The sequence below is a fragment of the Lutra lutra genome, chromosome 1 (genome assembly GCF_902655055.1).
Source record: "Lutra lutra chromosome 1, mLutLut1.2, whole genome shotgun sequence".
Classification (NCBI taxonomy): domain Eukaryota; kingdom Metazoa; phylum Chordata; class Mammalia; order Carnivora; family Mustelidae; genus Lutra; species Lutra lutra.
The window spans coordinates 110,999,602-111,071,690 of record NC_062278.1 but is presented as its reverse complement, the minus strand read 5'-3'; the positions used below and the strand labels follow the sequence as shown (position 1 = coordinate 111,071,690).

At 41.4% G+C, this 72,089-nt stretch overlaps 1 long non-coding RNA gene across 1 annotated transcript; it reads right to left on the bottom strand.

The window, feature by feature from the left end:
* Nucleotides 1-42,088: 42,088 nt before the first annotated feature.
* Nucleotides 42,089-70,899, bottom strand: LOC125101957 (uncharacterized). The gene is made up of 3 exons (XR_007127988.1): nucleotides 70,269-70,899; nucleotides 69,418-69,579; nucleotides 42,089-42,868 (listed from the first exon to the last, which is right to left on the bottom strand). It is a non-coding gene; the product is annotated as an uncharacterized LOC125101957 (long non-coding RNA).
* Nucleotides 70,900-72,089: the final 1,190 nt, after the last annotated feature.

Sequence of the window (72,089 nt, the reverse complement as noted above, 5' to 3'; positions counted from 1 at the left end):
TACAGTCCTTACCTGCTTCTGCTATCCTTGCTCAGTCAATATGATAGACTTTTCTGCCCCAATACCCATCTGAAACTGCCCGTTTATAGCACTTTAACTAGGCCTGGACACTCTGCCTGTGTCTTGCCATTCCCTCTTCTTGGGATACCAGATCCTGTCTCCCCTCCCTTACCCCCCAGTTAGTCCTAGGGTCCTGCTCAAACAGTCAGCTCATCTGGACTACACTGCCATGTTGCCGCACTTACCTGAGATGAGACCACCTCCCCATGGCCTGCAGGCTCCTGCCTCACTCCCTACCGGCCAGACTGGTTCTCTGTTCTGGATCCACCACTCACCTGAGCTGAGTTTTGACACTCCTACAGATGATGAAGTTTGAGCCCTCAGCCACCCTGGTCAGAGGCAGCTTGCAAGTCAGAGAAGTTCCCATAGTCCTCATCCTGTTGTGTGTTCTCCACCACTAGCTTCTCACAGGGGTCCTGAGGTGAGGTCTCAAAAGATCTTACACAAAATCTGGCTTGGGATCATTCTGAGTCTTTGTGCAACTTTTTCTGGAACTTACTCTGACTTACTTTGACACACAAGTACCTCATTCTCACTGCTTTAAACACTCGCCTCTTCTATGATGAAGATGAAGTGTCTTGCTTGGTGTTGTCAACCCACATCTGGTTTGCACTTCACTTGTAAGCATGGGATAATTTAAATTTGAAGGGCAATTCAATACATTATCAATTCTGAGATATCCAGTTGTCAGAGTTCAATGAGTTTGTGTTATATTTAAACTAGTTAATGGAATGCTAATTTGATCAAGCCAATCCTTTTATTGGATGGAGCTGAGCAACTTCAGTGAGTTTAGCACTTACATATCCTTCAAAGTACTGATGATAACAAAGGCCTACGCTGTGATTGCGAAGAACCACAGTGCCATCTGAACGAAGACCTTTGAGGTGAAGAGCTTTCCTGCGGAGGAAACTGGATGATGTACCCATGGGTGTTTAATCTTCATGGAGAGCAGTGGTGTTACAATTCAGATTTCAGCCCTTCCTCCTTTTGTGTGAAATCCACTACTTCAGGTAAACCCATCAATGACTCAGCTCAGGGCCATTAAGTTTTTCTAACTATAACAAGGGATGGTAATAACAGCTCAGAGGACTGTTCTATTATTGAGTCACCATGAAACTCTTTACCCTTGCCTAGCCTCGATTCACTCAGATGTAAAATGGGAGTATTGGGTAATATCTCTTAAGTCAACCCCACTCTAGGTTTTTGAGGGAGTCTATTGGCCTCCTCACTCAGCATCTGCTAAACTTCAATTTAACTCCAAACAAGTTTATCTGAGTTAGACAAAGGTATGTCTTCAGATTACTCTTAGCTACAAATTTTCAAAATCCAAACTCTTTATTCATAAAGATTATTTGACTCCTAATATATATAATACTAAATTTGTTGCAGTTGTTAGACAGTCACTATGGAATTAAATATAATTATTTTCTGGTATCTGTTGCTTTGGGACCCCTGAGACTGAGCCAACTCCCTCCTTCACAGACTAAGCCATCAGACCTGAAGACAATGCTATTGCTCCTCCAGGGAGATTCACAAGAGGCAGAAGGCAAGGGAGAAAATCTCCATCTTAAACTCTTATCTGAGCTGATGGGTTTACATTCTTCTTGACATGAAAGAAATTTTTGAAGTCCTATTGATGTAGTTTTGGAATATAGGTGAGGTTTGGTGGGGTGGGGTCCAGAGCCAGTGAATTCTTGAGAAGTCCTTGGTACAAAATGATGGTTTTATTAAAGCATGGGGACGGGACCCATGGGCAAGCAGAGCTACTTCATTGGGGTTGGGGTTGTGAGGGGTTGCTGATTATATACTGGGGAGTTGGAGGAAGGTTAGGAAAAGGAAGGTTTCAAAAAGATTTTCATCAGGAAGACTAACAGGATACCCTAGTCCTTGCTATTGTCAAACTAAGGTTGTTTTTCCCTCTAGGAAGGCATTAACGTTAGGACAGGAGCTTCCTGGAGGAACATTATATTCTGCCTGCCTCAAGCATTTGTCCATGGACTGCTCTTTATAAGGACATTTATTGATCTACATTTCCTTCTGCCTTTGTTTCCCACATCACTGTGATCCATTCCACCCCTTTATTTTACAGTAAGGAAACCAAGACTTGGAAAGGTGAAGCAAAGCAGTTAGAACATTGGTGATTAGAACTGAGGCACACACACCAGGGTTTGAGAACTGGCCCTGGCATTTGCTCATTGTGCAACTCAATCAAATTATTTAATTTTTTATGCCTTGATTTCCTCATTTATAAAGTGACTATACCTTACCAATTTCACAGAGCTTTGTAAGGATGGATGGTTAAATGAATATAAGCATGTAGTAGAGCACCTAGCCTATCTTAAACACTCAATAAATGTCAAATATATTGATCACAGTGATTTGGGACCAAACCCCCATCTCTGGCTCCCTTTGATTATATACTTGCAATTTTGTTTTATAGATCTAGAGAAAAGCTAAGTGAAAAATGTCAGTGTCTTAAGTGTCAAGAATGGTTTTTTTCCTTGAGACAAAACATCTAAAAACAAAAAAGAAAGTGAGACCAATGGCTAGACTTTAATACAAATAGTCTGAGCATGAAGATTGCTGACAAATTATTCATAATTGCAGAGGTTGCTGAAGGAGACATCAGGATAAATTTACAGAAACAGTTACAGAGGACAGAAGAGGACTGTGATAAATGAAGCACAGGATATGCAGGGTGTGGAGACAGATGGTGGTCCTGGCATGTGACTGGGGAAGAGGAGTGCTAAGGGAGGTGGTCAGCAGTCTCTGGACCTTGGATACAGAAGTGAAGAGGGCACTAGAGCAAGAAGGCAGAATTTCAGTCCCAAATGTGTTCAAGACCTCAAGGGTTGTTTTAAAAGTTCTGGTGGGGAATTGCCCAATGACCATTGATTAAGAAGATGCCCTCTTCTACAAGGAAGGTCATCTTCCCTGTACAAGGATTGGAGAAATATCCTTGAAGCAGTGAGGGAGGGAAAGGGACAACTTACTTGAGTAGCTAGAAGAGTGTATTAAATCTTGGTCTTTATAGATGTCTGGCTATAGACATTATAGCCAGATTCCATTCTTGTTCACCTGAAACAGAGAGATTTAGTGTGCTTTCCATAGAGGGTAAGGGGGCCAAGCCAGGAGCAAAATTCACAGACCAATGATATGGCATGGGGCTTGGTCAGAAGAATAAGGCAGAAAGACACGGACGTAAGTAGGCAGTCTTGATGCCAAGTGCTCTGCACTCCTGGCATAGGAAGCCTTAAATTTCCCTCCCCACCCCCACAGTGATAGGATTGGCCTTTGGGGCCAGATATGAGACTAGGTCAGTAGGGGCTAGTGAGAATAGGGTGCAAGGAGATGAAGCATAGTAGCTGCCAGGACTAGCGAAGTGGGAAGCAGTACAACTTGTTGAGACTCTTTCCCCACATACCTCACACACATCTGTGTTACAACAACCACTGTATTCTACCATGACTGTATGTCTGCCTGGTTCTCTAGATGGCAAAATATTTAAGACAGAGATTTTGAAAGACAGCAGTTAAGAGCATTCACTCTGGAGCACTACAGCACGGATTCCTATTCCAGCCCTACCAGTCCCTAACTGTGTCATGTCAGGCAAGGTTCTTACCCTTTCTATGTCTCAGTGTTCTTGTCTGTGAAACAGGAATAATACTATCCCTCTCACTGGTGCAGTAACAATTATATTAGTTAATAAAGCAGTTACACAGTGCCTAACATATAGTGAATGTAATGTAAGTGTGTGTTAAATAAATAAAAGTTTACCTCTGCCTCCAGCTCTTGGTATGGTGCTCGTTTTCAATTTTTGTAAATGATGATTGAAGAGAAAAATTAAATGACAAGGCTAGGCATTTTGCCAAGTGGTGGCTGGCACTCTAAACTCCTGGCCTGTGATCTGTGACCTCACCTTGACCTAAGACACCAGCACCATGATGTGTTGAATTAGTTGAGATGGTCCCAGTGCCCAGCCATGGATGCAGAGAGTGATCACCATAAATGAAAAAGACACATGAATGTTTAATCCTGTAAATTAATAATAGTAATAACCATGTAAATTATTCCATCCCATCAGGCTGCCACAGGAGACAATGGATGCTGGTCCCCCCATCTCCTATCCCACCCACTTTCTTTCCTTATCAGGCTCCAGGTGCAGGTACAGATAGAATGACAAGGGCCCTGGGAGGAGAACATCTGTAGGCACGGTCTCTTGAGCACAGGAAGGATTCACAATGAAAGAGTATACATCTGGAAAGTGAGGAGGGTAGATGCCAGTAAAAGCTGAGACACAAAGCCAAAGGAAGCTGATCCCAGAACTACTGAAGAACTTTGTCCTCTAAGGTGCCCCTTGGGTTTTCCCTCGCCTGCTCCCCATCCCATACTTTTCCCCTTCCTGCTTTCCTCCAACATACACCACCTACCACCATCAATAGCATGGCTTCTCATCAAAATGTGACTTCGTTTGGGGAGACAGAGCCCCAGCTTCCCCTCTATTTCAGATGGGGATCATAACTCCCACTTCATGGGGCTCTAGTGAGGATAAAAAGACTGTGGGGGAGAAAGTATTTTGAAGAAAAATTGCACCATTTACAGCCAATGGTTGGTTTTATTTTACTTTATTTTATTTTATTTTTGTAATTAACACCCCACCCAACACACACCATGAATTATATCTGGAGGGTTTGTATAAAACTGACAATGTTCAGTTGACTTTTTTTTTAAGATTTTATTTATTTATTTGTCAGAGAGAGAGGAGCGAGAGTGAGCAGGGAGAGGCAGAGGAAGAAGGAGGCTCCCTGCCAAGCAAGGAGCCAGATGTGGGACTCGATCCCAGGATACCGGGATCATGACCCGAGCTGAAGGCAGCTGCTTAACCAACTGAGCCACCCAGGCGTCCCTGTTCAGTTGATTTTTAAATCAGAGTACATACATCTACATACTAACCAAGTCAACTTTACAAAGAACTTCTAAAGGTTTCTTACACTGGTAAGCATTATGTAAGTAAAGGCGGGTATGTTCGTGGAAATGACATGCATAGGGAAGAGTTCTGGACCACATAGAATGTTCTCTGGAAAGTTCTATGGCTCCCACACAGGACTCTAGATCTGGCTTTATATTTCTGTTTCCTCATTTTGTTTTTTTTTTGTTTGTTTTTTGTTTTTAAAGATTTTATTTATTTATCTATTTGACAGACAGAGATCATAAGCAGGCAGAGAGGCAGGCAGAGAGAGAGGAGGAAGCAGGCTCCCTGTTGAGCAGAGAGCCCGATGCGGGGCTCGATCCCAGGACCCTGAGATCATGACCTGAGCCGAAGGCAGCGGCTTAACCCACTGAGCCACCCAGGCGCCCCTGTTTCCTCATTTTGTAAATGCTGATACTTATACTTATTCTGCCTACTTCATACATAGGGTAGTGTTGAGAATCACAGTAGAGATGTTAGCTGGTGAATATACTTTATAAACTGTAGTATACTTGACACATTTCAGAGATTATTCATGGTGTGTGTGTGTCAATGTCGATATTCTGTTCCACCTGTTCATTTCTTTCCAAATATTTCTATCTCTCTCTCTCTCTCTCTCTCTCTCTCTCTCTCTCTCTCACACACACACACACACACTCACACACAGTTGGAACACAAAATATCAATCAGGGTGATTCATCAATTTCTAGACAACCTTATAGTATTTGCTTTGAAATGTAACTTATAATTACTAAGGTTAGAAAATAGTAGAGAAGTGCATGCGTGTGTGCACATGCACACGCATACACACACACGTTTTGAAGCTCTGATACTCCCCATCCAAAAGGAATCAAACATTTGGGCTGAGTGCTGAAACATTTGATCTGGAGTGTTTATTCTGACCTGCAATGTAATTGGACTTGATCAGCAGAGTTGGAAATAGGAGCTAGTCCTTAATAGGATTAGAAAGATTATCTAAGACTTTGCTTCACAACCTTCGGGTTGAAATCTGTATTGGTTTTTCAGACATGGAACCTACTGTGACCTTCTGCTGCCCAGCAGGATGGCTTCCTCAAGTTTGTCTATTCAGAATGGAGTCTGACTATACTTAAAACAGCAGTTTGTCCCTATCCTGGTTGCTTTTTCTAGGAGAAATGAATGTGATCCAAGGTTGGATGAGAAACGTAGGACACCCGTCACGGGCTATTGACACTAGCCAAGCTTCAACGTACAACATGACATTGAACTGGACAACAGAACACTGGCTCTGACCCCAGTGCTGCCAGCATAAAGCTTGATGAACTTGGAGAAGTCACATGGACTCTCTGAACCTCAGTTCCTTCATCTGTGAAATGGAAAGAAAAGCATCAGCCTCACCTACTTCAAGTTTGCTCTGTATCTCATGTGTGATATTGTCCTTTGTTAACCAGGCCCTGCAGACAAACCCAGAGGTCTATGCAAACACCTGGACTGGCTACTAAAGAAAGCAATGGCTTTATCACATGTGTGGGGGGAGTATTCATAATGTAAAATTCAGTTTTCAGAGAATTTGAGGGCGATTATTGATTGCCTGCTTTCAACTTTTCTGAGACTTCGCCTGGGGATCAAAACCATAGTTCCCTTTGAGATTTTTCACATATTTCATGCATTGAGGGTAGCTACAAGGTTACAGATTTCCAGGAAACTTGAAAGATATGTAGTAGCCCTTGTTCCCAGACTTTGACAGAGATGTGGCAGTCCTGCAGAAGCACTTTCCGGACTCTGCCAGGGTAGCAAAGGAAGCATGCTAAAGTTTGTGGAAGGTGGATTTGGGTTGGCAAAGCTCCCAAGTGTACTGGAATTCTAGGTGGTTTTCTGCCCTTTGATGCTCCAGTCATTTCCTCTGGAAAACCCAGTAAGAAAGTGGCGTTCCTGCACAATCCACAAAGCTCCTTTTCCCAGACTTCTAGCTGTACAGCACTGACCTCAAGAGACTTCCTCTCTAGGGGAGCCTGCGTGGCTCGGTCGTTGAGCATCTGACCCTTGGTTTCAGCTCAAATCATGATTTCAGCTCAAGATCTCAGGGTCGTGGCATCAAGTCCTGCATTGGGTTCCACATTCTGAGAGGGGTCTGCTTGAGATTCTTTCCCTCTCCCTCGGCCACCTCCTGCTCACTCATGCTTACTCCCTCGAGTTCTCTCTCTCAAATAAATAAATAAATAACATCTTTTAAAAAAAGAAAGAGACAGACAGACTTCCTCACTAGTGCTGCATTTGCTTCTTGCTCCTCTCGTTCTGGGAGCCACACTGAGTGTACTTGCTAGGCATGCACCTGCCAGGAGCTCACATCAGATAGAAGCGACACATCCAGAGCCAACTATGACCTTCTGGCTGCAGTGATAGGTGTCTCTACAGACACATTTGGGAGTACAGGAGGGACTGGACTGATAGCAAGTGTGTTAAATAATAAACCACAGTCACTCTTCTTCCCCTTCAGCTTGTTTTGGATTCCTTTCTCCATCACCTCTCTCTGTCTCTCCTGCCTAAGCCCCAAGACAACCCCTCAGAAGAAAATCAAACAAAACAGATGGTACTCACTTTTGGAATCAAAAGAATGGTATTTGAATCCTGCCTCTACACATCACTAGCTCTGTAAGCACAGACAATTCCTCCCAACTTCTCCAGTTCTCAGGTTCTGCACCCACAAAATGTCAATTATAAAGATTAAATATGAAAACAGTAAAAACTCCTGGCCCATGGTAGGAACTAAATAAAGCCTAAAACAACAATAATAGAGTGATCCTCCAGAATCCCATCATTAGAGTCTAACAACCCCTTTCACATGCAAGAAATAATAGGAGCGGCTCACCCATCGTCCCTAAGAGATGAATTGATGCTTGCATCAGCCCTTTGTAAACAGACTGATCGATGGAGCCAGTGATCAGGAAAATTGAATTCCACTGAATACACATCGCTGTCTGCCTGGCATCATCATATTTCAATGAAGCAAAACTGTAAATAGTGGGAGGCATTTCTGATGAGTTATGTGTTTGGGAATAGGGGATTTTGAAATGTCATTTGGAGCTCAAATTAATCAAATTTTGAGCAACCAAATTTGGAGAAATAAGTTCAGTAGCATCCAAGTGGTGAATAAAAGAGAATTCAGTCTGAACCACAAAATAGCCACAGACAGGATGAATTCCTTGGTGCTCCCTTTGACCTTAAGAAAAAGCTTATATTGGGTGCCTGGGTGGCTCAGATGGTTAAGCATCTGCTTTGGATTGGGTCATGATCCTGGAGTCCTGGGATCAAGTCCTGCTTCCAGCTCCCTGCTCAGCAGGGAGTCTGCTTCTCCCTCTACCTCTCTCTCTCTTTCTGTCTCTCATGCATAAATAAATAAAATCTTTTAAAAGAAAAGAGAAAGCCTGTATTAATGTGTTTTCTGTATTGTTCGTTGTCCAGATACTTATTTAGAGCATCTCACAACCACGAATTGTGCCAGGCACTAGGGAAACTCTGCTGCAATGAAGATAGGCTCTGCCATCAGAAAACTCCCAGTTCAGTGAGCAGAGAGGTTGCTCAGATAGAATTCAGATAGCAGATGCGACTAGTGTGCCCCTTAGAGATCTGGTCAAACCTGGCCTCACCCGTTTTCCATGTGATCTTCCAAAACCCTTCCTCAAATTTCCATTAGAATCCTTGGCTTATTTCGCATCTCTAAGCCAGTGTTATGTGTCCTGTCTTTCCCTCAATACCCTGGACTTAGACTCTTCAGTGGTGCCCTGAGAACTCTACTCTTACCAAATATTTCATAACAACATAGATTTTACTCAGGATTTTAAGGAAATTGTGGTGTGGGTCACGTCACAGAGTGGATGACCTCCTTTTTTTTCTCTCTGAGGCATTAAAGAATTGCTCTTATATTTGAGCAAGGTAGCTCTGACCTGTTTTACATCCCTCTCAGTATAAACTTCTACCTTGAGCCCTCATAATTTTTCCAAATTACTGTTTTTCTTCCCAAAAGTTCGGATGATTATCATCACTATAAGATCCTCCCCTCTCCTTATATAGATAAGATGTTATAATATATGATATCAATGCTATTAGAGAAGTGAAGAATAAGGAGTCTTTCTCGACCTTTCTCCTTGACCTGGGAGAGTCAGAGGTGGCCTTCCGGAGGAAGAGGACTTTGCATGAGCTCTGGCAGAATAAATAGGGAAGGGTTAGGAAAACACTCTAGCAGGAGAAAATGGTGAAGAAGTTTGAAAGCCAGTGGCATGATTCTGTCTGCTTCCCCCAATCTCAAGACAAAGTAGTGCTCTCTGAGGGCTACGGTGTTGTGTCCTGCAAGTTTGGGCAGAGTGGTGGGTTGGACATCACTGTCAGATAGAGCCAGGTGAGAGTCATCAGTGAATCAGGAAGAATGATAAGAAAACCAGAAAATCTGCTGAGTAAATCCAGCCAAGAAATTTGAAAGAAGGGAAATATCCAAATAGAAGGCATGGGATAGAAACTAGGTGAAGAAGTTTTGAAAGGAAGATGGGACAGAGGATGTAGAGAAGTGGTTCTCAACTTAGCTGTCCACCGAAATCTCCCTGTAAACTTCCAAAACCCCCTGCCAAAGACCACCCAGACATCTGAGGTAGATGGTTGAGGGCTCTCCATCTGATTGAAATATGCTGCCAAAGTTGAGAGCCTCTGGTCTAGGGAATATTACCCAAAGGTGGTGCTAATAACAGTAGAAGCTTTTTGCTCCTTCCACTGGGCTTAGAGGTGAAGGTAGGGAGAGGAGATGGAAATCTTCAGACTGTAAGCCTGATCTGGACTTTTTTGAGAGCCATGAACCAGGAGAAGTCAGATTTTAAACTTAAAATGCAATCCAGTGCATTATTTCTCAAAGAGTGACTACTAAGCCACATCACCAGAGTCACCTGCTAAAAATGCATATTTCAGAGCTCCACGTCAGAATCTCTTGAAGGGACGTGGGACTGAGAATCTGTGTCTTTTAGTAAACTCTGTAAGTGATTTTTACACACATGAGGGTCTAGAAATCACTGTACTATTGCAGGTAATTAGTATATTTTATACTGCAGCAGTTAACAAATGACACCAGGAGTAATGGCACTTTTTACTGAGCACATACTATGCCCAAAGGCTGTTTACATAGATTATTCCATCTTGTCCTTAGAAGGACACTTTGAAGTAGGTATTGCTATCTTGGCTTTACAGATGAAGAAACTGAGGATCAGGGAAGCTAAATAACTTTCCCAGAACAACAGAGCTAGTGAAGAGACAAACCTAGTCTTCAAGCCAACATTTTGCTCCAAACTCTTGCTGTGCTTTTTTCCATCTTCCTCTGCCCTGCCCTTCTTCCCAAGGCCAAGGATCCCATCTTTCATGGTCAGACCAATCCCAGGTACTTGGCCTACCTGCTTCATTCCCGCTGCTACCAATTATTAGCAGTGGCAGTGAAATGAGAGGAAACCCAGACCTGGAGTCAGACTATTCGTACCTTGGTGCATGGTATTGGGTAAGTCACTTTGCTCACTGGAGCATTTACTCAGAAATCAAAGTGTAACTCACCATGTTCTCCAGATATAGCTCTTTGCCCCACTTACCTAAACGTGCTCATATAGCCTAAAGCGGGGTTGAGCCCACTCCTCCTCTTGAATCTGTCCACTTCATTAGCAATGTCTCTTAGCCAAGGTCTTTTGGTGAGGGGCAGTATTCTTTTTCCTCCTCTAATCTTGTTGAGGCTACATCAGGTCAGTAACTACTGCTCTGATGGAGTGCTACCTGCTCTTGGGAGTGGGAAAAAGCCCTTCTCTAGTTACTCCCCCTTACAAAGACAGGAGACTCTGATTATCCAGAACCAGGACATTCAATGAGTCCAGTTTACTTGTGGTCTGGCTTACCGTACCTTAAACAAGCAGTACTTTGCACTGTATCTCTTGCTTTTTTGCCTGAAATGCAGGTAAAGCCTTGTCCCCAGGCCAGATTGGCCAGTTTTGTTGGTCTTTAAGGTTCCTCTTGGGCCCAATTCTCTCTCTTTCTCTTAGCAAGAATATTCCTTAATGTATGAGACCCAGGATAGAAATTTGGTACTTAGGAAGGCATTTAGTAGGCCTAACTCATGTCCTCCAAATCAGCGTTTAACAGAAAACTCCCTATTAGGGACTATCAGGCCATAGCCACAATGGTAAGCAAAGTGGCAGTTTGGTGGCAGTTTGGTGGCCATGCTGCCACAGCTTATTGTGTGTTCAACAACACCCAAGAACCCTGTGCTGAAGACAAGAATCAGGCATTCCTGGGTCTTGGGCCAAAATACCAGCATAATAGAGCCAAGGCATCCCTCTTTACTTCCAACCATGCCTCCATGCTCTCCTTCACCATGTCCCCAAGTCCCATTTTGACTGCAGACTAAATGTTGTTCCTTTTTTTATCTCCCTCTTATCCACATACACAGCCAGTGCTGTGCACAGCAAGTGGTCATTGTTATACTTAAATAATGTCCAAATCCACTAACAACTTCAGTGAACACAACATGCACACACATGCCCACACACACACACACACACACACACACACATACACACACACAACACCATCAAAGGATAAAACAAAAAAAAATTGATGCTAAGGGAATTTGGTCCTCATGCTGTCATTTCTTAAATGGATGATTTTGGATGATTAAAATCATGAGGAGTCCAAAAGTGGAAGAATTCGTCATGTTTGACGTTGGCACATTTTAACCAATTTTAAAAATTGCTTCCGCATCAGCAATGCGGCCAATTTACATGTACTTAGGTAATGAGAAAGAAAATATGCAGACACTGAATGTGAGAAGGAGAATAACCATGAGGGAGGGCAGGGAAGGAGCCATCCTGAAAGAAGGAAGAGAGAAAAATGAGGAAAAGAGAGAAGGCAAATAATTTAAGACAAAAAAGAGAATGAATAGTGAAAGTAAGACAACAGAGTACATAAACATCCTCCTTATTCAAATTTAGAATGTCAGAGTAGCAAGTGAAGTTTAGATTCCGGATGTATGCAGGAAAAAACTCAAGCCAGAGAGGAAACAAACCACTGGAGGCCACAGCTGGTGTGAGGGTTGGAGCTAGAGCACAGGTCTCCTTTCCCTAAATCAGGCTGGTGCCATCGTATGCCGTCACTTCCCGTTCACTGTGATCTATCCCACACATACAGTAGGCACATAAGAATTGCTTGTGGAATGGAGAAATGTAGCGTAACATGCTGACCTGGTTTTTTTTTTTTTTAAGATTTTATTTATTTGACAGAGAGAGAGAGATCACAAGTAGGTGGAGAGGCAGGCAGAGAGAGAGAGAGAGGAGGAAGCAGGCTCCCCACTGAGCAGAGAGCCCGATACGGGGCTCAATCCCAGGACCCTGGGATCACGACCTGAGCTGAAGGCAGAGGCTTTATCCCACTGAGCCACCCAGGTGCCCCGACCTGGTATGTTTTAATGTCCCTCCACCATGCCTTCCTGTGTTTTGTTTTATCAGGTACCCCCACCTCACTCCATATCACAGCCTTCTTAACCTTTCAAAGATCTTATTCGTTTCTCTTTTTATACCTGGTGGTGGTCACATATACCTTGTATTGCTCTCTCCTCTTTGTCTGTCCTGTCTCTAAGCCCTCTGAGATCAGAAATCTCATCTTAGTTGTGATATAGTATCAGTGACATTGAATTGGCAAACAGGGTTGAGAGCCAACTTTGTTTGACTTTATTAAACCTAAAGGTCAGTATCCCCATCTGTAAAGTGCTTGTTGGGAGTTCCTGAACACTACACCTCAGAGGATGCTTCTGAAATCTTCTTACAATGTTGTGAACTGTTACAACAGTGCAGTTCTGGAATGGGAGGATTATAGCTGCTGTTGATGTCTCTTTCCCTCATAGCACTTGACATCTAGCCTTACACAGGGTTGCACCCTGCAGACACATGTTTGTTGATTGAATAACAAAGCAATCACATTAGCAACTTCTATTTTAAACCAGCTCCTTCTCCTTCCAGAATTAACAGAATCTTCTGTTTTCTAGAGTTTTGGAGATGACAAAACTTCATTTAGAATTTTCTTTTGAGTCCTCAAAACTTCTTATGAATCTTTTTGAGTCATTCAATTCTCTTTGCATAGTCCTTGGACAAGAACCATGAGCCAAGCTCTTCCAGAGACACTGAGTCTATACACAAAGCTAAAGCATATACATACCCAGACATTTGACGTGCCCTATCTAATTGGGAGCCTCACCATGATAATGTAAGAGATGCACTATTACTAGTTTCATTTACAGACGAGAAAATTGAGGTATAGAACTTGAAATTTTGCCCAAGATGATTTTTCTCTCCATATGGCAAATTTCAAGACACATGGACTACAAAACACCACCATCTATCCCAACTCCCCTGAAAACTATGTTATATCATTTGGAGACATTGATTTGGCTAATAAAAAAGGTTCAAAATCAAGAACTCCATGTCTTTTTATCCCCCCCTCTAAGGCTGATTCCTATCTGAAGGCCGATTTGCAGTCATAGGAGTTGTGGAATCTTATCATCTTATGTCTTTCCGGCCTCTTGGTGGAATTGACAACATCTTCACTGTCTGCCTTCATGAAAAATCCAGTTGTTTTCTTGGCGAAACCTTTGAAATACTGCCCTCAAGTCAAGGAGGAATAGAAAAACTCTGCTAACCAGCTATGTTTCCCCTTACTGCTATAATAAATTACCACAACTCGGTGGCTTTAAAATAGCACACATTTGTTCTCTTGCACTTCTGGAGTCAGTTTCAATTCGAGGTGTTGGCAAGACTGCACTTCCTTGGGAGGCTCTAGGAAATGATCTATGTCCTTATCTTTTCCAGCTTCTAGTTCTACATCTCTTGCTTTCCTCTGCCTGTGGCCCCTTCCTTTATTTTCAAAGCATGTTACTCCAAATGTCTGCTTCCATTGCCATATTGGCTTCTCCTCTCTGTAGTCAAATCTCCTTCTGCCTCCTCTTCCAATGACACTTGTGATCACACTCAGGGTCCAGTTGGGTAATCCAGGATAATCTCCCCATCTCAACATCCTTGATATAAACACATCCACAGAGGATTTTTTTGGCATAAAGTAACATTCACAATTTATAGGGATTAGGACCTGGATATCTTTGGCATCATTCAGCCTACCACACCAGCCTAGGGAGATTTAGAGTAAAAGATTATACTACCTATGTGTTTCAGGAATCCTTAAGCCTCAAGATTTACATTAAAATGTTCCTGAGATCATGATACTTCTGGGGTGCTCAGCAAAAGCAAATGCAAAGCTTTATCTAGAGCGATATTTCCACATCCCATATCGCAATGAATTCTCAGCCACTCCCATATTGTCATTGTAAATGTGCTCGCACTCAAAATCACAAAATTCACTAGTAAAAAAGCAGAGTACACATACACAATACACAGGAGGATTTGCACACCAAGAATTTAGGATAAAACCTTCTAAAGGGAGATTATAACAAGTTTAAAAGGGAGATTAAAGATGTGAAATTTGTACTCAAACTGTAAGGAAAAAATAACGCTCCATGAAAAAAAAAGAAAAGGCAGATTTTAAAAAAATCTTTTTTATTTTTTTTTTTAATTTCTTTTCAGTGTTCCAGAATTCATTGTTTATGCACCACACCCAGTGCTCCATGCAATATGTGCCCTCCATAATACCCATCACCAGGCAGATTTGAGAAAGAAGCAAATGTTACTTCTAGGAACAAACAAAAATCATTGCAGTTGAAAGCTTGATGGTTCAGAGAACAGAGTAGATGCAGTAGCAGACAGAATTAGTGCCTGGAAGACAGATTTAACACGTTAACCAGAATGCAGTCCGAAATCTTTTAAGGGGTTCAAAGAGAAGGGAAAGAGTCAACATTCAGTGAGAAAATGGCTGGCAATTTTCCATAGTTGAAGGAGAACATAAACCCTCAGTTTGGAGATCTACAGCACATACAGAACAATAAGAAGAAAAAAAATGAATCCACACCTATATACTTTAAAATAAAAACACAGAACTGAAGGATTAATGCATTGGGATAGATACTCTTTTAGTCACAACTTCACATTTCCATAACTCTCCAGTCATTTCTCCATTTTGATTTGCTCCCTGAATCACAGAGCTGAATAGAAACTAGGATAATCTCACCTAAAACTTTTATTTTATTAAGGGGAAACTGAGGTCCAGAGAGGAGCCATGGGTTTCCCAAGATCACTCTAGAAGCTCAAGTCAACAGAAATCTGGTATCCCAAACTCTAACTCAGGCTGTTTCCAGAAGCTCTGAGGCTTTATCTGCCTCTCCATGGTGGTCTAGGGACAAAGGAGAAAACACGCACAATGGGGAAGTCACCAAAATAGACAAGGACAATCTATTACTATTAAACACTGGCTAAATGAGACCCAATATTATCCTTTATTAAGTCAAGATGAGAAGTTGAATGCAGGGGGTGTTTTATATGTCAGCACCATAGCCATTATGAATGGACTGATTAATAAGTAAACAAACAAATACTAGGAAATCAGGCCTGTTTTGATCCTTCAAATTCACAATAACACCCTGTTAACATGAACTTCAAGTATTAACACTAATAACCACACTAATCACAGGGATGAAAACTCCAAATTAATTCAAATGCTGCTCAATAGACCATCACTGTGTCCCCACTGCTTGTTCCTTTTCTATCTGTTCAGATCTCTATGCAGTAATTAAATCCATTAAAGTGTAAAACTAGCTTTTGTTCTCAAGGGGAAAAATGAAAAAGGGAGCTGAATAACATCCCTGGAGATGGACATGTGACTTCTCAGAACTTCCGTTATATCCAAATTCTTGGCCCTTTTTTTCTGAAACAACAGCTCTCCCATGCAGGGATCCTGCTGCCAGGCTGGGTCCATGGTATTTCTTATCAAGAAAGAAGATGTGGCCCAATGAAGAGAATGAGCTTAGAACTAAGAGAAGACTTATATTGATGTCCTGGCTCTGCTTCAAATAGCTGTAAGATCTTGGTTTTATAAAACATGTTGTTTTCTCTGGCCTCATTCCCCTATTTGTGAAATAGGAATTATACCTGCTCTCCCGCGTGGACTGTAGGAATCAAAGGAGATGATAAAAGTGGGTGCTTTGTAAACCCTAGAGTATTTTGCAAAGTGAGTTATTATTCCCCAGAATGCTCTGAAGCTCACAGGAACTTCCATTTATTCTTTAAGTGAGGTGTGGGAACAACGTGCAGAGTGAAAAAACAAGATGTATGCATGGTTTACACTGACTTATTAAAGGACACATTTTTAAAAGAGGATGTAATCATGACTCTCATATGGATAGAAAATGAATATATGCCAAAGATTTTATTTAATTCATTAATTAATGAGGAAATCAGTAGATGTTGCAATGAATCCAAAAATAAACTCATGGGGTCACATATTTTTAGTCAAACATGGAAAGCTGAAATGAATTTATAAAAAGATACAAAAGTGCTGACAATAATCAATTGCATCCCATTAGACTCAATTTGCATTTCTGTGGACAGGAATTATTTGCACTACTATCCATTTTCTACAACTTTATTTCTATCTGTACGGGGTTGTCAAATAGCCAAGTCAAAGACAAGGACAATCAGAGATAACTTAGGTGGGTGAGCTAATGATTAAATATTAAATGCTTTCCCAATTTTCCCTTACAGAGCCTTGACTGAAAGAATCCCAACTGCACTCCAAGTAGCTGCTGAAATTTGGGCTTCATTCCATACCTACTATACAAACCTTAGGTAAGCATTGGGAAAACCCTGGAGTGGGCTCAAATAAACCTACTCAGCTGCCTTGGATTGCCAACAAATGTACTATGTGGGATAACCTTGGCCAAACTTCTTCTTTTATCCAAGCCTCAGTTTCCCTCTCTGAAAAATGAGTGCATTAGACCAGTTGACTACTGGCCCATGTCAATGAAAGTGTAGACTAAAAAGTGCTTTCTGGAGTTGAGGCAGTTTTATCCCCCCAAGAGGGTGTATTACTTTTATCTGATCACTCTGAACAGAGAAATAACATCATGTGGTTCTCCAACTGCTTTACTCCTAAAATACACTTGTTTAAGAAGACAGACAAAATAAGAATTGTCCAAGAAAGACAACGGAAAGAGTATTTATGCACACTATCTATGCTGGTTAATTTTATGTCAACTTGGCAAGTGTTTTGGATGAGTTGAACATTTTATCAGTAAACTTTGAGAAAGCAGATTGCTCTCCATAAGGTGGGTGGGTCTCACCCAATCAGCTGAAGGTCTGTATAGCACAAAAATACCAGTCTCCTGGAGCAAGAGGGAATTCTATATCAAACTACCTTTAGAGTTCATCTCCACCATCATCTCTTCTGGGTCTTGAACCTGCTAGTCTGCACTATAGAATTTGGACTCAGCAGTCTCTATAACTCTGTGAGCCAATTCCTTATAATAAATCTATTTCATTCTCTCTATATATATCCTCTTTTGGTTCTGGGCTTTGAGGGGAGAATTCTGACTAACACACCACCCATTACCCAAATGGGAGTCTCCACAGAGGTAATGGGTCTTTTTGACTCCACTTATGGGCACTCCATAAAGCCCCAAGAAGGGACTTCCCAATGATAACCTGAGAATCCTGGTTTGTGGGGTGGAGTAAGGCCCCTATAGCCAGGGAGGGCATCCTGTCAACCTGGCATTCCCAATGAGAGGTCTCAGCTCTGGTTCAGAACTACCAGCCCCTCTCCGGGTAAACAGACATTCCTGGATTTCCTAACAAGTAAGTTAAGAGAAAGTTTTGGAGAATCTGAGAACTGGAGGGCAAGGATAGAAAGAGTTATACCCACATCAGAAAGCTCCTGGGAGAAGAAACAGACTCCTAAGAAAAGTCTTGTGCCCACCTTTGTTGAGACTCCAAATGAAGACACAGTAGCACTACTGTGTTATCATTTATTGAGTCTGGCCAGTATACCAGGCACTGTGGTAAGTGCCCTTTATATAAATTATACATAATCATATCAACAGTGCTGAATATAAAGGTATTATCCCCATTCAACAGATGAGTTTGTTGAGGGTAAGTAATTCACCCTAAGTCACCCAACCCCTGGGAAAGTGTAAGATAGTTCCCTAAGGAAAGAGTATGAGCCACAACCAAGGACCAGTGAGGGAGACACTAAAGACAGCCAGGGAGCATCTACCACAGGAGTTCAGGAGAAAAGAGAGGACATCAAGAGATTTGGGAAGGGGATTGGGCAGGCAGGCAGCTGCTTGAGAATGGCTTGGATGGGGGCCAGAATCTCCAACTGTCCTTCCCAAAGCTACTGCTCATTTATTTATACATTTGGTTGTCAATCAGGGGTCACCACCAACATGTCACCTCTCCCCAATTAAGCCTTATTGGAGTCAGCCAAGGAAGGAGTTATGGTTGGCAGGATACAGCTCACCCAGCTCCAACACCACCCATGAGGCCATTTATAGGTAATCGATGAGTTTCATTTGCTAAGAATTACACTCCATTTCAGGGAGTCTGGGGAGTAGCTGATGCAAGCTCACATTTCCACATCCCTAGATTTCCTGAGTGAGCTCCTTAGAGGCGCTAAGCGAGGCATTTGATAGGGAATGGATTACAGGAAAAGGAGGTACCTCCATGCTGTCTATCTTGAAGAGCAGTGCAGGTGTAGGTGTGGTCAGGACAGTGGGTTGGACACGACCAGCTCGGCCACCTTGAAGGTATGCAGGCTTGGGTTCATGTCTTCCTTTTCTGAGCTTCTGAAAATGGAGATGTTACTAGTAGTCCTAATATGGGAACCAAATGAACATGCCAATTGAAAGCAAGTGTCAGCAACCTTTTTCTATAAAGGGACAGATAGTAAATAATTCAGTCTCTTGCAGTCACTCAAGCCCAATGTTGTACTGTGAAGTCAATTGTAGACAATACATTAAAAAAAATGGGTACAGCTGTGTTCTGATAAAACTTTGTTTATAGATGCTGAAATTTAAACATTATATAATTTTCATGTGTCGTGAAATAATATTCTTCTTTTGATTTTTTTCAACAATTAAAAAAAATGTCTTAGCTCTAGGCCAGACAGAAAGAGAAAGCAGGTCAGATTTGGTCACGGGGCCATTGATTGCAACCTCTGCCCTCAAGTGCAGCATAAATGGAGAAAGCACAGCAGGGGAAAGATGGTTGCAAAAAGATAAGGAAGATTGCATTTTTTTCTATATTAATGTGAGGCTTTTAAAAAGCGATAGCTTTCTAGGTTTTGTGGTGCTACCATGAAGCAACTCGTAATCTAGAAGAGACTGGTGTAGGCTGGGGCACCCGACAGAGGGATTCATGGAAGGTGGGCATTAGGTTTGAGCTTGGAGGAGGAGGAGGACTGCAATAGGTGGGGCCAAGGCAAGAGAGCAGGTATTTAAGGAGGAGAGGAAGAGTAAGGGCCAGAGGACACAGAAGGACAATTGAAAGACAGCTAGAGAGAGGAATGTGGTATAATTGGCCATGTCAAGACTCCAGTGTGATGCTTCCAGCTCTTGCTGTATTCTGGATGCCTGGTAAATTGTGTGGATAAATAGAAAATCCAGATATGTCCAGCTCTAGGAGAACATATTGTCAGATTGGGAGATAGCAAGACATTTCAGAGGAAGTTATTAAAAAAATAACTCAGCAATTGACATGACAGAAACAACAATGAAATAGTAATATCCCTTAACTGAGCACACGCTCAACTGAACATTTAGTATTCTGCAAACACTATCTCATTGGGAATTCATAATAATGCTTTGGAGGTCTCGTTATCCCCATTTTAAAATGAGGAGGCTGTGAAAAGGCTACCAGCATGTTCCACTGGGCTCAGTGATCATCCTTAAAACAACAAAGATCTGTGTATTGTTTTCCAAAGACTCTTGGCAGGAATTGAGGAAAACGTGGTGAGGAATAAATAACCTAAGGGCTGGGGTCAGTGCCATGAAGGCGGACAGGAGCATGTCACAGGTGAGGCAGCCAGGGCTTCAGGTGAGACACACATAAGCAGTGCCTGTAGATGAGTCAGTATCAGCCTGATTGGAGTGGGGGCAGATTTCTTAAATCCAATTGGAAGCCTGGAGGGGTTCACAAGGATGTTAAAGATGCCTTGCTGGGGAAGGCATGCTCTGGAAGGAGTTGTACTAGCAGCAGCATGGGGGTTGGAATAATTAACATTTTCAGATCTCCCAAGAGCCTTTAGACAAAAACAAAAAAGCAGGTGAGAAGAGGAAGTTGAGAGTTATTTGTGATTTTTTTAATGGACCTTTAATCAACAGACCCCCACCCGCCACCAGCAGCAGCCGGTCCCTGCAATCTGGGGAGACTGTGTACTCACAAAGCGCCCATTCAAATGCCGTGAAAGCTAGCACAATGCAGCAATCAGACAAGCCCTAGCTTCTCCATGACGCTACACCTGCACCTGTTTTCACAGCAGGAACTCCTTAATCAGCCTTAGAAACTTACAAAATGGAAGAGGTTGTCTATAATCACTTCTCTTCCATCCAGCCTTTGGGTGTAGAGGTATATAAGCCAATATCAAAGGCTAATGGCCCTCTTTCCCTGGAGAACCAGTGAGCCCATGTGGGTCTGGGCAGCTATAGGTCCACCATGAGATGTTGACATGACTGAGCCCTTTGGACTGCAAACCAACTCCAGCTGCGAGGGTGGGTGTAGGAGTGGTACTGATGACTATAGCTGGAACCAGGGGGATGGAAGCTGCATTAACATCCTCCCCACCACTCTTGGGGAGAATGCATGAGCTGGCTTGTCAGGTGCGGAAGGAGGATGAATGCTTTTTTGATTGCTATAATTGCGGTAAATTGGACGCTTGAGAGCGCCTCTTTAACGAGAAGAATCTCATGGATGAGACTTAGGGAAGAGGCCCCTCTTTGGATCCCTCTCCTTTGTCCCATGTGTATGAGATAATTCCCCAGCCATTACGGATTATGAATGGGCTGCTAATTTTAGTTGTGCAAGCCAAACAAAGACCCTGGTTGGTAGATCCGGAAGGTGATTCATCTGATATGATGTTTGTATGGTGAAAACTAAAGGTCTTGATAGGCACCCCTGCTTATTTCAAACTTCCCATCCAAATAGCTAGAGAAATTTTTAAGTGACCATCTCATCTCAGCACTGGCAACCAAACACAAACTCCAGTACATTCTTTTCTACTCAAGGTCTTTCCATCTTGGTGGTGCTGGGTACTTTGAGTGTGTCTTTTCATAATTCTTACTTGGGAAGAATCACCAAGGCAACAGTGAAACCAAAGTCAGTGAAAGACCCACAGTAAAAGCCACAGAGACCCAACAAAGTCCAACAGTCTTTGATACCTCTGGGGAGAACAAACAAGAGGTGAGAGAATTTGGGAATCCGAGTGGAAGAGAAGTTCAGGAACTTGTGAGGAAGGTTGAAGGTGACTGGAGAGTCCTCATGCCTTCTTTACTTGACTTGTTTATTGCTTGTGGGTGGTTCTTGGGCTTGTTGGGCTGAGAGACGAAGTGTCGTGACTTTTTTTTTTAATGTCCACCATAATAGGCAAGAGCATATTATACTGTATTTAGCTGGTTCTGCTTACTGACTTGCTGTTTCTCTTTAGTAAGTTCCTCTATTTTGTTGGGCCTCGAGGTGACAAACTTATCCCAGTTTGCCAGGCACTTAATAGTTTCAGCTCTGGAAGTCCTGCATCCTGGGATACCCCTCAGTTCCAGAAACCATATATCCTGCTTCACCAGGGCAGAGTACCAAGGGATAAAAGTGGAGAGGTAAGAGTTAGATGTGATGAATTTTGAGTCTTAGGCCAAAGGCCCCAACGTTATTTTGATAATCCATTTTTCATCAAGCTCTATCCAAACATTGCCATTGTCTCTCTCTGGAAGCCTGTGTCTCTCTAGCTTTTATTATACTAACTGATGCACTTGTCTTCTCTGTGAGCCATTTGAAGGTAAGGACCCCTCACCAAGGGGCTGCATACCTGACACCTAGCAGGCTTGCGGTTAATGTATTATTGAAATAGATCCATCAGCCCTCGGGTCTACTATCTGTAGGTCCAGAGGTCATTCAAATGGACAGCTTCTTAAGATCATTGTGATAACCAAAAGGCTTGAATAGCATAAATAGAAAAGAATATGTCCAGGCCCTTAGAAATCTCCTACGGGATGCCTGGGTGGCTCATCGAGTTAAGCCTCTGCCTTTGGCTCAGGTCATGATCTCAGGGTCCTGGGATCGAGCCCCACATCAGGCTCTCTGCTCAGCAGGGAGCCTGCTTCCCCCCTCCCTCCGCCTGCCTCTCTGCCTACTTGTGATCTCTGTCAAAGAAATAAATAAAATTCTTTAAAAAAAAAAGAGTTTAAAAAAAGATTTAAAAAAAATCTTCTTCTACAAATTTGCTGTGTGACTTTGGGTAAATTACTTTCCACCTCTGCAGCAGTTTTCTGATGAGTAGTAAGAGATACTGATAATGTGGTGGTCTTATACTATATCAGCTCAGCAAACTGGAACTACAAATCCTAGAATTCTCTTCTCTATATGGTTTCAAGTTAGAGTTGGCCATAATACAGTGTTGCAAATTAGGGCCAAGTGAACTTTAGAAGAGGGACACAAGGAGAGTCATTTTATGCTTTTGCACTCTGAAAGTCGGTGAGGGCAGTCACTGTTATCATCAGTCTAAAAGCTTACTTGACTGCTATGGAGTACTGTTGGTCCTTCATCTCCTCCAGCTTCTCCAAGATCCTCTCCTTCAACTTCTCTGAGTCTTAGGCCAAGTGGGCCAACGGCACTCTGTGGTGTGGGGAGCCAACGCTTCGTGTAGGTGAGCAGAGTCATTGAGATTGAAGGAACCAAGGAATAGAGACTATTCCAGATTATTATTGCAGGTTTTAGCCTATTCTTGGTATCTCTACTTTATGTCTGTCCCCTTCTATATTTCTAGGTCTGCTGACTTCAGGGCCAACACCGAATGTAGAAATAATAGACTTTACTAGCCAACATTATCAGCTCCCACAAATGTGTATGGTCCAATCCTTGTAACATATTTCTTATTCTATACCACATGAAGCAGTTCTGCTTTTTAGAATCCTGTGCTAGGCACTTTCTCAATGGTTTCCCTGTTAATTTATTTAAGCCTTGCAAAACTTCTTGTGATGTGGATGTCATCATATTTTATGTTATCTCCATTTTGTAGATGGAAAAACTAAAGCATAGAGAATTTAAGTAACTTGCTCAAAATTAGACAGCTTGTAAGAGGCCAAGCCAGGAACTGAACTCGGACACTTTGCTAGAGTCTTTCTATGCCTTTACCCACCATATGATACCGTTCCATTCGTAGAATGAAACGCTCTTCTAGATATCCTTGAAGTCTCTTTCAGTCTTCATACTCTATGAAATGGTTTCAGAATTGAACTTTTAACCCCCAGAATAGGGTATCTCAAAGTGTGTTTCAAGAATCATTGACACAGGAATCACCTGAGAACCTGGTTAAAACACAGATCCCCTGAGCATGTTGGGTCTATGAGGTGTGATTGTGGTGATGGTGGAAGGAGCAGTTTCCTAGCATTTATAGGTTTTTCAGGTGATTTTGATGTATGTTGAAGTTTGAGAATTACTTAGTGCCCTGGAAGTGTAATAGTTAGAAAAATATATATATATGTGGGGTTTTTTGGTCTTTGTTTATTTTCTTAAATATTTGTTTGTTTGTTTTGAGAAAGGAAAAGCTGAAATGAGTCCATTTAGAAGCTGTTTCTCCTGCAGGTTTACATTTAAGTGGAGGCTGAGCTGCAAGCTAAGTCAAGAAGGCACAGTTGAGGGGAGCCTGGGTGGCTCAGTGTGTTAAAGCCTCTGCCTTCGGCTCGGGTCATGATCTCAGAGTCCTGGGATAGAGCCCCGCATCGGGCTCTCTGCTCAGTGGCGAGCCTGCTTCCTCCTCTCTCCCTCTCTGTCTGCCTCTCTGCCTACTTGTGATCTCTGTCTGTCAAATACATAAATAAAATCTTAAAAAAAAAAAAAAGAAGGCACAGTTGATGGTTATCAGAATGTTCTCGCAGGATTTTCCTCTGCTCCTCCCAGAAGCGCCCCTAAAAACAGTTTCAGAACTGTCTTTGCTGAGCTAAATCATCATCACCCTGCCCCATAACAGTCCCAGGAAGCAATTAGAGTGACAGCAGCTTAAAGGAAACAATGTCACTTACATCCTGCCTTTCTGACCAGTGCTCTGTTGTCAGCCCCATATTGTTAATGAGAAGTGTCTCCCTCCCCTCTCTGTGGGCTTATCAGCCATTGATCTTCTCTTGGGAAGTCAGAGTCATCCTGGCTGGAGATAAGCAGAGGTTCACTGGAGGGACCTTGCCTATTACCAGCCGTTGGGACCAGGCTCCCAGAAGCAGAGTACCCATAGGTTTCACAAATTAGTGTTAGAAAAAGGTACCACGAACACTTCACTCATGGTCATCATGAGCAGGCCCCCTCAGGCCTAAAATGGTTCTTCATACATGGGGGTACTTCAGAGTCTGCAAAGGCTTTCCTATGTGCTACCTCCTTTTTTTTTTTTTTTTCTAATTTATTTTCAGTGTAACAGAATTCATTGTTTTTGCACCACACCCAGTGCTCCATGCAATACGTGCCCTCCTTAATACCCACCACCTGGCTCCCCCAACCTCCCACCCCCTGCCCCTTCAAAACCCTCAGATTGTTTTTCAGAGTCCATAGTCTCTCATGGTTCACCTCCCCTTCCAATTTCCCTCAGCTCCCTTCTCCTCTCCATCTCCCTATGTCCTCCATGTTATTTGTTATGCTCCACAAATAAGTGAAACCATATGATAATTGACTCTCTCTGCTTGACTTATTTCACTCAGCATAATCTCTTCCAGTCCCGTCCATGTTGCTACAAAAGTTGGGTATTCATCCTTTCTGATAGAGGCATAATACTCCATAGTGTATATGGACCACATCTTCCTTATCCATCCATCCGTTGAAGGGCATCTTGGTTCTTTCCACAGTTTGGCGACCGTGGCCATTGCTGCTATAAACATTGGGGTACAGATGGCCCTTCTTTTCACACCATCTGTATCTTTGGGGTAAATACCCAGTAGTGCAATTGCAGGGTCATAGGGAAGCTCTATTTTTAATTTCTTGAGGAATTTCCACACTGTTCTCCAAAGTGGCTGCAACAATTTCCATTCCCACCAACAGTGTAAGAGGGTTCCCCTTTCTCCACATCCTCTCCAACATATGTTGTTTCCTGTCTTGCTAATTTGGGCTATTCTAACTGGCATAAGGTGTTATCTCAATGTGGTTTTAATTTGAATCCCCCTGATGGCTAGTGATGATGAACATTTTTTCATGTGTCTGATAGCCATTTGTATGTCTTCACTGGAGAAGTGTCTGTTCATATCTTCTGCCCATTTTTTTTTAAAGATTTTATTTATTTATTTGGCAGACTGAGATCAGAAGTAGGCAGAGAGGCAGGCAGAGAGAGAGGAGGAGACAGGCTCCCTGCTGAGCAGAGAGGCCCATGCGGGGCTTGATCCCAGGACCCTGGGATCATGACCCGAGCTGAAGGCAGAGGCTTTAACCCACTGAGCCATTCAGGTGCCCCGTTCTGCCCATTTTTTGATATGATTATCTGTTTTGTGTGTGTTGAGTTTGAGAAGTTCTTTATAGATCCTGGATATCAACCTTTTGTCTGTACTGTCATTTTCAAATATCTTCTCCCATTCCGTGGATTGCCTCTTTGTTTTGTTGACTGTTTCTGTGCAGAAGCTTTTGATCTTGATGAAGTCCCAAAAGTTCATTTTCGCTTTTGTTTCCTTTGCCTTTGGAGACATATCTTGAAAGAAGTTGCTGTGGCTGATATCGAAGAATGAAACTCGACCATTCTTTTACACCATACACAAAGATAAACTCGAAATGGATAAAAGACCTCAACGTGAGACAGGAATCCATCAGAATCCTAGAGGAGAACATAAGCAGTAACTGTGCTACCTCCTTTGAGCTTCTTCCCACCAATTCTGGAATGAATATCTTCAGGTACTTAGAACCTGATCAGAGAAAATGTTGATAATAATATCCTATCTTTCTTGACAAACTTCTCTGACAAAATGTGTGATTTTTTAAAAAGTATTTCAGGGGCACCTGGGTGGCTCAGGTTAAGTGTCTGCCTTTGGCTCAGGTCATGGTCCTGGAGTCTTGGGATCAAGCCCCACATCAGGCTCCCAGCTCAGTGGAGAGCCTGCTTTTCTCCCTGCCCCTAATCCCACTTGTGTTCTCTGTCCTCTTGCTCTCTCACTCAAATAAGTAAATAAAATCTTTTTAAAAAAATAAAAATAATAAAAAGTATTTCAGTTTTCCTCAATGTGATGGTATAAGGAAAGTATTGGGTTCTAGCCAGGTGACAGGCACTGTTTGGCAAATTGCTTAAGTGATATCATTTAGTCCTTATGGTGCCACCCAAACCATATCATCAACATCATGAAACAGACGAGGAAACTGAGGCTCAGAGAATTTACATAAATAATCTCATGAGATTTTGAGGAGGGACTGGTGCATCTACATGCTGCCAATACAAGCATAAGCCAAGAAATTAGCTGATTACCTCAAATGCATCTTTGTATCAACCAGCTGATGGCAAACTTTTTACCCCTAAGAACTGACTTAAATTTTCTCCTTTCCTGAGTCAGTTTAAGTGCCAAGCCTGGGGCAAAAGGAAACCAGTCTCATGCTTTCTTGACTTTGGAATTGGGTTAAACCTGGAGGGTGATTCTCCCTTTTTTTTTTTTTTTTTTTTAATTTGACAGACAGATCATGAGTAGGCAGAGAGGCAGGCAGAGAGAGAAAGGAGGAGGAGGCAGGCTCCCTGCTGTGAGCAGAGAGCCCGAATGTGGGGCTCGATCCCAGGACCCTGAGATCATGACCTGAGCTGAAGGCAGAGGCTTTAACCACTGAGCCACCCAGGTGCCCCTGATTCTCCCTTTTTTTGTGGATGAACTCTGATAATTCTTTGAATTCCTCAGCTCTCCCAAGAGGACTTGGCCTATGGCTGCTCCACCCCACATTGGTTTTCCTCCAGAGGAAGGAAGAAAAATATCTCCCTGCTCCCATTTTTTACTCCTTTTGAGTCTAATCCTAGTAAAAGGCCCCATCCCAGACTCAGATGCCCATACTTATAAACAAGTTTTTATATTTCCATGTTGAGAAGGTATTTTAGAAATTTAAGTCTAGTTCCTACCCAGTGCCAGAATCACCTCCAGAGTCAGGAAGATCACTACATAGTCAAGTATTCCTTTCCCTTTGCTGGACATCTTGAATTTAGCAATATCACTTCACTCTCAAACACTGTAATACCGCATGCATAACATTATAGGATGATTAGTTCAGAACAGAGACTGTAAATTATTTGTAGACAGGAATTATGTCTGGTTTATTCACCCCTGATTTTTTGAGCTTTGACATACCGCCTAGCACATGTATTTCTTTTTTACAAATTTGTTGTATATAAATTCAATTTGTTGAATAAATTCATTGGCTTCCTCTTGTTGGACTTGGAATGAAGGAAAGATTAAGAATTAAATGTCTGGGCTATAGGATCCTGAATCTTTGAATTCTGTTGTTAAACATTTCTAAGGACCTCCAAGTTAAATACATGCCAGGTATTATGTGAAAAACTCTTATTTTTTCCACCAATTCTAGTGACTAATAAGCAGATCAAAGGAGTTACCCTGTTTCTTATTTTCAAACCTGAATCTGAATTACACAGCTCATCATTCCAATGGAGAGGAAGGGTGAGCCCAACATCATGGAGATGGAATTTTCCCTGAACAGTATATCTCTGGAAACAGGATCAATCAGTGCTGTTGGCCTTGACCAATCCATAATAACAAGCCTTCCTAATTTGTTATTCATAACTCTCCACAGTCAAACTATTTCAAAGACTATAATCAAACTAACTCGGAATTCCAAACCAACTTCCAGCACTACCAAAATGAGTCCTCCTGTCTCTAACTGGTCTGGTCTACTCAGTAGAGACCATGTCCCCCAGAACATTCTTCTCTCCTTATCGTGAGTGTTAAGTACCTCCCTGTCATTGTCTCCTCCTATGCCTACTCTGCCCACTGTTTATCCAGGACCAGCCCAGTGTTCCTCCCCTTCCTGAACTGAGCCTGGACCTTTCTTCCTCAGATGCAGAGAGTAAGACACCAAGGAAAAACCTCTTATACAGTCTCTAACCCACACCTTCCCTACAACCCCTGCCCAGGATAGGGATGTATTGAATTCAGCAAGAAGGAAGGACCCAGATTCTGCACTTTTTAATTGTAAGATTTGGCCCATTCACTTCACCTTCCCAAATTCTAATGTCCTCATGTAGAAAATGGGGATAATTTCTACTTTACAAAGTTGTAAGAATTAAGTAATACCTAGTACTCATGCAATAAACTTTTACTAAGGGTTTTCTAGATGTCTGATAAATGGTGACTGACATATAGTATGTTATTACTAAATATTACTGGGTATTAATAAACATTCATTAAGTGGTTTTGTAGGACTTGTCTAGTTAGGAAAATAATTGTTAAATTAAACATGGGACCTGTTTCCACAGTCTTCTTTATGCCTTATCTTTTTTGACTATGTACTAGACACAAAAGAAAAGAAATAGAAGCAGCTTAATGACTTTACACTTTACGTTCAATATCCCATATGTTATCCATATTCTATGTCCAAATGTTTGGATTTCTGTTGGGGGCACAACTGCAATATCTAGAGTAAAAAGAATAGGTGTGACTATGAATATTATTCGTATATCTTTTGCATTGGTCAGTGACATTTGTCAGGTAATATTTGATCTTCTTTTTAAAGATTTATTTATTTATTTCAGAGAGAGAGAGAGAGATCGTGCACGAGCAGGAAGGGCAAAGTGAGAGGGTGAGAGAATCTCAAGCAGACTCTGGGCTGAGCCCAGAGCCCAACTCAGGGCTTAATCTCACAACCCTGAGATCACAACCTGAGGAGAAACCAAGAGTCAGATGCTTAACTGACTCAGCCACCCAGGAACCACAGGTAACATTTATTAAGCCAGCTTGAATGTTTTCTAAGAGAATAGGTTTGTGAAAGACATGGTAATTATCTTGAAATACATGAAAGCCTTCATAAAAGATGAATTAGACCTTGTCTATCTGTCCTCAGGGGAGAATCACCATTGACGAGTGGACATCCTTTCAGAGTAATGTGTGTGTTCATTTGGTTGGGGGTGGGAATGGAAACCACTAAAATGACAGTCTGAGCCACAAGACTGACATGATTCTGGAAGGGATCAAGACTGAGCAGAAGAGAAACAAAATGCTTCTCATTTAATAATGGGGTTCCATTGACTTCATTTTTAAATGAGTAATTGATTCTATTTTTAATTGGCTAAAACCCATTTTACCTGACATCCCCCAGACCCTCACAAACACACTCACACATGCTTGCACAGGCAAATACATGCACACTCACACACACAATTGATGTTTGTCCTTGGGAGTTTGTCTTAATAGGCACCTGTTAAAAGGAACTTTTAGCCTCAGTATTCACAAGGGAATAAGAAAGGGAACCCTCAAAAAACAACTCCACATTCAGCTTCCCCTGGGGATCCAGCACCCATCATGTGTCCACCTGTCTATGAAATTTGATTGATGACCAACATTATAAGGGCTTGGAATGTTAGGACCACATAATTAAAACTCAAGTCAAATTATATCAGAAAAGGGCAAAGGCTCTATGGGGAGACAAGTCTTCCTTCATGAAGAGGTAACTTTTCCTAGAAGGAAGTGGGGTTGAGGTGGAAATTTCAATGGAGACCTTTGAACAATGAGACAACTAATATGAGAAAGGAGGAAATGGTCAAATCTGAAGATAGAGGTTCTAGGCTGAAAGCTCAAGAGTGGCCACAGAAGATCTTCACATCTTTAAGTCTCTTTTTTTTTTTTTTAGATTTAAGGCAATATTTACATTTGCTACAATTATACTTTCTTCCTCTCTATGTATAATCCTCTATGAAAATCATCAAAAGTCTTTAGAAAAAGAAGGTTATATGTAACCATACACCCAGAAATACTGGTCTTGAGAAAATGCAGGCACAGTGGCAAGAGAGGAGGGGATGCCCTCACACCCATCTGTACCTTCTACTGTCTCTCTGTACCTCCTCTACAAACAAGCAGACAGGGTGTTGCTAGACAGAAGAACCAGATACACCCCATCAAGAGATGGAGCCCATTTGTCCAACTTGAATCTGGTTGGCTTTATGATTTGCTGTGGCCAATAGAAATGTGGCAGAAACAATGAGCTCTTTTTAAAGTTAGGCCTTAAGAGACCCTGGAAGCTCCCTTTTCACCCCCTTGGAAAACTGCTTGGAGGTCACCATGGAAGAATGCCAGTTTAGCCCAGTGAAGAAAGGATGGGCATGTGAAGGAAGGTCAAGGAATCCCCAGCAACTGTCAGCACTCACTGCTGGACATGAGAGTGAGGTCATCTTGTCCCCTTCCACCCAGCCCAACTTTCCAGCTAAATGCACATTGAGGCCCAGGAGAAACCAGCAGAGCAACTTCTCAACCAATGCTCAGAACTTGATAAATAATTTTTGTTTGTTTTAAGCCACTATGTTTTGGGGACACATATTAAGCATCAACTCATTTACTGGAGCAAGAGCCCCGGATGATGCCCAGGGACCTGAAGGCCAGCCATAGAAAAGCCAGAGTCAATAAGAGAGTCCCCCAGGGCTAGGGAGCACTCCAGAGAGGGCAGAGCCATAAGCAAAGAGAGGAAGACATCTGCGTGGATTAGAGACTACTGCTGTCTGGAAAGGCAAAGAGAGCAACTGAGCAGACACCTAAGGCACTAATGAAAGAGGGAACTTTCTGGCAGTACTGCTTAAGAATAGAATGGACCGCTTTATTAGGTGTTGAGTTCTCTTAATCGGGAGTATTCAAGAACAGGCAAGAGGGGTGATTGAAAGACAGATTGGAGGACTTTGTCGTTGGCTCTCTGAGTTTACTTCCAGTACCAGGCATCTGTTAAGTTCTCTAAATCCTGTTTGAGAAGATGGCAGTATTCACAGTTACGTCAATAAATCTGTCATGTTATCTTGAAAAGAGGCTCTGGTTTATCAAGAGCGGCTGTGAAGTGTATGTGAGTGAGACAATTCCTCTGTGTGTGAAGCTTATGGACATGGGTGTGGCCAGGCTGGTCAGAGCACGCAGATGCATACCCACAACGGGCACCAGAAGACCTTGAGAATGGGTTACTGGATAAACATTTGGCTCCAAAATAAGGCCTCTAGGCAGAGATTACATCTTTTTTGAGTCTCTTTTTGGGGCTTGGCCCTGTTGCTACCATTGAGTGAACCTGAAACACGATCATAATAATGACGTCAGTAATAATAATGACTGTAATGGGCAACACTCAAGTCCCCAGCAACAGATCTGCCAGCAACTTTTACTGCCAGCAACAGATCTGCCGCCAGGAGGAGCCGTCTCTCTCTCTCCTCTTCAGAAAAGGTTCATGAAATGCCAAGAGGTGTGTTTGGCCTCACAGCAAATTGTCACTTCCTTCCAGAAGCTGGTGGACCCTCTGAAATTTCCTCATAAGAAAGGCTGCAGGCTTGATGCGTACTCATTACAGTGCCTTTCACTGACATTCTAAGGGAGGAATTAAACCTTGCAACATGCTCATCAAAGGTTGTGCTGATTTTCTCTTCTAAAGAAATCCAAAGAGGCTCCCAAGACTGAGTTTTTTCATTTTGAACTCCACATCCCCACCCTCACTGGATGAGAGAGCTCAGAAGTAGAAAACACTTGGAAAACAACATTTAGAAATTACATCAACAAACTCTTTGGGGTTTAACTGCGTACAGGAGAACCATATTTCAAAGCAAAAAAAAAAAAAAAAAAGGAACCCAGCAAAAATATTTCCACAGGAAAACAAAGGGTGGTTGGTGGGCAACATGTCCTTAAGCATCCTCAAAAGAATGAAACTTCAAATATATACATGTAGGGTCTTTCCTTGAGAAATAGAGTCTGTTCAACCAGAGGGCACATCATTCTCTCCTTTTTCAATTTGAACCTTAACTGAGAGACAATCTCCCAACAGAATCATTGCTTCTTGACTCTGGAACCTAACGGGGAAAGAAGACACGTTATGGGAGCAATGGAAACAATCTTTGCCCTAGTCCTGCCACTAGCTTGCCGGGGTGATCTTCAGTGAGCCATTTGCCTTCCCGGACCCTGGGATCATTTTGTATCTTTCCAGATTTATGAACTGGAGAAATCTTGGCATCAGAGCCTCTCAATTTCACTGTGTTTTGCAAAGCATTCAAAGGGACACATCCTGAGTGAATCCCATTTTGATATTAGAGATGGGCCATTTAGAGGATGGGGCAGACAAGGGAGGCTGCTCCTTTCCCACAGAAAACAAATGTGAAATTGAACTGTGATCTGCTCTTTGGACCTTGACTGTCACTCTTAAAGGAACTTTCCTATTCTGTGCTATTCAGAGACATGGAGAAGCCAGTGAGAGGATGGTCAAGATTTAGGGTCTGGAGAGGAGGGTTGTATTATGACGGCCCAGTGAGAAGGCACCAAATTTAGGTGCAACATATAATTTAGGGTGGCCCAGAATCAGAAGAAGCACCCAAGAAGGCAGCTGAGCTATGATTAAGAAATGATGATTTCAACTGTACACCTCACACTAATATAACACTATATGTTAATTATACTGAAATTAAAAAATCAAGAAATGGGCGCCTGGGTGGCTCAGTGGGTTAAGCCGCTGCCTTCGGCTCAGGTCATGATCTCAGGGTCCTGGGATCGAGTCCCGCATGGGGCTCTCTGCTCAGCAGGGAGCCTGCTTCCCTCTCTCTCTCTCTCTCTCTGCCTGCCTCTCTGTCTACTTGTGATCTCTCTCTGTCAAATAAATAAATAAAATCTTTAAAAAAAAATCAAGAAATAAAAATTTAAAAAAAAAGAAATTGTGATTTCACATTTGTGTTCCTTACCTGGGAAAAGCTATATGCGACCGTTAGTCTACTCCAGAGTCCAGCACTGTGACCTAGAATTGGAAGCTCAAGAAGTTGGCAGTTGGGGCTTGGCAAGGAAAGGAGGTTAGTATTGTGCTAGGGCTGTTCCAGTCAGGAGGCAAGCCCAGGGTGTCAGCTCACAGGGACAGGCAGGCCAGACATCAACCCAAGCGATGCGTGCCAACCAGTGTCATGGCAACAATAGTGAACTGGGTGCCTCAAAGACCCAGGATTCAGTTCTAGCTCTGTTGGGCAAACCTCTGAGCTTAGTTTCTACATCCAAAAAATGAAAAAAATAATCCTAATTTTGTTTTTCTCTTGGAGTAATGTTGTAAAGCTTGCATTTAAACATGAGTGGGAAAGTTCCTTGTCCACTAAAAAGCATGAATTAATATTTCTGAGAAGACTGTAAAGACTTGTGAAGAAAAGGGAAGGTGAATTCCTTCCTAGGTTCACTCCTCTAATGACATTTCAGACATTGATAACACCATTTGCAAAATAAATCTCAAATTCACAGTCCCGGAGCCCCTGGGTGGGTGGTGGGGAGGGACGGTGGCCCGCCCGGCCTCTCCCACCTCCCACCCGATGCTGCTTTCCCCTGTGGGGATCTCAGGGGCTGTCTGAGGATATATTTTCACTTTGTGATTATTTCACTTTAGATGCTGATTTTTTGTGTGTGTGTATTTTTAATGGGGGTAGCAGCTGGACCACCCACCTCCCCACACCCACTGTCCACTCTGCTGTTCCCCCGGCTACCCTGGCCCTGAGGTGTGGGAGGCTGCAGCATGTTGCTGAGGAGTGAGGAGGAGTTGAGCCCCAAGTCCCGAAGAGTCAGGCGGGCAAGCCAGGTGGGCCCTAGGAAAGAGGATTGTGGTAGGAGGGGCAGGCTGTCATCTGTGTCTCAGACGGGGCTCATCGTGCCAAGGGCTCATGGGTCACTGGTTCTCCAAGTGCCAGGGGTGGGCAGGCAGTGGCACTGAGCCCCCTCCAACACTGTGCCCTTGTGGAGAAAGCACTGACCTGTTCTGCCCCCTTAAGTCCCCCTCTTCTGACGTGCCTTTCGCACCCCTCCCATTAGGACAATCAGTCCCCTCCCATCCAGGAGCCCTCTTTTCTTTCTCTCTCCCCTAGCCCTTCCTGGCACCCAGCCACCTGCCCAGTGGTGTCCCCTCCTCTCCCATCCCCCCACCCTTGTGGCCAGCCTGGCTGATTTTGTAAGATACTGGGTTGGTGCCCAGTGATTTTTTTTTCTTGTAATTTAAACAGGCCCAGCATTGTTGGTTCTATTTAATGGACACGAGATAATGTTAGAGGTTTTAAAGTGATTAAACGTGCAGACTATGCAAACCAAAAAAAAAAAAAAAAAAAAAAAAAGCGCCTCCCTCTTTAATCCACACACACCAAACAGAGTGACCACCGCTCTACAAAAGTAGAATCTTCAGTGTAAAGATAAAAGACTTTTGATGGAATTACTTTATCAACAATAATTTTTTTTAAAGATTTTATTTATTTATTTGACAGAGATCACAAGTAGGCAGAGAGGCAGGCAGAGAGAGAGAGAGAGGAGGAAGCAGGCTCCCTGCAGAGCAGAGAGCCCGATGTGGGGCTCGATCCCAGGACCCTGGGATCATGACCTGAGCCGAAGGCAGAGGCTTTAACCCACTGAGCCACCCAGGCGCCCCTCAACAATAATTTTTTTAAAGATTTTATTTACTTATTTAAGAGAGAAGGAGAGCATAGAGTGAGAGGGAAAACAGACTCCCTGCTGAGTAGAGAGCTTGCCGCAGGGCTTGATCCCAGGACCCTGAAACCATTATTTGAGCCAAGGGCAGACATTTAACTGACTAGCCACCCAGGATCCCCTTATCAACAATAATTTAAAACCCTGGACCCTTCATGGTGTGTTTAGGCTGGTGGGGTAGAAGGTGCAGGCAATGGTGTACTGCCCTCGGCAAGTCACAGGCTAGGTGAAGCCCTGAAGAGTTTCGCAGAGACACATTTGCTCTGGTTTTCAAACCTCTAATCTTTCATGAGGAGGGCAGGAAATTCCCAGCTAAAGGGCACATTTGGGCCATAGCTTTCTAGATCTTTAGCAGACCCAATCCTGAGACCCAAAAGAAAAAATCTTTTTTTTTTTTTAATAAAGATTTTGTTTATTTATTTGGCAGAGAGAAACACAGAGAACAAGCAGGGGGAGCAGCAGGGAGAGAGAGGAAGAAGCAGGCTTCTGGCTGAACAGGGAGCCCGATTGTGAGGCTCGATCCCAGGACCCCAGGACCACGACCTGAGCCGAAGGCAGATGCTTAACCAACTGAGCCACCCCGGCACACCAAAAACTCTTTTTTTTTTTTTTTAAATAAAAAATTCATCGAACTGCTGAATTCACCACCAGCCTTTGAGTGTGTACCCTGTTAATTTTCCTGTGGTTAGAGACTTTCATAGGGAGAAAGGAATAGAATTTATTTCAGCTTTATTGAAGTATAATTGATAAACACAATTGTAAGATATTTAAAGTATACAATGTCATGATTTAATATACATATACACTAGGTAAATTCCCCTATTATTGAGTTAATTATTTCTGTCTGGCTTATTTCACTGAGGATAATGCCCTTTGCTTTCATCCATGTTATCCCAAATGGCAAGATTTCCTCCTTTTTAAAGGCTGAATAACATTCCATTGTGTGGATGTCACATTTTCTTCACTCATTCATTTGTTGACAGACACTTAGATAGTTTCCATACCTTCACTATTACTGCAATGAACATGGGGTGCAGATATCTCTTCAAGAAAATTATTTTGCCTCCTTTGGAAATATACCCAGAAGTGGGATTTCTGGATCGTATGGTAGTTCTACTTTTAATTCCTTTAGGAAGCTCCATACTGTTTTTCATAGTTGCTGTATCAGTTTACATTCCCAGCAACAGTGCACAAGGGCTCCCTATTCTCCACATCTTCACCAGCATTTGTTATTGCCTTATATTTTTTAAAGGAATAGAGTTTGAAGAAGACCTGTAGAGAAGGCGAACAGAGTTAGGTTAGGACTATGGGTTAAGACTAAGGAGTCTTGCTAGCCAGCTAAGAACCCACTTGAAAAATACAGTTCTCTTTAAGGAGGGTTGACTGTGTATTGGAATCTGAAGGACAGCCTGAGAGGAAGACTTTTTTTCTAATGAGGTATAATTTACATACACAACTAGTAGGTATATGGACACATTTTATCTAGTTTCGTTTCCAGTAACCTGGAGAGCGTTCCTTAACAGTTCTCCTAATGCAAGAGTGCTAGTGACAAATTCTCTCAGCTTTCATTGGTTTTATTTTGCATTCCTTTTTAAAATATTTTCTTTGGATATGGATTTCTGGGTTGATAGATTTTTTTCCTCAGTGCATTAAGGATGTCGTTCCAATATTCTCTGTTTTGAATGGAGAAACCAGTGGTCATTTTTACAGTTATTCTTGTTTCTCTGGAATATGTCTTCCTCTCTTCACCCCTCCCCTATCTCAGCTTCTTTTAACATTGTTTTTAATCATTTATTTAACCCATCTTGGCCTACAATAATGTTATTAGAATACAGCGTGGGATGGGGTGTTTGTGTATATGTTTATGGGGCTTGAAGTATACTGAGCTTCTCACATCTGTGAGCTTATCTTTTTCATGTCCTTAAATTTTTTCAATCATTATTTCTATAAATATTGTCTTGCTCTTGTCTCCTCCTGGTAATCAAGTTATACATACACTAGACTCCTTGATATTGTATCACAGGACAATTGTCTCTGAGATTCTATTCATTTTCTTCTAGCATTTCATCTCTCTGTGCTTCCATTTGCATAATCTCTGTTGTTCTGCCTTCAAGTTAATCAACCTTTCTTAAACATTATTTAATCTGATGTTAAATTCCATGATCTTTTCATTGCAAATATTGTATTTTTTAGTTCTAGAATTTTCATTTCTTTCTATGTTAAGTTTTTCTTTCCTTCTTAAGATCCCTACTCATTATGTAAATGTTTTCCTTTTTTTATTAGAATTACAATAGCTGACTTGAAGTTCTTGTTTGCAAATGTCATTGTCTTTCTCATTTTTGTTTCTCTGTTTCTGATTTTTTTCTTTTGATTATGGATCATGTCTTTATGCTCATTTAAATGTCTAGGAAATTTGAATGGTGCATTATGGGTTCTACATTTTCAAGGATTTTGTCTTCTTTCATGAGAGAGTTTAATGTTTTATTTTCAGCAGACATTTAAATTGCTCATGGATCAACATAGTTCTTTCAAGTTTTGTTTAGAAACTTTTCTTAAGCCAGTACAGAATGACTATTACCTTAAGATTAGACTAATTCTATTCCTAAGGTGCTACCTTTCTATGGGTTTTATTTAATTTCTGGAATGTTCATCCAAAGACTCTATTCTGCTGACTAAAATGCTGTCCCCCAGCCCTGTGCAAACTTTGGTATTTGTTTCGATCCTGGATCCCCATAGTTGTTTTCCTCTGGTTGATGTTTTCAGTCCAGCTTCATGCCATTTTTCTCTATACATACACAGGTTAGTATTCAGCTAAAAGCTCAAGGCAGTCCCCAAGCAGATTTGTGTGTGTGTGTGTGTGTGTGTGTGTGTGTGTGTGTGTGTGTGTTTATTTTCAGCATAACAGTATTCCTTGTTTTTGCACGGCACCCAGTGCTCCATGCAATCCATGCCCTCTCCAATACCCACCACCTGGTTCCCCCAACCTCCCACCCCCCACCCCTTCAAACCCCTCAGATTGTTTTTCAGAGTCCATAGTCTCTCATGGTTCACCTCCCTTCCAATTTCCCCCAACTCCCTTCTCCTCTCTAACTCCCCTTGTCCTCCATGCTATTTGTTATGCTCCACAAATAAGTGAAACCATATGATAATTGACTCTCTCTCCCAAGCAGATTTTTAAAGCTCTTTTTGTACCTAGGTCCCTTCTCTTCCTTATCCTGTCCCAGAAATTCTAGATGCCTTAGTGTCCTGAGTTCTGACCTCTGGCTTTTCAGCTCTGTGAGGCAGCTGTGGTCTGGGAGGGCTCCCCTTCTCTGCTCTACTGTCTGAAACATACCTCTAAAAGAGAGCAACAGTAATAGTGGTGATGGCCTTGTTTGTTTCTCATCTCTCAGAGATCACAGTCCTGAATTGCTTTTAGTTCACATCAGGAAACAGTTATTTTATAGAATTTGTCCAGGTTTATAGTGATTTACTACAAAAGAGCTAGTGTGGTATCTATTAGTCCATCATGGCAGGAAACAGACATTCCACCAAACAGAATGTATAACTACTTGATACCAAGTACTATGTTACTCTTTGAGGTTTTACAAATAAATAGCACATCTCTGGCCTCGTTATCTGGTAGAACAGACAGTTACACAAATAAGTTCAATGATGTCAGAGGAGCTTTCGTAGAGAAATGTACTGAGTGTCAAAAAAAATAAGAGGAGGGAATATTTAACTATCTGAGGAAGTCAGGAAAGATTTCTTAGAGGAGATGGCATTTAGGCAGGAAGTTTCTATTTTGCTAGTTGGAGAGAAAAAAGACACATTAAGCAAACAAAAAAGAATAAAGTGTGTGTGTATAGTAAGAAACTCTAGATGACTGTTATATAGGTTCGACAAGGGTGAAGGAAAATTGTTATGATGTGAAACTAGAAAAATAGGGTCTAGTTCATGAATGTCTCATTAAATAGATTGGTTTATCCTGTACAGGAATACATAGCATCATAATGATTAAAAAGCAAGGTCTCCGTGAGACCCTGTCTATAGTTTATTAGCTGAGATTTTGTATAAGTTTGTTATAAGCCTTGAGGGGGTTTGTTCTTTTAGTTTTTAAATAAGATAATGTCACAAAATGCCTTATTAACCCAGTGATGGTTAATGTAACTAATGCCTGTGAAGCACTCGGCTCGGTATTTGGCACTTTTTGCTCAAACATGATAGCTGCTTGTGTTATTGTTATTTCTACAGGCATATGGGAGCTAGAGTTGGTTTGTGAGGTGGTGTGTTTTGTGAATAGGCATGTGTTTTTAGAAAAAAAAATGCTGTTGACTGAATGAGGGATAAACTGCATGTAGGAGAAGGATTGGAGAAGACTAGAATATGGAATGGTCTAGAAGATATGCTCAATAGAAACCAAGAAGGTCCATCTTCTGGAGGCAGAATCATGGCATGGTCAGCACCTCAAACCATGAACAACTGCTTTGACCCTGTTTAGGCGTGTTTTACCTGCATTTATTCAGTGCTAATTGACATTTACTAATCCCTAGACAAGGAGGTATCATTACCAGGGGTGAAATGCTCATTCAGACATTCATTTAAAAGCATTACCTAATGTGAGCATGTTTGCTATTTGTGGAAGATCATATTTTTCAAAATGGTCACAACAATAACTCCAACCCCACATGTTGTTCTTGCTATGCAACATTGACATTTTACCCATTAATTCTGAGTGGGCTTGTCACTGGAGCAAAATGGAGCTATGTGACTTCTGAGCCACAGTCAAAAGGCAACACAAGTGATACCTATTCCTCTTGGGACACTTTCTCTTTGAACTCAATTGCTATGCATGAGAAAACAAAGAGCTGACACAGAGAGGCCACATATAGATTCTGTGGGTGACAGCCCCAGTTGAGGGCCAACAGTGGGTACCAACATCTAGACATGTGCATGCCTGAGGCCATTAACAATTCTGGCCCCCATCTTCAAGTTACCTCTGCTCCACTCTGTGGAGCAGGGATGAGCTGTCCTTGCCAATCCCTGCCCCAATGCTGATTTATGAGCTGAAAAACCAAGGGAGTTGTTTTAAACCACCAAATTTGAAGATTTAAACCACCAGATTGCTTGGTAAGCAGCAATAGATAACTGGAATACTATTTTACATTTTCTCCCTTTCATGGTTACTAAACATACAACTGCTAGCATTTTAGGGTCCTCAATTTTTAAAAGATATTAAAAGGAGTCCCATATTAACAATAAAATATGAAGACCTACTGAGCTAGGAATTTTAACTGGTAAAGTATAGCAGAGGCATTGTAGCAATGATATTGGTTAGTTTTTTCTGATAAAAGACTATTCTCCACCTGTAAGAAATGCAAAAAAGTTTCCTGAAACTGGATTCTATCTCCCATAGCAATTATCTTGACAATATATTTTCCTTTTACTCATGATAATGCATTTATTTCCTAACAGGCATAATTTGTTTTTTAAAAACAAGAAAATTATGCCTCTCTTGATGTTGAAAAAACCAGGTGAGCTTAAGTAATTGGGAAAACAGGCATCTTTTGAAATCATTTCTGACATTAGGAGAAGGAAGGGAAAAATGAAGGAGGGGCGGGAATCCGAGGGGGAGACAAACCATGAGAGACTATGAACTCCCAGAAACAAACTGAGGGTTTTAGAGGGGAGGATGTGGGGGGATGGGTTAGCCCAGTGATGGGTACTAAGGTGGGCATATATTGCATGGAGCACTGGGTGTTATATGCAAATAATGAATCATGGAACACTACATCAAAAACTAATGAGGTACTGTACAGTGACTAACATAATAAAAAAGAAAGTAATCATTTCTGCCAATTTGTCCCCTTTCCTTTCCTCTTCCCTATACTTCCTCCACATAGCACCTTGCACACACTCTCAAATGTGGTTGCAACAGTTGGCAATAACAACTAAAGAGTAGGCTTCCCAAAGAGAGAAAGACTAAGAAAACTGGAGCTGGAAACATCTCCCAGTAGTTAGTTCTCTTCTCCTTAAAGATGGCTTGTGTGGAGAGGGTTCTGCTACACCTGGTTTGGGATAACAGTAGGTTTCCCAACATCCTGGAGAATTGTTGTTGAGGCCTTACAAATGGGAAGGGATTGTGTAGACTATGAGATACCACAAGCAGATACAGTGAACATCTTCTCAAAATAAACACCAGGACACATTGAACAATTAATGGTTTGACAATGGGGGAAAGCATTTGAACCCAGTACCTATAGTTTGTCTACCGCTCTGGGAGAGAAGAGAAAATATCCAATGATAGCTCAGTTGTTCTGATCCATTTAGGGACTATCCCACCCTATTCTAACATACAACATGTGTCCATCAAACTGGCCAGCATTAAAAATAAATAAGTAAATAAATAAATAACCCCAAAACCCCTTTTTATTCCTACCCAAATAAAAATACAGTTCTCTGTGACACCCAGAATTTTTTTAATCCATCAGTTTTTGTTATTATATCAAATGAATTCTTACATTTGAATGTCACTTATACATTTTGAATTCATGTCTCAGAAATTCTCAGTGAATTCCCCCAACTGACTACTGCACAAAGACTTGGAGTGGTCTCCGAAAGAGGAGATAAGATGCTTACTAATTGTTTGTTGATTGATCATTAAAACCAGAAAATAATGGTTTGCTGTGTGTTTTAAAATGACTGATAAAAAGAAATGGCTTAAGACAAGGCTAATCATTTAGGGAGTCTGAGAACCCAATTAAATCAGGAAAGCTACCCCAGAAAAAGGCACAGGACACAGGGTATCCAATTTTTATTACAATCTCAAACAGTGCATAGACTTCAGATTAAGAACCTCTGCTTAATGATGATGTTCTGCACGGAGTATGAACTAACTTCTCTGAATTTAAAATCGGTCATCATTTATTGCAAACCTACTAGATGTCAGGCACTGGGAGAGGCCCTCCACTTCTACTTCATCACTCTTTTGAGAAGTAGTTCGAGATGGCCACTGTTTACAGACCAGGAACTTTCTTCTCTCATCTTTTCTCCACAACTTTTTTTTTTTTTAATTTTTTTTTTAAGATTTTATTTATTTATTTGACAGACAGAGATCACAAGTAGGCAGAGAGAAAGGAGGAAGCAGACTTCCTGCGGAGCAGAAAGCCTGATGTGGGGCTCAATCCCAGACTCTGGGATCATGACCTGAGCCGAAGGCAGAGGCTTTAACCCGCTGAGCCACCCAGGTGCACCCCCCCACCCACGACAACATTCTCAAAATTCAGCGTTCTTCCAAGGAACACATTCTGGAAATTGTTAATATAGTCAAAACCCTTTATTTTAAGGGTAAGAAAATTGGAACTGAGAGAAAGAGAGAGAGAGAAGTAACATGCCTAAAGTCAGATGGTGAGTTAGTACAGGTTGGACTTGGAACCCCAGCTATCCATCTATTATAAGAGAAGGGTATTTATACACCAACCCCAGTCAGTTATTTGTTGCAGGCTGTTTGGCAGATGGGGAGATTCATTAACTCCAGCCTTTCCATCTTCCTTCAGTGGCCAAAACGGGCTGTGAAAGAAATGCAAGTGTTGGTAGGTGCAAGTCACTCAGCATCTATAGAAAGTGAGGGGATATGTTCCAGCTACTGATGATGTCTGTTCCATCTGTGTATCCATGCATGTCAGATCCGTGGATTTGTTTGTGAGTTGGAAGTCTTGGCTCCTCATTTCAATACAGTTAAGCTCCATGTGAGAATCTATAACGGAACACCATTTGGAAACTCAAAGAAATACTTCTGGAAACAGCAACCAAGATAATGAAAGGTTTGTGAAGCTAGCCAAGAAAGATGATGGCTCTGGGTTTATGTAGCCTGCAGAAGGGAAAGTTGAAACAAAGCTTAATTTTAAACCACTGAATTTAATCACTTTCCAAGTTCTGTTAATTTTGCATCCACAGTGACTTCCTTTTCTACTTCTCAGTCCTCCGCCAAGGCTCTTAATATTTATCACCTAAATCAGTCACTTTCAACACTATTAGATCTAAAGCTTCTTTCTCTAAAAAAATAAGATAAAACATAAATTAATTAATTAAATTAATAATAATAAATAAAATAAAAATTAAAAATATTTTATGCCTTGTATATTATTTGGAAATGAAAATCAGATATAATATAATCTATCAACACATATCATTTCACAAACAGCAACATAATGCCCTGCGTGTAATACCTGGAGAAGTAAAGGAAGGTAATTTATAACAAAATGATAACAGATTTCGGTAAACTAGTGTACATAATCAAGTAGTAAAATGTTTGCATACTTTGAGTGTATAATTACAAATGCATACCAGTATAGATGTGTTGGTTTGGGATTCAAATATCATTAGTTTATATATACATAAAACAGAGTTAAATGTCAGGCTCTGACTATTATAAAAAGAGATGTTCAATTTTTATGTGCCATTCAGGACAATTCTTGGTTATTTGTAGCTGGCTTGTACAATGCAAGATGTCTGTATTCTTAGCCTTTGTTCCCTGAACACCAGTAGCAAACTCTAAAATCCCTCAAAGTTTCAAAACAGGCCTCAAAAGCAATATTACCTCCCCTGAGAACCACTGAGTCATTATAATAAAATCTTAGTTGTTCCTCCAACTTCTAATCTCTCTCACCTACCCTCCACATACCCACCCAAGTCAACTTCCTTGAATGAAGGGAAGTCCTTTCTCCTAAATTTTCATGGCCCCTTCAGTCCAAATTCCTTTCACCTGCTAAGAGACCTGGGGGTAGGTCTGGCTAGTAAGGGTTTCAGAAACTTGGAGCCAGAACCAGCACCTATAGTCAGAGTTTTATATTGCTCAGTTCCTGGGTGTATTACTTCCATCTTTTCATAGACATAACATGTAATGTATAAAACAAAGAAGTATCAGAGCCCCTGGGTGGCTCTATCAGAGTCTTCAGCCCAGGTCATGATCTCAGGGTTCTGGGATCAAGCCCTGTGTTGGGCTCCCTGCTCAGCGGGAAGTCTGCTTCTCCCTTTCGCTCTGCCGCTCCCTCCAACTCATGCTCTCTCACACATGTGTGCATGCTCTCTTTCTCTCTCAAATAAAGAAAATCTTTTGAAAAACAAACAGGGACGCCTGGGTGGCTCGGTGGGTTAAGCCTCTGCCTTCAGCTCAGGTCATCTCAGGGTTCTGGGATCGAGCCCCACATCGGGTTCTCTGCTCAGCAGGGAGCCTGCTTCCCCCTCTCTCTCTGCCTGCCTCTCTGCCTACTTGTGATCTCTCTCTGTCAAATAAATAAATAAAATCTTAAAAAAAAAAAAAGAAAAACAAAACCAAAGAACTATATATAGCCTAGAGTCTATATACAAGACTCTATATAAAGCAGTCTGGTGTTCCACTAAGTGCTCTGAGAAGCCCTTGTTAAGGTCTGGGTTTCAGAGAAGCAGGGGCATGCTGTCAAGGTTCCTCAAATGTCCATTCTCTGCTGGTGACTCAGGAAGTGAGTGAGGATGTTACTGGAATCAGCAAGGATCTGGAAGATCCTTGTCTCTGCTTGTGCTCTCTCTCTGGTTTCCCGGTCTGGGTTCTTGGGTATGCAGTGGACTGTGGACTGTTTGTAGGCTCGGAGCAGTCAGAAGAGATAGAAGATGGATAGGATGATATGAAGGATGAAGGATGGCAAATGAAAGTGTTGACAACTTCCTCCTCTAGGTAGAGCCCAGCAACAGTCCTCTGGGTTCCTTAAGGACAGGTGGTGCTCAGAAAAGCCAAAGAGCATGTGGTACTGGAGGTCATGTTCTGGTTCTTGGCACCTATCAGCATATGCCTCCAGAACTCTGTCAAACCCAAAGAAGAATGAATATGGATACCCCACTAAGGGGCGAATATATGGGTAGAGTAGAAGGAAGGAGTTGAAAGAGGCCTAGAAGTTTAGAATAAAGTAACATGGCTGCAAACATAATTTCTTTGAAATCTCGTGCTTTATCTTCATGATTTATTATTGTTATATTTCATAGTACATCATAATATTTATTTTTTATACCTATTTAGGGATGTATGTGTGTGTGTGTGTGTGTGTGTGTGTGCGTGTGTGTAATATTCCTCACTAAAGCAGCTATGAGCTAAACTAGCACTCCAGGAATAAATGTCATATTTCTCCTATAGTTTCAAGTCACCAGGAGTGGGTACAAACACTTCATTTAGGACAACTTAAGTCCTTTCCATTTACCTGTGGCTCTTCAAGGTGTTGGGCTAATCACGGTGCTCTGGGATCAGAGTCTTAGCAGGAGAAGAATCCATGCTTTGGGGAGATGTTCCAAGGAAAATAATGTGGTTTGGTAGGGCAAATCTGTAGTGGCACTTGTGTAGGAAAAGACCTTCAATTTTAGGACCAGGTGATCCTGTCTAAGTGAAAGTCAGTATGGATGGTGAAGAGAGGACTGGTTTATCAATTCACCCCAAAATTATTTACTGAATCCCTACTTAGATGTGTCAGGTACTGATGAGAGCTAACGTAGAAAACTCAGCACTGCCTCTTTAAAAAAGGACTACATGGCTATGGTTAGACAACTAATGGGTCATGCAGAAGGGAAGGTTCCTTCAGGATAGGGCAGTGGTGCAGATAGCTGGGACCTGGAGCAAAGAACCCAAGTCCATGGTGCAGTTCTTCCATGAGTGGGTGCAGAGATCTGTAGGATTCTAGGGACATGCTTGACCATAATACTTTAGGCCTGGATATGTTAGCTCGGGTTTCAGGACATCTTCTGTTTCTGATTAGAGTAGTTACTGTTGGTAATAGCAGTCAATCAGGGTGGTGACATGCCAAAGTGACAGTTCATAGCTATGGGCTTCTGTTGCCAGTACAGACAGTCCCTGACATAGGATGGTTCCACTTTACAATGGTACAAAAGCTATACACATTCAGGAGAAACTCTACTTCAAATTTTGGAATTTTGATCTTTTCCCAGTCTGGCTGATATCCATGATAATGCTTTCCTAAGGCTGGACAGGGGCAGTGAACCACAGCTCCCAGTCAGCCACAGGGTCACGATGGTAAACATGCTGACAACCATTCTGTACCCATACAGACATTCTGTCTTTCAGTACCATATTCAATAAATTACACGATTATTCATCATTTTATTATAAAATATGCTTTATGTTAGGTGATTCTGCCCAGCTGTGCTCTGAGCACATTTAAGGTGGGCAAGGCTAAGCTATGATGTTTGCAAAGTTAGGTATATTAAATGCATTTTCAACTTATACTATTTTCTTTTTTTTTTTTTTTTAAGATTTTATTTATTTATTTGACAGAGAGAGATCACAAGCAGGCAGAGAGGCAGGCAGAGAGAGAGGAGGAAGCAGGCTCCCTGCTGAGCAGAGAGCCCGATGCGGGGCTCGATCCCAGGACCCTGAGATCATGACCTGAGCCGAAGGCAGAGGCTCAACCCACTGAGCCACCCAGGCGCCCCCAACTTATACTATTTTCAACTAAATAATGAGTTTGTCAGGATGTAATCCCACTGTAAGGGGAGAAACACTTGTATATATTCCATTAAGCAGACCTCTTTTATGAGCCATTCCACCTCTGGGCCACGAGAGGAAAGCATCTGTCTGCAGTCCATTCGACTTCCGAGCTCCACTGAAACTGTGTTCTTACGGGTCACCATCAACTCCATACCATAAAGTGTTAGTCTTTGTTGTATGTAACTGAGGTGAATGTGACGCTGCTAACAACTTCTTGGCTCTGTCCTTGAGCTCCTTTGACACCATCCTGCCCTGTCATCCTGACTCTCAGCTCCTCTCACTTTCTTCTACTTGCTCAGTCTCTTCTACTTGAGCTTTAGAACCAACATGCCTAAGGCACAGTTCTAGGTATCTTTCCCTAATTGCATCCACATATCTGGATTTTATTACCCTCTATTTACTAATGACTGCATCCACCCCCTCAGCAAACCCCTCCATTTTTACAGCTTCTTGCTCCATATACATATATGTATATTTTTTTTTAAGATTTTTTATTTATTTGACAGAGATCACAAGTAGGCAGAGAGGCAGGCAGAAAGAGAGAGAGGAGGAAGCAGGCTCCCTGCTAAGCAGAGAGCCCGAGGTGGGGCTCGATCCCAGCACCCCAGGATCATGACCTGAGTCGAAGGCAGAGGCTTAACCCACTGAGCCACCCAGGCGCCCCTCCACATATTTTTGTGATGATTTACAGGCAGGGGTATGCCAGAGTAAGCTCCTCCTGGGTCATCAGAGCCTGTTGCTATGTTTCCAGAATTTTTTTGAGTTGCTTGTTAAACCACTGGGAGCTTGAAATCAGATATGATGGAAGCTTCTATAGCATGAAAATCAGGAAATGCTACAAATCCCCACCCATTCCCTTTCCTCCAGAGAAATGTTTTACTGGGCACCCCTGCCACAGGCACTTTTAACTTAGCATTTCAGTACTGCTCTATCGGTACTCCTCCTTCATCTCAAACCTGGCTCTCTTCCAACATTGCCTCCCAGAATAGTGAGGGAAACCACCACCCACCGAGTTGCTTCAGTTGAAACTTTAGGGACAACATGGATATCATTCTCCCTAATTTCTTTATTTCCACCCATTTCTCTGACTTATTTTTTTATTTGATTCTATCGAGCTGTAATTTACATGTACTGAAATGTGGCCATTTTTAACTATATAGTTTGATGAGTTTTTGACAATTGTATATACATATGAAACATCAGCTCTATCAAGATATAGACTATTTCTGTTTAAAAATTTTTTAAAGATTTTATTTGTTTATTTGACAGAGAGAGAGTGAGAGAACACAGCAGGGGGAGCAGCAGAGGGAGAAAGAAAAGCAAACTCCCCGCTGAGCAGAGACTCCAAGGCAGTATTCAATCCCAGGACGCCAGGATCATGACCTAAGCTGAAGGCAGATGCTTAACCGACTGAGTCACCCAGGTGCCCAACATATAGACTATTTCCACAAGCAAGTCAGTTCTTTTTTCCTTCTTCACAGCCAATTATCCCCACAACTACTGACATCAGGTAGCCACTGATCTGCTCATAGATTGATTTTACCTATTCCTAACTTTTCTAGGAATGGAGCCTCGTACATCTATACTCTTGTATCTGGCTCCTTTTACTCAGTGACATGGTTTTTTTTTTTTTTAAAGATTTTATTTATTTATTTGACAGAGAGAGATCACAAGCAGGCAGAGAGGCAGGCAGAGAGAGAGGAGGAAGCAGGCTCCCTGCTGAGCAGAGAGCCCGATGCGGGGCTCGATCCCAGGACCCTGAGATCATGACCTGAGCCGAAGGCAGAGGCTTAACCCACTGAGCCACCCAGGCGCCCCGTGACATGGTTTTTTTACATTTATCCGTGTTGTTGTACCTCTCTCTAATTTTTCCTTTTCATTTGAGTAGTATTTCACCATATGTATGTACTGCAGTCTGTGTGTGTATGTGTGTTTTGAGATTTTATTTATTTATTTGACAGAGAGAGAGACAACAAGAGAGGGAACACAAGCCAGGGGAGAGGGAGAAGCAGGCTTCGTGCTGAGCAGGGAGCCCAATGCAGGGCTCGATTCCAGGACCCTGGGATCATGACCTGAGCCCAAGGCAGACACTAAACGACTGAGCTACCCAGGTGCCCCCACAATCTGTTTATCCCTTCTTTGACTGGTGTATATCTAGACTGTTACTGGTTTGTATCTAGTATAAATAAAGATTGCATAAAGATTTGCATACGGACATTTTTATGGGCACCTGTTTTCATTTCTTTTGGATTTGCAGATGTTGTAAGACTCTTTTAGGAAGGCAGGATCCAAACAGTGCTGCTAGAATTTCTTCTAATTTCTTCGTCTACTGGCAGAATAATGTATTATTGCTTTCTTTGTTTTCTGAAAGACATTGTGTAGGATTGTTATTATTTCTTCCTTAGATATTTGAAAGAATTCACCAGAGAAGCTATCTGGGCTAGGATTTTTCTTTGTGGAATGTTTTTAATAAGAAATTTAATTAAAAAAATAGATATAGGACTGTTCGGAATTTCTAGTTCCTCAAGTCAGTTTTGACCTTTTTTTTTTCCAAAGGTTTCTTTTGTTTCATATCAGACACTGAATTTTTTGGTATAAAGTTATTCATAATAACTCTTATTATCCTTTTAGTTACTGTAAAATCTGGAATAACATCCCTCTTTCCTTCTTCACATGGATAAGCTGGGCTTCTTTCTTGTTTTTCTTGATGAATTTCAATAGAAGTTATTAGTTTTATTGAAATGTTGGTCACAGAAGCCAATCAAGATCGTGATACACTGAGTGGCAGGTCATAGCTACGGGACTCAACAGCCAACATGTACTCCTCCACTGGGCAGACCTCCTTTATGAGCTGCTGTTATCTCGAGGCTTCTAGATGAAGATATCTGCTGGGAACTCAGGGCCTAATGTTTACGGTTAACTTTCGGTTTCACTGATTTTCTCCATTATTTGTCATTCTCTGTTTGACTAATTTTTGCTTTTATTTCTATTATTTTATTGTTTCACTTACTTTAGATTTGTCACCTCTTTTTGTATCTTTTTAATACAGAAGCTGAAATCACTTATTTTTTAATATTTTCTACCATAATCATTTAAAGTTTCACAACTTCTTTTAGGACTGCCTTACCTGCATCCCACAGATTTTGATATGCTGTCATTTTATTTTCATTCAGTGCAAGATATTTTCTAATTCCCCTCAGGATTTCTTTTTTTTTTTTTTTTAACCCAACAGTTACTTAAAACTATGTTGTTTATTTTTTTAAAAATTTTCTGTTTATATTCTAATTCAATTCTGTACAAAGAACGTACTCTAGGATTTCAATCTCTTAAGACTTACTGATTTTATTTTATTTTTTAAGATTTTATTTATTTATTTTACAGACAGAGATCACAAGTAGGTAGAGAGGCAGGCAGAGTGGGGGGGGTGGCGGGGAGCAGGCTCCCCGCCAAGCAGAGGGACCTACGCAGGGCTTCATCCCAGGACCCTGGGATCATGACCTGAGGTGAAGGCAGAGGCTTTAACCCACTGAGCCACCCAGGCACCCCAAGACTTACTGATTTTAATCAACTGAAGGATTCACCTTATTTATTTTCCTGCTCCCAGTAATGATGATCCTGTGATATTTACTGTCCAATGTCTGAAAGTGCTTTTTGTTTCATATCTTTTCCCCAGTTTTCTACTCATTTCTAAACGGCAGTGCATGTCCTGTGTCTGCTACTTTGTGATGACCCCAGGTCTCCCTGACTTACTGAATCTGGCTCATTAATGATTAATTTCCTTACTGCTCACTTATCCCTCAAGTCTCAACATTCCCTGACCACCCTACTCCCCCAGAAACTTGGTTAGAGCCCTCTTTTGTGTGTGTGTGTTTTTCAGCATCCACAAACTTTCTCATATTTGTATGTATTCCATTCTATTTTCCTGTTATATTTTTACTACGTCCCATAAAGACTATGTATTTTTATATATAAGATTGAACTGTATGAAATTTCTGCTATTTGATCACTTTTTTTATCTGCAAAACTAACATCTTCCCTTGGTTCACCTCACCACTGTGAGGATCAAATGAGATAATGTATGTAGAGCAATGAGAAAAGTGTCTGGTATATGGTAAGTGCTCAGTTAAGTTTAGTCCTGTTGCTGTTCCGTTGGTGGTGTTTACCTGCTTCTTGTCAATTGGGCTTTGTCTCTGCTAGACGCCAGGCAGCTGCTCACTCTGATATGTCCCTGCCTCATGGCAGCCTCTTAGAACCCTCTCAGCTTTTCCTCAGCACTCTGCTTTCAGTTAATGCCCAGTAAAGGGCATCCATTCCTTTGTGACAGGGACAAGGTTCCTTGGGCTTCAAGTTGGTTGGGAAAATCCTTATACTCCATCTCTTTATCTCTCCAGGAAGTTCCTCAGGTCCCTAAGACCAGCTTCATGACCAGCATTTCTCATTCCTGAGGTGGAAAGGGAACTGGATCTCAAGCACATTCAGTAACCTTTTAATGTTTTATTTGTTTTTTTGCTTATTTTTTATCTCCAGTAATGTTTGGATCATTTTTTTTTTAAAGATTTTATTTATTTATTTGACAGACAGAGATCACAAGTAGGCAGAGAGGCAGGCAGAGAGAGAGGGGGAAGCAGGCTTTCTGCAGAGCAGAGAGCCTGATGTGGGGCTCGATCCCAGGACCCTGGGATCATGACCTGAGCCGAAGGCAGAGGCTTTAACTCACTGAGCCACCCAGGTGCCCCAATGTTTGGATTGTTTGACCAGAGTTTCTTGACTGAGTTCTGGACTACAAATAAGATGTTACTGATGGCAGGAGCTGCTATCTGATGGACCTGGTGTTTCTACAGCTGCCCTGTCAGAATGTCCCAGGAGACTGGCACCAGTCGTCCCTTTCAACCATCAGCTTAGCCAAAGTGAGGAAGGCCCTTATCTAGAAGTCTTAAAATCTGGTTCTTGTCTACCACTTGCTGAGTGACTTGACCAAGTGCTATTTGCCCTTTAGACCCCAGTTCTTTCAGCTGTGCAAGGCCCTGTTAATTCCCAGATTCTATGCCTTACTCGAGGATTTTTGTTTTTTGTTTTCTTTTTAAATGCATTTTGGAGGTTTCTATACAGAAGAAATTGGAGGAGGAATTCTTTTTCTGAACTACATCTTTCTTGGACAATGCAAGTTGGTAGTTTATTAGATAATGCTTTTGACCTTTTTTAAATGGAGGTTTAATTTATTATCTAGGAAAGACTCTGTGCCCTCAGCATTAAGGACATAGAATGAAACTCAACACCAGAAGGACTCAACTTTGTGTCTCCCCTCAATCATGCAAGTGAATGCGTCAGCTCCTACTTTAAAGGTACCATTTCTCAAATAATAATATGGGGGATAATGATTTTTGGCCACCTACCCACATCAGAATATTGTCACTACACATTATTTAAAAGGCACTCTAAAATAGTGCTTCTCCTGGGATAACTAAAGTGGAAAATGGCAGTAATCACAGGTGCATATACCTCCGTGGGCTGCATTAGCCATGGTCCCTGGGAAGTAGTGGGGGCTGCTTAGCTGATAGGAAAATTGTAAGCATGTGGGCTCAGGTTCTGTGAGGAGCAATTACAGCCCAGAATACAGAGCAATTGTAGGAGGAAGTTGACGGCTGTAATTGAAGAGCATAATATGATAAGTCAATGGAGTGAAAAGGAGAGAAAAGAGTGCAATCCACAACAGCAGGATAGCAATGAAATCCCTGTGTTTGATCATTTTCGTGTCTTGTTTCTCTGTCTAAAGAGAAGGACTCCATAGGAAGAAGGCCAGGATTGAATCCTGATCTTGCCATTTACTAATGTTACTGTCTTGAGCAAATCATCCTCTCTCAGGCTTAATTACTTCCTCTGTGGAAACTAGGGTGGTAATGTTTTGCAAAGTTGTTGCAAGGAATAAATGAACCGCATATGTAAAAGCAGCTGGTGATAACACTTCAAGACCATAAACATACCTTCTGAGTTCTCGTGATGCACCAGGCACTGGACTGGCCATAGAGGAGACGCAGGTAGAAATGAGATAGTGCCTGCCCCTCAGGGAGAAAGAGGCTCTGGATGAAAGACACACATACACAACTATTCGGGAGCAGAAGGCAAACTACTGTTTTACCATAAAAGAATCCAACTCATTTCAAAATATTTCTTGCAGACATTTTAAAGATCTGTCAGCTCCTCTTTTACTGTTGATATAGATCATGTCCATAATTAAAGTGGATATATCTGAATATTTTTTCTCTATCAAAAGCATCAAACATGAGTTAATCCTTTATTAACAATGATCACAACCACAAACCACTGTATTTATAATACTTTCTGGGATTCTGAAGATCTGGAGATATTCCTATTTAAAAACTCGGTAATTAAAATGAATTGTCAAGTGAAGCCAATGTTCTAAATTGTGTCATTGCTTAAGCACCAGTCATCTAAAAGGAGAGTTGGGGCACCTGGGTTGCTTAGTCAGTTGAGTTTCTGACTTCGGCTCAGGTCATGATCTCAGAGTCTTGGAAATGGGCCCCATTTCAGTGGGGAGTCAGCTTGTCCTCTGCCCCTCTCTCTGCTTGTACTCTCTCTCTCTTTTTCTCTCAAATAAATTAATAAAATCTTTTTTTAAAATAAAAATAAAAAAAGTAAAAGGAGAGTTAGTTCCAAGAAAATCCTGGTCTGATTTGAGCTCTAAGGAGCATGTCATTGAGGGTTCTTCCTGCCGGGGTCCTGGCTACTTAAGGAACCTGAGACCCAGGGCAGAAGATAAGCTCCTTCGAAAGGGTGTGACCCTCACTTTCCCAGCCAGAGATAAATATTTTCTAAGATCCTGATGCAGCACAAAGTAGTCCTGGACACTCTTTGACCCCTGGTTCCCCCAACAATTGTTCATGGAAACCAGCTGCTCCATGTTCTACTTCCTTCACCCCAACCTTTGCCATTTGCTGCATTTTCCTGCCTTAAGCCACATTCAGCGGCCACAAACCATTCCCAGGTCAAATCTTAAGTGACTAGGCTCCTGTCCTTGTGAAAGGAGAGGGGCATACACAGGCTACAATAGAGGTAACAATGTAAAGAAGAAAGATATTACCCATAGGGCCTCAGGAAAGAAAGCTGCTTGGAGAAGATAGAATTGCAGATGGGCTTCGAAGAAATGTTTTGATTTCAGATGATGTAAATGACAAGGCGTGAAGGTTCTCCAGTAATTTCTCTGGACCCAGAGCTATAAATGCACCGAGGCCCTCCTCCCGGGGCTTTCCCAGACGGAAGAAGTTCTACTTCTGTTTTGCTCACCAAGGAATTCTCTGCTCCCCATCACCTAGGGGAGAGGGCTTTGGATCTTTCTCTGCTTCTGAAGGAGAGCAAGATATAGAATAGGTGTCCACAGAATGCAGCATGCCAGTGTCTGAACTATTAATTCAAAGTCCGTATCTCTCACTGCTCCCCCCAAATCTATTCCATGTCTGAAAGTTCTCTGCTAGAGAGATTTTTTTTTTTTTAATTGCAAAAGCCTTTCAGTATTCTACAGAACACATAGCTGGTGTTCAAAAAAATTTTTTTTATAGTTTTTTTATTTTTTCAGCATAACAGTATTCATTATTTTTGCACCACACCCAGTGCTCCATGCAATCCGTGCCCTCTACAATACCCACCACCTGGTGCCCCCAACCTCCCACCCCCCACCCCTTCAAAATTTTCAGATCGTTTTTCAGAGTCCATAGTTTCTCATGGTTCACCTCCCCTTCCAATTTCCCTCAACTCCCTTCTCCTCTCCATCTCCCCTTGTCCTCCATGCTATTTGTTATGCTCCACAAATAAGTGAAACCATATGATAATTGACTTTCTCTGCTTGACTTCTTTCACTCAGCATAATCTCTTCCAGTCCCGTCCATGTTGCTACAAAACTTGGGTATTCATCCTTTCTTTTTTCTTTTTCTTTTTTTTTTTACAGCTTTATAAACATATATTTTTATCCCCAGGGGTACAGGTCTGCGAATCGCCAGGATTACACACTTCATAGCACTCACCATAGAACATACCCTCCCCAATATCCATAACCCCACCCCCCTCTCCCAACCCCCTCTCCCCATCAACCCTCAGTTTGTTTTGTAAGATTAAGAGTCACTTATGGTTTGTCTCCCTCCCAATTCCATCTTGTTTCATTTACTCTTCTCCTACCCCCTCAACCCCCCATGTTGCATCTCCTCTCCCTCATATCAGGGAGATCATATGATAGTTGTCTTTCTTCGATTGACTTATTTCGCTAAGCATGATACCCTCTAGTTCCATCCACGTCGTCGCAAATGGCAAGATTTCATTTCTTTTGAAGGCTGCATAGTATTCCATTGTGTATATATACCACCTCTTCTTTATCCATTTGTCTGTAGATGGACATCTAGGTTCTTTCCATAGTTTGGCTATTGTAGACATTGCTGCTATAAACATTCGGGTGCACGTGCCCCTTCGGATCACTACGTTTGTATCTTTAGGGTAAATACCCAGCAGTGCAATTGCTGGGTCATAGGGTAGTTCTATTTTCAACATTTTGAGGAACCTCCATGCTGTTTTCCAGAGTGGTTGCACCAGCTTGCATTCCCACCAACAGTGTAGGAGGGTTCCCCTTTCTCCGCATCCTCGCCAGCATCTGTCATTTCCTGACTTGTTAATTTTAGCCATTCTGACTGGTGTGAGGTGATATCTCATGGTGGTTTTGATTTGTATTTCCCTGATGCCGAGTGATATGGAGCACTTTTTCATGTGTCTGTTGGCCATCTGGATGTCTTCGTTGCAGAAATGTCTGTTCATGTCCTCTGCCCATTTCTTGATTGGATTCTTTGTTCTTTGGGTGTTGAGTTTGCTAAGTTCTTTATAGATTTTGGACACTAGCCCTTTATCTGATATGTCATTTGCAAATATCTTCTCCCATTCTGTCAGTTGTCTTTTGGTTTTGTTCACTGTTTCCTTTGCTGTGCAAAAGCTTTTGATCTTGATAAAATCCCAATAGTTCATTTTTGCCCTTGCTTCCCTTGCCTTTGGTGGTGTTCCTAGGAAGATGTTGCTGCGGCTGAGGTCAAAGAGGTTGCTGCCTGTGTTCTCCTCGAGGATTTTGATGGATTCCTTTCTCACATTGAGATCCTTCACCCATTTTGAGTCTATTTTCGTGTGTGGTGTAAGGAAATGATCCAATTTCATTTTTCTGCATGTGGCTGTCCAATTTTCCCAACACCATTTATTGAAGAGGCTGTCTTTTTTCCAGTGGACATTCTTTCCTGCTTTGTCGAAGATGAGTTGAGGGTCCATTTCTGGGCTCTCTATTCTGTTCCATTGATCTATGTGTCTGTTTTTGTGCCAGTACCATGCTGTCTTGATGATGACAGCTTTGTAATAGAGCTTGAAGTCCGGAATTGTGATGCCACCAACTTTGGCTTTCTTTTTCAATATTCCTTTGGCTATTCGAGGTCTTTTCTGGTTCCATATAAATTTTAGGATTCTTTGTTCCATTTCTTTGAAAAAAAATGGATGGTACTTTGATAGGAATTGCATTAAATGTGTAGATTGCTTTAGGTAGCATAGACATTTTCACAATATTTATTCTTCCAATCCAGGAGCATGGAACATTTTTCCATTTCTTTGTGTCTTCCTCAATTTCTTTCATGAGTACTTTATAGTTTCCTGAGTATAGATTCTTAGTCTCTTTGGTTAGGTTTATTCCTAGGTATCTTATAGTTTTGGGTGCAATTGTAAATGGGATGGACTCCTTAATTTCTCTTTCTTCTGTCTTGTTGTTGGTGTAGAGAAATGCAACTGATTTCTGTGCATTGATTTTATATCCTGACACTTTACTGAATTCCTGTACAAGTTCTAGCAGTTTTGGAGTGGAGTCTTTTGGGTTTTCCACATATAGTATCATATCATCTGCAAAGAGTGATAGTTTGACTTCTTCTTTGCCGATTTGGAAGCCTTTAATTTCCTTTTGTTGTCTGATTGCTGAGGCTAGGACTTCTAGTACTATGTTGAATAGCAGTGGTGATAACGGACATCCCTGCCGTGTTCCTGACCTTAGCGGAAAAGCTTTCAGTTTTTCTCCATTGAGAATGATATTTGCGGTGAGTTTTTCATAGATGGCTTTGGTAATATTGAGGTATGTGCCCCCTATCCCTACACTTTGAAGAGTTTTGATCAGGAAGGGATGCTGTACTTTGTCAAATGCTTTTTCAGCATCTATGGAGAGTATCATATGGTTCTTGTTCTTTCTTTTATTAATGTGTTGTATCACATTGATTGATTTGCAGATGTTGAACCAGCCTTGCAGCCCTGGAATAAATCCCACTTGGTCGTGGTGAATAATCCTTTTAATGTACTGTTGAATCCTGTTGGCTGGTATTTTGGCGAGAATTTTTGCATCTATGTTCATCAAGGATATTGGTCTGTAGTTCTCTTTTTTGTTGGGAACCTTGTCTGGTTTTGGGATCAAGGTGATGCTGGCCTCATAAAATGAGTTTGGAAGTTTTCCTTCCATTTCTATTTTTTGGAACAGTTTCAGGAGAATAGCAATTAGTTCTTCTTTAAATGTTTGGTAGAATTCCCCCGGGAAGCCATCTGGCCCTGGGCTTTTGTTTGTTTGGAGATTTTTGATGACTGTTTCAATCTCCTTACTGGTTATGGGTCTGTTCAGGCTTTCTATTTCTTCCTGGTTCAATTGTGGTAGTTTATATGTCTCTAGGAATGCATCCATTTCGTCCAGATTGTCAAATTTGTTGGCGTAGAGTTGCTCATAGTATGTTCTTATAATTGTCTGTATTTCTTTGGTGTTCGTTGTGATCTCTCCTCTTTCATTCATTATTTTATTTATTTGGGTCCTTTCTCTTTTCTTTTTGATAAGTCTGGCCAGGGGTTTATCAATCTTATTAATTCTTTCAAAGAACCAGCTCCTAGTTTCGTTGATTTGTTCTATTGTTTTTTTGGTTTCCATTTCATTGATTTCTGCTCTAATCTTTATGATTTCTCTTCTCCTGCTGGGTTTAGGGTTTCTTTCTTGTTCTTTCTCCAGCTCCTTTAGGTGTAGGGTTAGGTTGTGTACCTGAGACCTTTCTTGTTTCTTGAGAAAGGCTTGTACCGCTATATATTTTCCTCTCAGGACTGCCTTTGTTGTGTCCCACAGATTCTGAACTGTTGTGTTTTGATTATCTTTGTTTCCATGAATTTTTTCAATTCTTCTTTAAATTCCTGGTTGACCCATTCATTCTTTAGAAGGATGCTGTTTAGTCTCCATGTATTTGGGTTCTTTCCAAATTTCCTCTTGTGACTGAGTTCTAGCTTTAGAGCATTGTGGTCTGAAAATATGCAGGGAATGATCCCAATCTTTTGATACCGGTTGAGACTTGATTTAGGACCAAGAATGTGATCTATTCTGGAGAATGTTCCATGTGCACTAGAGAAGAATGTGTATTCTGTTGCTTTGGGATGAAATGTTCTGAATATATCTGTGATGTCCATCTGGTCCAGTGTGTCATTTAAGGCCTTGATTTCCTTGTTGATCTTTTGCTTGGATGATCTGTCCATTTCAGTGAGGGGAGTGTTAAAATCCCCTACTATTATTGTATTCTTGTCGATGTGTTTCTTTGATTTTGTTATTAATTGGTTTATATAGTTGGCTGCTCCCACGTTCGGGGCATAGATATTTAAAATTGTTAGATCTTCTTGTTGGACAGTTCCTTTGAGTATGATATAGTGCCCTTCCTCATCTCTTATTATAGTCTTTGGCTTAAAATCTAATTGATCTGATATAAGGATTGCCACTCCTGCTTTCTTCTGATGTCCATTAGCATGGTAAATTCTTTTCCAACCCCTCACTTTAAACCTGGAGGTGTCTTCGGGTTTAAGATGAGTTTATTGTAGGCAACATATAGATGGGTTTTGTGTTTTTATCCATTCTGATACCCTGTGTCTTTTGATTGGGGCATTTAGCCCATTAACATTCAGGGTAAGTATTGAGAGATATGAATTTAGTGCCATTGTATTGCCTGTAAGGTGACTGTTATTGTATATTGTCTCTGTTTCTTTCTGATCTACTTCTTTTAGGGTCTCTCTTTGCTTAGAGGACCCCTTTCAATATTTCCTGTAGAGCTGGTTTGGTATTTGCAAATTCTTTCAGTTTTTGTTTGTCCTGGAAGCTTTTTTTTTTTTTTTTTTTTAAGATTTTATTCATTGACAGAGAGAGAGAGAGAGATCACAAGCAGGCAGAGAGGCAGGAAGAGAGAGAGAGGGAAGCAGGCTCCTGGCTGAGGAGAGAGCCCGACGTGGGGCTCAATCCCAGGACCCTGAGATCACGTCCTGAGCCGAAGCAGAGGCTTTAACCCACTGAGCCACCCAGGCGCCCCTGTCCTGGAAGCTTTTAATCTCTCCTTCTATTTTCAATGATAGCCTAGCTGGATATAGTATTCTTGGCTGCATGTTTTCCTCATTTAGTACTTGAATATATCATGCCAGCTCTTTCTGGCCTGCCAGGTCTCTGTGGATAAGTCTGCTGCCAATCTAATATTTTGACCATTGTATGTTACAGACTTCTTTTCCTGGGCTGCTTTCAGGATCTTTTCTTTGTCATTAAGACTTGTCAATTTTACTATTAGGTGACGGGTGTGGACCTATTCTTATTGATTTTGAGGGGGGTTCTTGAACCTCCTGAATTTTGATGCTTGTTCCCTTTGCCATATTGGGGAAATTCTCTCCAATAATTCTCTCCAATATACCTTCTGCTCCCCTCTCTGTTTCCTCTTCTTCTGGAATCCCAATTATTCTAATGTTGTTTCGTCTTATGGTGTCACTTATCTCTCGAATTCTCCCCTCGTGATCCAGTAGCTGTTTGTCCCTCTTTTGCTCAGCTTCTTTATTCTCTGTCATTTGGTCTTCTATATCGCTAATTCTTTCTTCTGCCTCATTTATCCTAGCAGTGAGAGCCTCCATTTTTTATTGCACCTCATTAATAGCTTTTTTTATTTCAACTTGGTTAGATTTTAGTTCTTTTATTTCTCCAGAAAGGGCTTTTATATCTCCCAAGAGGGTTGCTTTAATATCTTCCATGCCTTTTTCAAGCCCGGCTAGAACCTTGAGAATCGTCATTCTGAACTCTAGATCTGACATATTACCAATGTCTGTATTGATTAGGTACCTAGCCTTTGGTACTGCCTCTTGTTCTTTTTTTTGTTGTGAATTTTTCCGCCTTGTCATTTTGTCCAGATAAGAGTTTATGAAGGAGCAAGTAAAATACTAAAAGGGTGCCAAAAACCCCAGGAAAATATGCTTTAGCCAAATCAGAAGAGATCCCGAATTGTGAGGGGGGAGAAAGGGGATAAAAAGCGGTTCAGAAAGAAAAAAAAAAAAAAAAAAGAAACTATTAAAAAAAAAAAAGCCGATAAAGAAAAAATATAAAAAGAGGAAAAAAAAATATATATATATTAGAAAAACTATTTAAAAAACGTTAAAAAAGAAAACGGTAAAAGTTAAAAAAAATTAGCAGAAGAAGAGAAAAAGAAAAAAAAATTGAAAAAGAAAAAAAAATTAAATTAACTGCAAGGCTAAAAAATCATGGGGAGAAAGCCATGAGTTCCGTGCTTTGCTTTCTTCTCCTCTGGAATTCCGCTGCTCTCCTTGGTATTTAAACTGCACTCCTTGGTAGGTGAACTTGGTCCTGGCTGGGTTTCCCATTGATCTTCTGGGGGAGGGGCCTGTTGTAGTGATTCTCAAGCGTCTTTGCCCCAGGCGGAGTTGCACCGCCCTTACCCGGGGCTGCGCTGAGTAATCCGTTCGGGTTCGCTTTCGGGAGCTTTTGTTCCCTGAGCGCTTTCCATAGAGTTCCGGAGGACGGGAATGAAGATGGCGGCCTCCCGGTCTCCGGCCCGGAGGAGCCGATAGCCCCAGGCCCCACTCCTCAGTGCGCCATCAGAGAACAGCGCCCAATGACTCCCGTCACCCTGGCCTCTGGCCGCGCTCCAAGCTGACCGAGCCTGCGACCGGTTCAAGGCAAGCCCGAGCTGAGAGTCACTCCTTGGCTCTGTCTCTGTAGCTGGCTTCCCCATTCTAATACCGGTAAGCTCTGCGACACTCAGACACCCCCGATCCTTCTGCGACCCTGCAGGACCTGAGGCCACGCTGACCCCGCCTGGGCTTCACCCCAGTTAAGCCTCTGGATCGATGTCCCTCAGCGGAACAGACTTTTAAAAGTCCCGATTTTGTTCCGTTGCTCCGCCGCTCACCGGGAGCCGGCCCCTCCCCCCGCAGTCTATCTTCCCGTCGCTTTGGATTCACTTCTCCGCCAGTCCTACCTTTCAGATAGTGGTTGATTTTCTGTTTCTAGAATTGCTGTTCTTATTCTCTTCAATCTCCCATTGGATTTGTAGGTGTTTGCAATCTTTAGATAAGCTATTTAGCTGATCTCCCGCTACCCGAAGTAGTCTCAGCCTGCTACTTCTCCGCCATCTTGACTCTCAAAAAATTTTTAAGAAATAAATATACAGAGGGAAGAGTCAAGAAAGGCATGGAAGATATTAAAGCAACCCTCTCGGGAGATATAAAAGCCCTTTCTGGAGAAATAAAAGAACTAAAATCTAACCAAGTTGAAATCAAAAAAGCTATTAATGAGGTGCAAACAAAAATGGAGGCTCTAACGACTAGGATAAATGAGGCAGAAGAAAGAATTAGCGATATAGAAGATCAAATGACAGAGAATAAAGAAGCTGAGCAAAAGAGGGACAAACAGCTACTGGATCACGAGGGGAGAATTCGAGAGATAAGTGACACCATAAGATGAAACATTAGAATAATTGGGATTCCAGAAGAAGAGGAAACAGAGAGGGGAGCAGAAGGTATATTGGAGAGAATTATTGGAGAGAATTTCCCCAATATGGCAAAGGGAACAAGCATCAAAATCCAGGAGGTTCAGAGAACCCCCCTCAAGATAAATAAGAATAGGTCCACACCCCGTCACCTAATAGTAAAATTGACAAGTCTTAGTGACAAAGAGAAGATCCTGAAAGCAGCCCGGGAAAAGAAGTCTGTAACGTATAATGGTAAAAATATTAGATTGGCAGCAGACTTACCACAGAGACCTGGCAGGCCAGAAAGAGCTGGCATGATATATTCAGAGTACTAAACGAGAAAAACATGCAGCCAAGAATACTATATCCAGCTAGGCTATCATTGAAAATAGAAGGAGAGATTAAAAGCTTCCAGGACAAACAAAAACTGAAAGAATTTGCAAATACCAAACCAGCTCTACAGGAAATATTGAAAGGGGTCCTCTAAGCAAAGAGAGACCCTAAAAGAAGTAGATCAGAAAGAAACAGAGACAATATACAATAACAGTCACCTTACAGGCAATACAATGGCACTAAATTCATATCTCTCAATACTTACCCTGAATGTTAATGGGCTAAATGCCCCAATCAAAAGACACAGGGTATCAGAATGGATAAAAAAACAAAACCCGTGTATATGTTGCCTACAATAAACTCATCTTAAACCCGAAGACACCTCCAGGTTTAAAGTGAGGGGGTGGAAAAGAATTTACCATGCTAATGGACATCAGAAGAAAGCAGAAGTGGCAATCCTTATATCAGATCAATTAGATTTTAAGCCAAAGTCTATAATAAGAGATGAGTAAGGACACTATATCATACTCAAAGGATCTGTCCTACAAGAAGATCTAACAATTTTAAATATCTATGCCCCGAACGTGGGAGCAGCCAACTATATAAACCAATTAATAACAAAATCAAAGAAACATATCGACAATAATACAATAATAGTAGGTGACTTTAACACTCCCCTCACTGAAATGGACAGATCATCCAAGCAAAAAATCAACAAGGAAATCAAGGCCTTAAATGACACACTGGACCAGATGGACATCACAGATATATTCAGAACATTTCATCCCAAAGCAACAGAATACACATTCTTCTCTAGTGCACATGGAACATTCTCCAGAATAGATCACATTCTTGGTCCTAAATCAGGTCTCAACCATTATCAAAAGATTGGGATCGTTCCCTGCATATTTTCAGACCACAATGCTCTAAAGCTAGAACTCAATCACAAGAGGAAATTTAGAAAGAACCCAAATACATGGAGACTAAACAGCATCCTTCTAAAGAATGAATGGGTCAACCAGGAAATTAAAGAAGAATTGAAAAAATTCATGGAAACAAATGATAATCAAAACACAACGGTTCAAAATCTGTGGGACACAACAAAGGCAGTCCTGAGAGGAAAATATATAGCGGTACAAGCCTTTCTCAAGAAACAAGAAAGGTCTCAGGTACACAACCTAACCCTACACCTAAAGGAGCTGGAGAAAGAACAAGAAAGAAACCCTAAACCCAGCAGGAGAAGAGAAATCATAAAGATCAGAGCGGAAATCAATGAAATAGAAACCAAAAAAACAATAGAACAAATCAACGAAACTAGGAGCTGGTTCTTTGAAAGAATTAATAAGATTGATAAACCCCTGGCCAGACTTATCAAAAAGAAAAGAGAGAGGACCCAAACAAATATAATCATGAATGAAAGAGGAGAGATCACAACGAACACCAAAGAAATACAGACAATTATAAGAACATACTATGAGCAACTCTATGCCAACAAATTTGACAATCTGGAAGAAATGGATGCATTCCTAGAGACATATAAACTACCACAACTGAACCAGGAAGAAAGAGAAAGCCTCAACAGACCCATAAGCAGTAAGGAGATTGAAAGAGTCATCAAAAATCTCCAAACAAACAAAAGCCCAGGGCCAGACGGCTTCCCGGGGGAATTCTACCAAACATTTAAAGAAGAACTAATTCCTATTCTCCTGAAACTGTTCCAAAAAATAGAAATGGAAGGAAAATTTCCAAACTCATTTTATGAGGCCAGCATCACCTTGATCCCAAAACCAGATAAGGAACCCATCAAAAAAGAGAACTACAGACCAATATCCTTGATGAACATAGATGCAAAAATTCTCGCCAAAATACCAGCCAACAGGATTCAACAGTACATTAAAAGGATTATTCACCACGACCAAGTGGGATTTATTCCAGGGCTGCAAGGTTGGTTCAACATCCGCAAATCAATCAATGTGATACAACACATTAATAAAAGAAAGAACAAGAACCATATGATACTCTCCATAGATGCTGAAAAAGCATTTGACAAAGTACAGCATCCCTTCCTGATCAAAACTCTTCAAAGTGTAGGGATAGGGGGCACATACCTCAATATTACCAAAGCCATCTATGAAAAACTCACCGCAAATATCATTCTCAATGGAGAAAAACTGAAAGCTTTTCCGCTAAGGTCAGGAACACGGCAGGGATGTCCGTTATCACCACTGCTATTCAACATAGTACTAGAAGTCCTAGCCTCAGCAATCAGACAACAAAAGGAAATTAAAGGCTTCCAAATCGGCAAAGAAGAAGTCAAACTATCACTCTTTGCAGATGATATGATACTATATGTGGAAAACCCAAAAGACTCCACTCCAAAACTGCTAGAACTTGTACAGGAATTCAGTAAAGTGTCAGGATATAAAATCAATGCACAGAAATCAGTTGCATTTCTCTACACCAACAACAAGACAGAAGAAAGAGAAATTAAGGAGTCCATCCCATTTACAATTGCACCCAAAACTATAAGATACCTAGGAATAAACCTAACCAAAGAGACTAAGAATCTATACTCAGGAAACTATAAAGTACTCATGAAAGAAATTGAGGAAGACACAAAGAAATGGAAAAATGTTCCATGCTCCTGGATTGGAAGAATAAATATTGTGAAAATGTCTATGCTACCTAAAGCAATCTACACATTTAATGCAATTCCTATCAAAGTACCATCCATTTTTTTTCAAAGAAATGGAACAAAGAATCCTAAAATTTATATGGAACCAGAAAAGACCTCGAATAGCCAAAGGAATATTGAAAAAGAAAGCCAAAGTTGGTGGCATCACAATTCCGGACTTCAAGCTCTATTACAAAGCTGTCATCATCAAGACAGCATGGTACTGGCACAAAAACAGACACATAGATCAATGGAACAGAATAGAGAGCCCAGAAATGGACCCTCAACTCATCTTCGACAAAGCAGGAAAGAATGTCCACTGGAAAAAAGACAGCCTCTTCAATAAATGGTGTTGGGAAAATTGGACAGCCACATGCAGAAAAATGAAATTGGATCATTTCCTTACACCACACACGAAAATAGACTCAAAATGGGTGAAGGATCTCAATGTGAGAAAGGAATCCATCAAAATCCTCGAGGAGAACACAGGCAGCAACCTCTTTGACCTCAGCCGCAGCAACATCTTCCTAGGAACACCACCAAAGGCAAGGGAAGCAAGGGCAAAAATGAACTATTGGGATTTTATCAAGATCAAAAGCTTTTGCACAGCAAAGGAAACAGTGAACAAAACCAAAAGACAACTGACAGAATGGGAGAAGATATTTGCAAATGACATATCAGATAAAGGGCTAGTGTCCAAAATCTATAAAGAACTTAGCAAACTCAACACCCAAAGAACAAAGAATCCAATCAAGAAATGGGCAGAGGACATGAACAGACATTTCTGCAACGAAGACATCCAGATGGCCAACAGACACATGAAAAAGTGCTCCATATCACTCGGCATCAGGGAAATACAAATCAAAACCACCATGAGATATCACCTCACACCAGTCAGAATGGCTAAAATTAACAAGTCAGGAAATGACAGATGCTGGCGAGGATGCGGAGAAAGGGGAACCCTCCTACACTGTTGGTGGGAATGCAAGCTGGTGCAACCACTCTGGAAAACAGCATGGAGGTTCCTCAAAATGTTGAAAATAGAACTACCCTATGACCCAGCAATTGCACTGCTGGGTATTTACCCTAAAGATACAAACGTAGTGATCCGAAGGGGCACGTGCACCCGAATGTTTATAGCAGCAATGTCTACAATAGCCAAACTATGGAAAGAACCTAGATGTCCATCTACAGACAAATGGATAAAGAAGAGGTGGTATATATACACAATGGAATACTATGCAGCCTTCAAAAGAAATGAAATCTTGCCATTTGCGACGACGTGGATGGAACTAGAGGGTATCATGCTTAGCGAAATAAGTCAATCGAAGAAAGACAACTATCATATGATCTCCCTGATATGAGGGAGAGGAGATGCAACATGGGGGGTTGAGGGGGTAGGAGAAGAGTAAATGAAACAAGATGGAATTGGGAGGGAGACAAACCATAAGTGACTCTTAATCTTACAAAACAAACTGAGGGTTGATGGGGAGAGGGGGTTGGGAGAGGGGGGTGGGGTTATGGATATTGGGGAGGGTATGTTCTATGGTGAGTGCTATGAAGTGTGTAATCCTGGCGATTCGCAGACCTGTACCCCTGGGGATAAAAATATATGTTTATAAAAATTAAAATTAAAAAAAAAAAAAGAAAGAAATATACAGGGGTGCCTGGGTGGCTCAGTGGGTTAAATCCTCTGCCTTCAGCTCAGGTCCTGATCCCAGGTTCCTGGGATCAAAAAATAAGGATAATTCATTTTGGAGAGTAGTTTGCAGTTTCTAAAAAACTTCCATACTCACTTTTTTATTGGATTGACATAACATAACAACTTTATATTAGCTTTTGCTACCTAAAAAACCACTCCAAATCTTAGTGGCTTGAAAAACAATCAATTGTTCTCACAGGGTGTACTCTTTCAGGTGGTTTTGCTCATCTTAGCTGTGTTGTTCATGGGTATAGGGGTTAACTGGGGGTCAGGTGGTGTAGGATGACTCATCTGGGACAAATTGGCTCTGCTCCACCTTCTGGGACCAGTGTGTTAGCCTAAGCATGCTCTACAGGTGGTAATGGAGAACGCCCACCAGAAAGCAAGTAGAAACACAAAGGCCCCTTGAAGGCTAAGCTCAGAACTCTTTTGCTGTCATTTCTATTTTATTTTATTGCCCAAAGCACATTATATGGCAGCACTTCACAGTGTAGGGAAATAGCCTCTTCCCTTTTGGGGGAGATCACATGGCAAAAGGCTTGGTTATGGGAGCAGGTAAAAAATTCGGAAACTTAGTGCAATCTTTTATAAAGACACTGTGGTAAAAGGGCAAGCATTACTATCATTATGCTTATTCGATGTGCAAAGAACCTGAATCTCAGAGAAGTTAAATGATTTTTTTTTTACCCCATGGAGTAAAGCTGGGTCTTTTGACACCAAATGCCATTCACTTCTATTGCACCACAGATTTGCTTAGGAACCCATGCGCTAACGTTAGACGGAGGGGATTCTAGGAGAATGATCCTTGAGAGACTGAATATTGTCAACGGTCAGTGGCCAGACCATATATATGAAAACAGAACTCTGTCCCACAACCTCTGCAACAGCTAGTCCAGGAAAACAAACCACAGCTTCTGCAAAGCTGACCCCAAACAGTCAGGACCTGACCAATAGCTGCCAGCTGCCCTAGTCCCCCTACTTCTGCTTTAGGACTAATCAGAGAAAGCCAAGTATTCTCCCCTAAATAGTCGCATAGGATGCCTCTGTTCTAGGTAGTCCTCCTTCAGCTCCCCATGCCAAAATCTCCAATCTCTTGGGGCATACTTGAAGCCTCCCCTTTGCTCACTACAAAACTTTCAGACTCTCTTGCCTGCTTTTGCCAGAAGTATGATGGTAGCTGACTCCCTTGCTAAAGCAAGCTCTAAGTAATAGTCTTTGCTTTTTCTCATTGGAGTGGTCTTTATTTCCACACCCTGCCACCTAGAGACCAAACAGGAGACTCTTTAGGTCCTGCCTGTAAGGTCAGAGGAATGGAGACTGAACCCAAAATATTCACTTTAGATGGCCCCAGTGTTTCCCCAGCATTGGGCAACCATCTTGACTCTTGACTCCAGGAAGTGATTGAAGTCTTTATTTTAAAATGTTTTATCACCAGCCATCAGGGAGATTCAAATTAAAACCACATTGAGATACCACCTTACACCAGTTAGAATGGCCAAAATTAGCAAGACAGGAAACAACATGTGTTGGAGAGGATGTGGAGAAAGGGGAACCCTCTTACACTGTTGGTGGGAATGCAAGTTGGTGCAGCCACTTTGGAAAACAGTGTGGAAATTCCTCAAGAAATTAAAAATAGAGCTTCCCTATGACCCTGCAATTGCTGGGGTAAATACTGGGTATTTACCCCAAAGATACAGATGGTGTGAAAAGAAGGGCCATCTGTACCCCAATGTTTATAGCAGCAATGGCCACGGTCGCCAAACTGTGGAAAGAACCAAGATGCCCTTCAACGGATGGATGGATAAGGAAGATGTGGTCCATATACACTATGGAGTATTATGCCTCCATCAGAAAGGATGAATACCCAACTTTTGTAGCAGCATGGATGGGACTGGAAGAGATTATGCTGAGTGAAATAAGTCAAGCAGAGAGAGTCAATTATCATATGGTTTCACTTATTTGTGGAGCATAACAAATAACATGGAGGACATAGGGAGATGGAGAGGAGAAGGGAGTTGAGGGAAATTGGAAGGGGAGGTGAACCATGAGAGACTATGGACTCTGAAAAACAATCTGAGGGTTTTGAGGGGCGGGGGTGGGAGGTTGGGGGAACCAGGTGGTGGGTATTAGAGAGGGCACAGATTGCATGGAGCACTGGGTGTGGTGCAAAAACAATTAATACTGTTATGCTGAAAAGAAATTAAAAAATAATGTTGTATCCTTGGGGAGCCTGGGTGGCTCAGTGGATTAAGCCTCTGCCCTTAGCTCAGGTCATGCTCTCAGGGTCCTGGGGTTGAGCCCTCCATCAGGCCCTCTGCTCAGTAGGGAGCCTGCTTCCCCCTCTCTCTCTGCCTACTGTGATCTCTGTCTGTCAAGTAAATAAATAAAATCTTTAAAAAAAAATGTCTTACCCTTGTATCCTTTTCCTGCAATAAGTTGTGGATTTTAAGCATTGGCATTTTGGGTCCTATGAGTCCTCTTAAACAAACACTGACTAAACACAAAACTGGAGCCAATCCATATCTGTCAACTGCTGAATATGTAAGAAAATGTGGTACATCCATACAATGGAATACTTTTCAGCAATTACAAACTAAACAAAAAAAAATGAGATACAATAAGCCACATGTCACATACTTCCACTTACATGACACTTTTGGAAAAGGCAAACTTCTAGAGACAAAAAGCAGATCAGTGGTTGCTAAGGACTAGCTGTGGGAGTGGGGATTGACCACAATTGGGCACGGAGGACCTTTTTGGAAACATTCCCTCATTTAGAACATTTGGAAATGTTCTAAGATGGATTGTCATGATGGTTGCCCAACTGTGTACATTTACTAGAAACCACTTAACTAGGAATTTACAATGGGTGAATTTTAGGGTATGTGTTTTATACCTCAATAAGGCTGTTTTAAAAAAAAGCATTTTGAAAAACAATGTGCCTTGGAAAAGAATAAACACATAGTGTGGATGAAAAGGAAACACTGTCAGGAGAATTGCCAAGGACCCAATGTTTGCTGTAACATTAGTTGCTGCACTCTATGGAAGCTGGATACTCAGAACTCATTCCTTGAATATAATTCCACTATGACTGGAGTGGGACCTTCTCAAGAGTCTTCTGTTTGACCCATTGTTTCTTACTTTATTTGGCTTTTAGCACCCAAAAGGTCAGCACTGGTAGGCGTCACAGGTACCTGGGCTTTCGAGTCAGACAGAGAGGGCACAGTTTCAACTCTGGTTCTGTCATGTATCAGCTGTGTGACATTGGGCATATAATTTGGCTTCTCCAACCTTTGATTCCCTCACATATAAATTGGGACTAATAATTCATATCTCATGAGGTAGTTGTGAAGATAATATTAACTGGTACATAACAAACTATCCCAAACTTGAAGGATTAAAAACAATCATTTGATTACATTTAGTGATTCTATGGGTCAGAAATTCTGGAAAGGTTTGTTTGGGTGGTCTGTACCTGACCCACATGGTATTAGTGGGGGCACCTGGACTGGGGGATCTACTTCCAAGATTTTTTCTTCACTCACATGCCTGGTGCCTCCATGATCATGTGTCACTCTAATCATTAGGGCCTTTCCATGAGATACAAGCTCCTCACAACATGGTGGTCTTGGGTAGTTGTGCTTACACAATGGATGACTTCTCCAACAGTCAGGAGGTAGAAGCTGCCAGGCAAGTTGGGGCACTATCTGGAATGGCAGAGCATCACTTTCACTGAATGTTATTGGTCAAAGCAGCCCCAGGACCCACCCACCCCCACAAGGTAGGTGTGGGTGGGTTAGAAGGTCACATTTTCACCTGAGCGCATGGACTATTGAGATAGTATCTCGATGATACTATCGAGAAATACTGAAAATACAATCTACCACAGAGTTATTGGCCACCTACTGCAGGGGTTGGCAAAACTTTACAGTAAGGACCAGGTAGTAAATATGTCAGACTTTATAAGCCATGTGCTCTCTGTCATGATTTCTCAACTCTGGTCTTGTAGCACAAAGGTAGTTAGTCATAGACAAGATGTCATAGATAAATTCTAAATGAAGAGTTGTAGCTGTTTTCTAATAAAATTTTATTTACAGAATGGAGGAGGCCAGATTGGTCCATGGGCTATAGTTTGTGACCTCTGATATAATTCATGACATATAATAAGTGATCAGTAAAAGTAGAAATTATTATTGTCATCATTATTAAAAGCCTTTAGAAAGCCCCTAACCCACTGTCTACCTCTCCTTCTATTTATAAGGTAATCTGACTTAGCCAACACTCACAGTTTAGTGTCTCTGGTCATCTATACACTCCCTCTTTTCACTTTCCTCCATGACTGGCACCTACACTGCAGGTTCCAGTAAACACCACCCCCCCCACACACACACCCCACCTTAACATCAGTTCTCCTTCTCCCTGATGGAGCCATGCAGGTTTGGTGGGGTTTATACCATACCCTTTTTAAGGCTCTCTTTAAGGCTCTTTTTACGAAAGAGAATACAAAATTGAAGCAAGAGTGAATCTTTTCCTAGAATGAAAAAAAAAAATCACAATAAATACATTTTAAAATACTGAAAACCCCACAAAGTGCAGAAAAATGACATACACTGACATCTATCATATTTCCCCTAAAATCTAATCAAATTTTTATTTGATTTTGTAATATCATTTACTCTAGAGAGACTAGAAAGATAATACAGTTTTCTTCTACCATGGTTAATCAATTCTTTACAAAAACATTATTGATAGTTTAGGAAAGTTCCTTTATGCTTTATTAATAATGCCATCTGAAGTTTTAGGATTGTTGTCAAACAAGGGAACTTCTGTCAAGTTTTTTTCTTGTGTGAGTAGGATGTTTTCAGGGCATTTCAGGTTTCTTTGTACAGTGACTCATCTTAAGTACTCTGAATCAAGCTGCTCATTAATGAGCTCACTGTTGATGTCCTTGGTATGGTATATATTATCAGTTTTTTATTATCCTTCATTGATATTATCGTTCCAGGTCAGGTTTACAGAATATTTTAAAATTTTCCAAAGTGCTTGCATGATTCACTTCACTTTGTTGATTGGATTATCAAACAATCCAAGAGTTACTTACTAATTTTATTAGAAAGTTATCTTTCTCTTTTTTTTTTTAAGATTGAATTATTTATTTGACAGAGACACAGTGAGAGAGGGAACAGAAGCAGAGGGAGTGGGAGATGGAGAAGCAGGCTTCCCACTGAGCAGGGAGTCCGATGTAGGCCTCAATCCCAGGCTCCTGACCTGAGATGAAGGCAAAGGCTTAAGGATTGAGCCACCCAAGCACCCCAGTTATCGCTTTCTCTTGAAGAAATATTGTCTTTGGTGATTTTTGGCTTTGTTAAAATTTGCCTTTCAAGATCAGAAAGTTTTTATCCAGGGACGCCAGGGTGGCTCAGTTGGTTGGACGACTGCCTTCGGCTCGGGTCATGATCCCGGAGTCCTGGGATCGAGTCCCGCATCGGGCTCCCAGCTCCACAGGGAGTCCGCTTCTCCCTCTGACCTTCTCCTCACTCATGCTCTCTCTCACTGTCTCTCTCTCAAGTAAATAAATAAAATCTTTAAAAAAAAATAAAAAGAAAGAAAGTTTTTATCCATTCCCTCACTAGTGTCGATGCCCATTGTTCTGAATTCCATTAATGTTTTAAAAAGTCCCTGAATTTTTATTATGAAAGGTTTTAAACATGCAAAGTGATTGTTTACTAGTACAATAAATATCCACTAATTTTCATTTGAATTGTCTTTCAATTCTTCAATAAATTAATATTTAAAGACTAAAACAAGGTATCCTTCATGTATGTTCAAATCAGAAAGCCATAAATTCTCACTTGCTTTACTGAAATGTTCTTATGTCTTTTCAAATCGCAGCTAAAATGGTTTATTTGAACATTACCAACTTTCTGAATAAAATTGTGCATCTTATTTATGTTCAGATATGTGAAATACATAAGTGTGTCCCATTCAATTAAGACCAAGTGTATACCCAACTTCCTCATCGCTAGACCACCCCCACACCCAAAAAACAAAACAAAACAAAACACCCTACAATCTATTTTATGCTACCTGACACTAGCAACGTTGAGATAAAGGCAGATTCAGAGTAGGAAAGGATTGTGATTTTAACTAAAAGTGATTAAAATAACCTTACCCAGGAAAACAGTATGGAGGTTCCTCAAAAAGTTAAAAATAGGGC